General features: G+C 36.3%; 1 protein-coding gene, 1 long non-coding RNA gene and 2 pseudogenes across 4 annotated transcripts; all 4 read right to left on the bottom strand.

Moving 5' to 3' along the window:
• Positions 1 to 16,365: 16,365 nt before the first annotated feature.
• LOC149149960 (nucleobase-ascorbate transporter 6-like) lies at positions 16,366 to 19,314 on the bottom strand (annotated as a pseudogene). The gene is made up of 8 exons (XR_016263231.1): positions 19,140 to 19,314; positions 18,310 to 18,371; positions 18,075 to 18,161; positions 17,920 to 17,978; positions 17,724 to 17,815; positions 17,550 to 17,627; positions 17,092 to 17,252; positions 16,366 to 16,957 (listed from the first exon to the last, which is right to left on the bottom strand). The product of XR_016263231.1 is annotated as a nucleobase-ascorbate transporter 6-like (transcript).
• A 180-nt stretch (positions 19,315 to 19,494) lies between these two features.
• LOC149149961 (nucleobase-ascorbate transporter 6-like) lies at positions 19,495 to 21,276 on the bottom strand (annotated as a pseudogene).
• A 1,479-nt stretch (positions 21,277 to 22,755) lies between these two features.
• Positions 22,756 to 27,621, bottom strand: LOC149149962 (nucleobase-ascorbate transporter 7-like). 2 transcript variants are annotated; one of them, XR_016263001.1, is made up of 5 exons: positions 26,699 to 27,621; positions 23,550 to 23,636; positions 23,395 to 23,453; positions 23,199 to 23,290; positions 22,756 to 23,102 (listed from the first exon to the last, which is right to left on the bottom strand). XR_016263001.1 is itself a non-coding variant. In XM_089441103.1 (4 exons), exons 1-4 carry the CDS (start codon positions 26,876 to 26,878, stop codon positions 23,260 to 23,262), a joined length of 357 nt encoding a protein of 118 aa, XP_089297229.1. In that variant the 5' UTR covers positions 26,879 to 27,621; the 3' UTR covers positions 22,756 to 23,259. The 2 variants fall into 2 exon arrangements, 1 of the variants encoding a protein (XP_089297229.1); XM_089441103.1 differs by having other exon boundaries at positions 22,756 to 23,290.
• Positions 27,622 to 27,655: 34 nt separating this feature from the next.
• LOC149149963 (uncharacterized) lies at positions 27,656 to 28,260 on the bottom strand. The gene is made up of 2 exons (XR_016263815.1): positions 28,185 to 28,260; positions 27,656 to 28,091 (listed from the first exon to the last, which is right to left on the bottom strand). It is a non-coding gene; the product is annotated as an uncharacterized LOC149149963 (long non-coding RNA).
• Positions 28,261 to 72,089: the final 43,829 nt, after the last annotated feature.

Raw genomic sequence — 72,089 nt, forward strand, 5'->3', positions numbered from 1 at the left:
ATGATTGTTTGTAGTTGACTATATTCTTATTATTCACATTTTCTATCAATCAAAATTGTTACATTGACACTTTTCACTCAAAATGTTTATTAGAGTCTCTCTAATCTCAACAAACTAATGTCACTAGGCAAATTTTAAATTAAATCAACCAAAATAATCTTAGACATATTTAGCATATTTCGAATGATAAAAATAATTAGATGTTCAACAAATTTTGTATAATTCCACACGACTGAAACAAGCCTAGATCCATCTTAACACCGGATCTATCAAGTGCCGAGAGGGATCAAATATCTCGATGTGAAAACCTTTCCTCCCTCAAAAAATAGGTTTTCACCTCGAGAGATTTGATCCCTCTCGGGCGCTTGATATATCCGGTGTTAAGATGGATCTAGGGTGGTATATAAAATGGAAAATAAATCATCAATAATAACAATTTAATACAAATAACAATGAAATATCAATATTTAAATTTTTAATTTTTAATAATTTTGGAATTAAAAATATTTCCATCATATATATATATATATATATATGCGTGTGTAATTTAATTAAATCAAATTATATATATAGTTTATTAGGTTATGTGAATCTTGAGATGATTAGTATGTTTAACTTGGTTTGAGTAGGCATCACGCAGAGATTTTTAAATTGTCAAAATCATGCTCCTTACATTATCCTTTAGCATGATTAGCTTTGTGCCCACAAAATTTCCAACTAATAATCTTTTTACCATAAACTACCTTAATAAAATACCTATCAAAAGTGAAATATAAATATTTATTTTTTTAATTTTAATTTTAATAACTTAGAAATAAAATTTAAAATTTATCTAAATTAAATTATTTTGAAGATAGGAATAGCCCAAATTTTAAAGTTTTGTTTTTTAAATAATAAAATAATTAACAATATAAATGTGTTAATAGGAGTTCATTAATTTAATCATATTTCCACAAAATTATTATAGAAATTTTCACATTATCATACATTTTAAACTGAATTTACATATAACTATTAATAAATTTTTCAATTATTATACTAAATAATACTATTTTTCATTTGGAGCTATCGGATCCTTCCGGCTCCTTTAGCAGAATGCATCGAAGATTGTCCAACTATGCATCGATGATAGCCCACTTGCTCTTCTACTCTTACATCCTTGTAATTTTAGGGAACTTTTTAAAGATTGTAATCAAATAAATAACCTTTATATTCTAATCCATTGGAGAAAAATGCTACTATTTTGCATCTCTTACAACCTTGTAATCTATTAACTATTTAAAAAAAATATTATACCTACTTTTATCATTTTAACATTGTATTCTAGTTTATTTTAATTTACATTTTAATAAAAATAATATTTTCTTTTTAGGTAAAAATAATATATTTTAATAAATTTTATAAAAATATATATAAATTTTTTATTATATAAATATATTTATTTCAATATGTATATGTATAGACTTGAAAATAATTATAAGTAGAAAAATCTTAGGATTTAGGATTAAAACGTTTCAAGCTCTAGTCACTATTGGTATTTTATATGGATGTACATCCAAAAACTTGTGGAGAAAAACTGAAGAAATCCAAAAGTAGTTTATAACCTACATCCTTAAGATTAAAGGAAATATTCCCTACCATGTCCACCTACAAGCTTTACCCCATTGAAAGTACAATCGACTAGGAATCTTATGTATAAGAAGAAATTATACAACATGGATGGCAAGAGATTTCTAAAATTGTTTCTAGCTCTAGCCAAAACACCCACCTTCTACTCAAACTTGGGAGGCATAAAGATGCCTAATTATGGCTAGATAATTGGGAAATAAAGGAAGAGATCATCTTGCAGAATCATATACTATTAAAAATGTTGTTACTTCGAAATTTAAGGAGAAATTGTGAGACAACAAAGAGCTAGAGGGAAAATGTAAACTAAGATATTATAGGGTGTTGATTAACCCCAATCTAGAAAACCAAAAATATCTTTTTATATTGACTAGTGTTAAGAAGAAAATGAATATTGCCAAGATAATAAGTAATTCTCATCAACTTTAGAGTGAAACTGAGTATCTGCCAATTCCCAAAATGCCATGGGATGAAAGAGTTTGTCACCTATGGGATCCTAAGAGGGTTGAATATGAAAAACACATTTTTTATCCATTTTATACTCACATTCAATCTAATCTTCAAAATATTTGTCACACCACTAATCTTCTTGATCTTTTAAGTAAAAAAAACTATGGTTATTTTGGAATTATTCTCACACTTCTTTTTTATTATAAAAATAAAATGTTAAAGAATACCTTCTTAAGGTTGGGTAAACCATATAGGTCTTAGTGGATGTTCTTCTTCATCATTATGGTCATCATCATCATATATTACTCAATATTATTTATTTATTTATTTATTTATTTCTTTTTACATATAGATAAATTAGGAGATTTGTGACTGTTGCAACTAAGCACACAACAAACAAAAAAAGACACACCCTCAAAACTCGAGGGATGTCAGCAGCATGATGTAGTTCTCAGTTAAGGGAAGTTGAATTTATAACTATATATTACCATAACAATTGCATCATAATTATCTAATTAGTTTTAAATGTTTCCTTAACTATCTCCAATAATATCTCCATGACTATCTCCTATGATCTATCCATTATTTCTCCATGATTTTTTTTACAATATTCATCCCTATATTTGTCAGATTTTCTCCACCTCTTATTAGTCCCTGCCAAGGTAGGACTCTGTCAATCAATTTGTTGTTGAGCACTATTAGTTTAGCATTGACCAATGCAAGTTATAATATTTAACTTTGAAAAACAAATATTTATTTTTTAATATTGTTAAAGAAATTATTTTTCAAGCATTTGATTGGACCATAAATTGAAGGTCTTATTGTAGCATTTGCAAAACCATGTGGATAATTGCCTCATATTTTTTTCCATAAATTTCAAATGCAATTGCAATATTTATGCCATGATTTTTAGATAGTTGTGCAATAAATTTTCATTATTAAGCTTCATAGGAAAACCATCTAAAATTTAATTCTTCAAAAATAGCTCATACTCACATACATAACATATTTACCATCAATTATTTGTATTAAAGATATATAGGAACAAGATGTAAATAAATATACTTACCAAGAGTAACTTCCCACCCTTATTTATGTGTCCTTCTACACTTTAACAAGTAGGAGTAAAAATGTAAATGTGGAGACTTACTTGTGGTTACTACCCACCAAAAATTTATGCAAGTTCTTTGCCTTTCATAGACAAATAATTTTTCCACTTCATATATTAATTTACAAAATTTCTAAAAGCATAATTTCCACTTGAGTCACAGGGACTACCTTGCCCTGCAGCACTTGCTCTTATATAGAATTTCTAGAATATGTGTACACTATTACAATATTAATAATATCATCCATTAAAAATTACGAATAGGTATTATTTTTTTATGTCTCCTCTTTAACGGGCATTTTTCATTAAATTAGTCCTTTATCATTCTTTGCCTTTGTTGTCCTTTGTCTTTATCTTTGATAGTTATTTGGTCTTCTTCCTTCTTGATCTTCTCTTCTATCATCTTGTACCTACATAAATATTAGTTGATGTCCATATGAAATAATCGCCATCTACTAGAATAAATGGGTTGTCATTCATTGTATCCACTGGTTCTCTAGGAAACTTCTTCTCATACATGCTTCATCAATCATTCTTCCATCAAAATTTTGCATACATGTCCCTGTTACTCGCTCTACATCACCACTATCATTTTCATCGTCCTCAATCTTATGGGTTCCTAGCTCAATTGTAACCTTGGTTTCAATGCTCCTACATCATACTCCCGAGAAACAAAAACTTTTCATGGAAATATGTCCATGGGTCCTCTATTGCTTGCAAACTTTTGCCTCTTAGTTATCTCTTCTTTTTCATATCCTCAATGATCATTTTATTGCTACACAAGCCCATTTTTCATGACTTGAAATCTACCTGACATCCTCCTCACTGAGATCGATGACTCTACTAGGTGTAGACTACCTCAAATCGATGGTTCTACCCATATATAGTTTCTCTCTTAATGATTTGACATCTTCTTTTTGTTTATGCTTACCACAATAATACATAATGAAAAATATTTTACATTAGTGGTTTTTTACCACAAACTTTATTAACTCAAGTACACACAATTTCAAAAAACAATAATCTCTAACCAATATCATTATTAAATGACATTATCCAAGGACTATTTCTTAGGGATGTATTCCTTGAAGGATTGCTTCTATATACCTCTCAAACCCAAACAAAAATTACTTTTATTTATAACTTGCTTCGTTTTCTTCTTCGTCATTAACCATGCTTCTATTTCTTTTCTTTTTCCATCTTCTATCGCTTCATCCTTTTTCTTTCATGCATCATTATCCACTTTTCTTGCCTATTGTTGCATATGTGATTTGTAAATTTTTGTGGACATTCCACTCACCAGTTCATCACAACAAACCTGATAAATTTGACTTAAAAATTTGAAATCTACACCATGACAATTTATTTCTCTTTACATCTCTAGATCTATAAGTTACTGATTATTGTGTATGCATGCAAATTATAATTATGCAAAAAATAGAGAAAAATGAAATAAAAACTCACAAACTACGATTGACATAAGATATATCTTGCGAAACCCTTTCGGTAGAAAACCCAGTTGGAAGGTGAGGTCGCTTTTCTCTCTTTATTTGAATATAAAATGGATGCAATTACAAAGAAGCCATGTGGCGCATGGGCTACGGAAATGAAAAAATCCTCTGTGTGTGTTCTCTCCCTATCCCTCTTAGTTACTCTAATTGTCTATGGAACAAAGTGCACTCGAAAACAATGGAAGCCATTTTCCTCCTAGTGGCCCATTTATAACCCAACCCGTTAGGCTACTAGTGGTTAGGTTTGACTCCTTAACTCTTAACCAGAGTTACAACATATACTATTCTAGAGTCTTCTTCATCATTATCACACATCTAGCCCATTTTCCATGAATAATGGGGGCTGACGTGGCATCCCCTCAAATTATGGTGGCTAAAACAAGAAGGTCAACTTCCTAGTGGCATAAATTTTCCATATGGGCTCCAACTAAGGTGATTTTTGCATTGTTGGAAATAAGTGTTTGCGTGGATAATAGGAGAAAAGAGCGTAGTACTCAAGTGTTAAAGTTTTACCCTGTAAAAAATAGTCTTTGATGCCTCAAAATGCTCACAGAAGGTTTTAGGCCCTAATTTGCCAAATTGGGTCTTGCTGATAAAAATGGTCCTCTGAGTTGATTCCTCCACTTTTTCCACCCTAAAAGGATTGAGATGGATGAAAAATAATATAATTATCAAATATGAATCACTCCCCATTTTTGGAGAATTTTAGTCCACCTTCTCTCGGGTGTGCCATTTAGCTTTTTATAGAAATTTTCCTTTCAACCCACTATATCAAAGTTCATGTTGTCCCTGTCTTGTAGTTCTAAACATCTTTCTCAAAACTATATCTTTTGTCATCTAGAGCTTACTTTGGGATTGTAAGTACTTAGTTGTTGGTGATATATGTGGATTATTATATCCTTTCCCATTAGATAATGCTTCCACTTCTTCACAGATTGTGCCATGGAATAAACCTCCTTATCGTAGGTAAGGTAGTTAACAACTTCCCCATGAAATAATTTAGAATGGTAGCATACAAGCCTTCCTTCCCACATCAAGACTGCTCCCATAACATACTCACAAACATCTATCTCTACTTGAAAGGGCTTATCCAAGTTTGGTAGTGCAAGAAGTAGTGCTTGATTGAATTTCTTCTTTAACTCAACAAAGGCCCTTTGTTAACCCTTCCCCACTGGAAACACTCGCCACTTTTTATTATGGCATGGAGTGATGTCGCTACCACTAAAAATGAGGCTGTAAATTTCCTCAGGTATTATGTCACACCAACAAAACTCCTAACCTCATAAACATTAGTAGGCACCAACAATTAAATGATGGTCACCATCTTGCCAGGATCTATCTTTATCTCTCCTCCACCTACCACATACCCTAGATACACGAGAGACTACTGCGAAAACTCACACTTCTTGATTTTTTCTAGCAATTGGCGCTTCTTTAATGTCTCCAACACCTACATCAAATGTGAGATGTACTCCTCCTAGGTATCACTATATACCATTATATCATCCAAATAGAAAATAACAAATGAACATATAAAATTGTGCAACATATCATTCATTAACCTCATAAACATAGCTGGTACATTGCATAGGCCAAATGGCTTTACTACCCACTCATACAAACCTTGCCTAGTTTTGAAGGCGGTATTCTAAGCATCTTATTCTCTGACTCGAAAGTGGTGATATCTAGAATTTAATTCCACCTTGGTGAAGCATTTCACTTGTGGAAAATAATTCAACAAATCATCAATCTTGGGTAGGGGGTACCTATTCTTGAGCGTGATTTTCTTCAGTGCCATGTAATTAATACACATCCACCAAGTCTAATTATTTTTGGCACTATGATGATGGTGGTGGGCCCCAGTATTGCAGCAATAATGCTACAACTCCTGGAACTCCCTTCTTTAATTTTATCAACCTGGTAGTTCGTAACAAACTTGGAAGCGATGGTGCTGTATGCACAAGTACTAGCTCTTGCCGCAGCTGTCACCTGGTCAACTGGAACAAGTCCGCTAGGGGCTTAAGCAAACTTCTATGAGCTCTTAGAAGAAGCTTTTTAATTGATGGATGAAAGCTAACTCGAAGGAAGCTAATCTAATTGCGAAAAGAAACTGAAAGCCAAAAAGAAATGCAAACCCTAGCAAACCCTAATTCTACCAGCTAGTCCTACTGATGCAAAGGGGAGCATGAAAACTACTGAGAGAGATGCCATTACTTATATGAAAGTCAAATACATGTGTCTAGACTACCTTTGTCTAAAGGAAACATCTTTTTGTATTTTTGTTTAAGTTGTTGGAATTATTATGCATGTGCTTCTAACTATTTTTGACTGTGCAGAGGTGGATCAAGGAGGAGAAATGCTTGGAAGAGGTCAGGAAGGTTCAGAGAGGGTCTAAGGAGTCCCTAACACCCTTCCAGAGAGTTTCATAGGGTTTAGCTATCAAGAAACCTCATTTGTGAGCTTCTACAGGAAGTCTGCACGGGTTCTACAGGATGTTCTGAAATTTCTACAGGATGTTCTGCGATTTTCTACAAGATGTCTAAAAATTGGATTTTGGAGGATGGGTGAGTGAGGGAAGATGCATGAATGGATATGGAGGTAGGATAGGGGTCTGAAGTGGCCTAGGAACTGGTGGATGGAGCTAAGGAATGGCGAGCATGGTTCGATTTGTTCAAGGGAGAGTGAGGCAATGTTGCACAAAAATTAGGGTTTTGGGAGCAAATGGAAAACATGAGGTAAGGATTCTAAGTAGAGGGTAGAGTGGATGGTTCTGATGAAGAATAAGCAGTTGAAGGAGTGGTACAGGTGCTCTGCAAGTCGTTTTTCAAATTTGACAAATGAAGACTTGGAAAATCAAGAACCTAATTACTTTTACCTAATCTGACCTAGATAACAACAAAGGGAATGGACAGAAGTTTATTTGCAATGAAACCATGTGAAACAACTATGCAACTAAGCAATCATAAACCTAAACATGCATCCAAAACTGATATCAAGTTCTGCAAATGAGATTCGAACACTAATGATTGCATGGTGAAGCAAAGAATGTGTTTTTATGGGCAGCAAGGTTACATCGGTCCCAGCTCATGATTCCACTGAAGGGGAGGTGAGATCCAAAGAACATGGTAGCCTTTTTCTGAATATATTCCCTGTGATTAACCTATCAAGTAAATCTGAACATGAAGAACCTTTTTAATCATCAAAAGAAACCTATATAACAACACAATATTTAAATCTAAATAGCAGATTTTATTCTAAGAATGACGCAAAGACACATGAAAGTAAACAAAGGAGGTACTGGGCACTTGAGATGGGCCCAACCCCAAGAGCTACAACCTCCTAAGAGAGATTTAGAGCTTGTGCAAAGCTGGATTCATCTTTATTGAGCAAGAAATGTTACATTCCAAAAACTATCCACAAGGAGAACTTGAAAATGTGCTGAAAGCAAAGCTAATCTACTGCCTAAAAATCAAACTACAAACTAACTAACTTCTGCCTAAAAAATGACTAACCATCGGCTAACCAAAATGACTAACTAAAATGAGGCCCTAAGCCCTCTTATTTATACAAATTGAGGACTCCAACAGTCCTCTTAAACTTTAGGGACTCGACTGCCCAAGACTTGTAGTTAACAGCAGTCCTACTTGACTTGCTTGGCTGCCCTTGTGCTAATTGATTTGGTGGCCCTTGAACTCCGAGCTGATGGTGGAGAATTCGAGGTAAGGGCCCATAAATGAAGGGGACACCTTCCTACAAATCCTCTCCCTTGTTCTCCCACGAATTTGGCTGCCAAGTGCTCATTAAAACCTTCAATTTTGTCTCCAAATTGACCAAAAAGGCTACACAAAGCACACATTAGACTTGTTGGCATAATGACTAACCCAATTCACTCTATTAGCATAAATATAATAAAAAACATGCAATAAACTAATGAGAATGGTGGATTAAGTCGAATTAGGAGGTTGAATGAGCCCAAATAATTATCCATTTTTGGGGTTCATCAGATGGTTGACCCACATGGTGGTGTACTCAGTCGAATGACACCCCATTCCAGTAGTTGTTGTAACAATTTTTTCACCTCACTTGCTTCTCTATCAAATGAACTGCACAACCCAATCTTCAGCAAGGGAGTCCTAAAATATCTTGATCTTATGCTCCACATACCTCTTGGGTGGTATCCCTTTAGGCTGCTAGAACACATCCTTGTAAGCCTATAGAAAATCTTCTAGTTGTTGTTTATGTTTCTTAGTACACCCCTCCAGGGATGTCTTTTCTCTTGTTCTCTCTTCTAAAAGATGATTCTCTCTTAAAAACATAAAACAAACTTCCTCCGAGAACGATTGATTTTCTTGGCTTGGTTGGTTGTTACTGGTGATATTTTTAACTTTCCTTTATGCACATTGATGGTGAATGATTTTCCATCATTGGCGAGTTGGTACTGGTTGGCTCTGCACATGAATATTGCATATAGCATGTATATGTAGGGACTTCCAAACACCACTCCACATACATCAAAGGGAACTACATCTAATTTTACTTCATCAATAAAATAAACACTAATAGCTAATCTAATTTTGTACATTTAACTATGCTTCCTTATTTACGAATCCTAATGAGTGTAAGCTTGGATGATCACAAATGTGCAATGAAGATTTGTTTACTAGCTTTGCTGAAATGATATTTGCATGTGATCTCAAGTCAAAGAGAGCATCAAAATTTATCTTCCTTACTTGTATCTTTATGTGGAAGAGTTTGGTCATTTCCTTCTATTCCTATTGCTAAAGGCTATTGAGTTTGCTATAATTTAAAAAACGAGTCCTCTAGATACACTAGAACAAGAAGTTAATACACTTACATTCTAAAAGAATAGATGGATCAGCTCAATGCACTAGAACATCAAATTAGTAGGCTTATATGCTAGGAAATATTCTCTTTAGGTGAACACTATGATGGATTCTCTTCCAAACAACATGGCCAACCCCACCAAAATTGTCAAAAAAAGGGGTATGTAACAACAACATTCACTTTCCAATGGTTTAAAGCATGTTTTCAACATAGAAAACCAACATTAATCCCAATCCTTTCTTGAGTTTTGCTAAATTTATTTTGCGTACTTTGATTTTGTTTAACTATAATATGTCTTCATTCTCTCAAAGAACATATTTAAACCAAACACTATTAATATTTTGTATCTTACTATATAAATTTATATTAAAGCATTTTTTAGTAGAAAATATAGAATTTAAAAAATTTCAATCATGGTGGATATCCTTTCCCTATATGTATATATATTATATAAGAAATATAACTTTAATCATTATTAAAATATTTATATTTATATTTTAATATATTTTTTAATTTTATTAATATATAATATTTTAATATATATTTATATTTTATTTTTAATATATATATATATATATATATATATATATATATATATATATATATATATATATATATATATATATATATATATATATATATATATATATATCAATTCTGTGTATCTTCGTATCATAATGTTTCAAGCCCCTTTAGATGCAAGATCCTTTTGTTGCGATAATTGCGGTGGCTTTCCGTTTTTGATAGTGATACTACATCCCAACAAAGGAGTTGAGATATCCAAAACTGGTGACTCTAACATTGGTACGTAAATTTGAATTGGAAGTCATTTTAGAAGCATTTCTCCTTAACCTTATGTCTCTCAGGGTGTTAGATTTAGGTGACACGGGGCTATAATTATTGCCAAGATCATTGTGACAATTGAAACAACTCGAATTTCAGTCCCTACATTTTCTCGTTGCTAAGGAAAACGAGTAAGGGATAACCATGAGGCATGCAATTTGCAGAGAGCGATTGTTGAGGAAGGGAGGGTCAAGTAGCGAACCCTAGCCTGCTTGGTCCTCTTGTTCATGGATCTTGTCCCACATTTCTAAATTGTGACCTCCTTCTCTGTTGTTGTTGTCGTCGCCTCCATGTGGAAGCTTTTTTTGTGTCGGGTTTGGGACTTCATTACAATTCTATTCAGTGTGTCTTCTACTACTCAAGGTCATAGCCGCCCTGTTTCCAATTATCATTGTTGCATATGGGATAGTCATGCGGTGAACCTTGCTCATTCGACTCACTTGTTTGTGCCTCTTGACTTGCATTTCTCGACTACGCCCCCTTCCTTTGCAATTGTCATCGACGTCACCATGTGGAAGCTTTGTTCGTGCCAGGGTTCAGGACTTCGCTACGGTTTCGATTATTGTGTCTTGCGCTACTCAGGGTCATTGTCACCATGTTTCTAGTTTTCGTCATTATATCTTTGTTTAGTGAAGGTTCATCAATATGACTGTTAGATCGTGGCCACGAGATTTCCCAGGTCTTGTCACTTATTTTTGGTTATCGTAGCCCTATGTTGGGTTTTGATCCTATGAGATATTTTATGGGGCATTATCCCTAGTTCTGCCTCTGGTGTTGGTTGTTGGGGTTTGAAAACTTTTGTATTTGTGGGTCAGCCACCTTTTTATGTTTTTTACAACTTCTATTTGGGATTTATGCATGCCTCCATGTCTTTGGGTTTTATTTGGTCGGGCGTGCGTACCCATATTTTTTGAATCTCTCTGTGATGTGGTATGGTGCTTGTTGACCTTAGGGTTTTATACACTGAATCTCCTTTTTCATATCTTGTTGTTTGGAGCATCTTTTGCTGGTGCTAGAATGATGTGTCGATGGTTGTTGGGGTATATCTTGTGCTCCTTTCGAAGTTTGTGTGCCCTGTATCTAGTTATCAATCATATGTAACAAGGATTATAATGGAACATATGTTATATAAATACTTGTGTAAACATATTTTTATTTAATAGAAAGTTGTGAGTTTTTTCTTTCTTGAAGAAGAAAATATATATATATATATATATATATATATATATATATATATATATATATATATATATATATATATATATATATATATATATATATATATATATATATATAAAATAAAAAATATAAATATTGGTGTGAATTGTACTGAAATTGATTATATGCATTCAGGCATTGAGAATATTTCAAACAAATATATTTTACACCTCAAGGGATGTAAATGGTTAAAATCATTTCCATGTGAAATGAGAGATGTCAAAAATCTCAAATTTTTGGATCTCAATAGATGTTGTCATTTAGAATCATTGCCATCTGAAATCACAGAGGTTAAAGATCTCAAATATCTGGATTTTAAGAGTTTTTGTAAGTTACAGGTGATTCCTCCTAACATCAAAATGCTTTGAAATTATAAAATTGTACAATAGAAAAGAGTGTGTTTAAACTAAGAAATTTTAATATAAGAAGGATTTTATCAACTTTTTTGTTAATGAAAAATTATTATATTAGTATAGATATATCTTAATCACATATTTAGTTTGCAAGCGGGATAAATCTCTTCAGGTGCAAACTCATTTTAAACTGTAAAATATGAAAAAAAATGGATCTCTCTCAGTCTTTTATAGATCCCAATGAATTCGGTTCTCTTACATATACAATGTGTATTTTTTAATTGTTTAAATTGTATTTTGGAATGCTATATTAAACTTGTTAGTCCAAATTTTTTTTATTGGATTTCAGAGAAAATTGGCAAAAAATATATATATACCTAAAAAATACCAAAATGTAAAATAGTGAGACAACTTAAATATTTTACCCATAAAATTTAATTTTTGTTGTTGCTTTATAGGACATATACAAAACAAATTTAAAAATATATATAATATATACATAATTGGCATTAAAATATTTTTCATAGCATGTGGATTGAGAAATTTTATTTAAAGATTAAACTGTCCACATTAATTTTATTTGTTATTAATGTATGCTTAAGTATATGTCAATATTACCTCATCTTGGATATTAAAATATTTTATCAGTAACCCACATTAATTTTTTTTATTATTATGAATATTTTTAAATATCACATATTATTTTTATATTAAGAATTGAATGAATTAGACATCTCCTTATTATTCTTATTACGAAGTATTTGATATTTTTTATTTTATTTTTAATTATTCGTTTATTTAGAAATTGAATATTTTAGTATGTACAATATTAGAATATTTTCTTTGTAAAATAAATATATATAACTCATATAGACATAAATTAGTTAACATAGTAGAGGTTTTTTTTTTTTCACTCTTTATGTTATTGGCAAGAAAGAAAGTCAACATAAATCATACAATGGCTCTTAATGGAGTGCTTTCTCTATTTTCTTTAGCCGTAGTCTAACTATCTTGAGGAATTGCCCGGGAAGTTATGGAAATTACAATTATATTTAGAGAAAATCCGGCAAGGATTTTTGTAAATCCAAGTTATAATTGTTAAACTTCAAAATTTTAGCTGTCCTAGACGTTTTTGATGGTACTGAATCCATTTCCATCATCAAAAAAACGATTCAAACACTATCTCTACAAGATTTTTTGAAATTCTTTTGCCTAGATTCCAGCCACTTTTGGCCATCCGAGCAATTCCTCCGCCTCAATAGACGACTCCTTTTCTTTATGCTCTAAGCAAGAAAATAAAAAAATTCAATATCTAAAAACAATAAAAATGAAAAAGTCAATATAAACAGTGTATAGTTAAAAATCAATATAAAGTCTATATAGTTAAGATAAACATTAAAATTAAAGGAAAAATGAATGTAGTCCAGATAAGCAGTACAAAGGTCGCCTACGAAAGTTTGAAACAGCGGACAGGTGTAATTATTCGTCGCCCAAAGGAGATTTGAAAAGGGAAAAATTATTCGTCCGCTACTACAATTATTATGAGAAGGATTAGATAATTTTATATTTATTAATTTAATTATAAACTAATATAGTTATATAAATTAGCTTATAAAAGCTGGATACATACATTTCAAGACTGATAACTTCTGCCGGATATGTGGAGCAACACTTACTCCTGAAATTATAATGCTCTCAAATTGTCAAATTCTGCAATAAAGAAGAGCCTTCGTGTACAATGCAATTTTAATATAAGATGGCTGTCAACATATTTTTTATTAATAAAATTTTACTATGCAAAATAAATATTCAAATTAACAAAGTTTTTGAGGGAATAGAATAAACTAGCATTTGCACCAGATGTTGCAAAAGAAACGCCGTAAGGCATAGATGTAAATGGTCATTGAAAATAAGAATCAATAAAGAAAATTGCATGCAAAAGTGGACGATAAAGCATAGATTGGACACTTGCATCTATATTCCATGAGTTAAATGTGCTATTCATTTGCAATTATGCTTTCTATACATGGCCGCAACATTCACAGAAGACCAAATTATTCATGCCAACCATGTGATTCCATTGTGGGTGGGAGAAGGGCTGCTGGCATGAAAATATCGCCATCAACTTAGCTACAACCCATTTGCAGTGGGAGGAGTTTATCTCAACCTTTTGGCAGATCATTGTTTGATTGAACCCGTTGTGAGAAGCATTAACGGGTGCAGTGTTCTTCAGGATACACAACTTCCTGCGCGAATTGGGAATCCGTGTTGCCGAGGCCGAAGAAACTTTCTTTTTCCATGTGGGTCAGGATTTGAGCACGTTGAATGAAAATGAATGTTCCAGAAGTAGTCAGATTTTGTTCAGTAATAACAAACTGTGTTCGGTCCCTAAGTCAACGAGAGTTCCGAAACTATGTTCATTGTTAATAGATGGTAACAAATGTCTAACAAAAATTCCAAAAAGGGTTATTGGGAGAATGGTCTCTCTTAAGGTTCTGGATTTGAGTGGGATGTCAGTGCAGTCATTACCAGAAAGTGTGGGGTGTTCGAAACAGCTAAGATGCCTCTTTTTATTAGGTATGCCCATCAACTTTCTACCTGCATCTCTTACAAATATTGGAAACTTGGAGATCCTTGATCTAAGTCGCTCTAGAATCACGGAATTACCGTCTGCCCTTCATAATTTGAAATCTTTAAGGCATCTAGCCATGGATAAATGTGGTCATTTGCAGTATCTACCTTGCAGCATCTCAAGGCTCACCTCTTTGCAGGGTTTGACAATGTATGGATGCACCAATCTATGGGAAAAAGGTGAGCCCAAGAAATGGAAAAAAGTGGCCAGCATTAGCGTCTGGCCACCTTAAAGCAACTCACCAGGGTCCATTTAACAAACAATGGGGGCGTTATTAGGGAAGGCACATTAGGGAATATGATTGAAATGAACACCCTCGTGTTAGAGCTCACAAAGGTGAGATCTCTGCCGAGTGACATGAATAAATACTTCTGCAAGAAACACTTTCAAATATGTGTGGGGCCCCAAAGTGGGTACTCCAACCTTTGTAGGCCATCCCAAATACTTGCATCTTCCTCCAAATGGTACATTCCCCCAGCAATTGAGCAAACAAGTAAACCAAGGGACTGACCTTTTCCAACCTATATTTAAAAGAACAAGCATCTTCCTTAAGAAGGCAATTGAGTAAACAAGTAAACCAAGGGATTGACCTTTTCTAGCCTATATTTAAAAGAACAAGCATCTTCCTTAAGAAGTAAACCAGTCAACTTATTATGGAATTAGTTTCATTGGAGTGCTCCACCTATTGATGTATCTCCATTTGAATAGGTTCCCTTGCACACATCTCCATGTTATTGGTTCAAGGCACCCACACATGGAGGGTATCTATTCAGATGATATACTAACTATTGAACCCTTTTTTTTTGGAATCGACCAATATGGCTGAAGCATCATTGCATCAATTGAAGGTACACAAGGATCTAACATTTTCAGGTTCTAATACTACTACATAACTTATACTTGGTTAGAAAGGTGTAGAAATATTCTACATGTGATGGCCTAGCGATAACAATACAGAGAGAAGATGACCTTCCTTTTACTCTCTTCCACCAACATGTACAATCTCCAAAGCAAACATTCAATCCAAGAATGCTCAGAACTTTCTTAAAAAACAAGGTAGATGCAATGGATGTTCAGAATTTCCCTTTGTTGTTATGTTATCAGATAAAGTTTACAACATGGGGATGATCTTGCAACTCTAGCGGCCCCTGTTATATTGGTGGCAACATGTGTGAATGCTACCTACCCCCAGGAGAACTACAAATGATTCTGTCATGAAAAACTGAAAAGTATATACCTAGGATGAAGCTAACAATAGTAAGCATATCTGATCATGATGCATAAAATGCATAAGAAAAAAATCCCCCATATGTAGAACATAATAAAAAGTACAAAAGAATAGATGACAATGCCCAAAAGAAATCTGTGATACATTGCATGGAATGCCATCTGAAAAGCCGTACTATATTTTTCGTTACTTTTCCAATGTCATTTCATTTTTGCTGCAATAATTTCCATGCACTCATTTTGGAAGAAAATCATGAAGCTAAAGTTAATGGTAAGCCTAAAGTGCCCTGTCAACAGGAGCTGAAGCCTTTATTTCAAAGGCAAACAACGTTTACCAAAAAAATTATATTTTAAACATGTGCTATGAATAACTAATAATTCTCGCATTATGCGTGGAGAATATCAGAAAGCAATTGTACTGCTAGTTCCTACTAATGCCTTTGCAAGGGGGCTTAAGATATCATTACTATAAAATGACTCTATATGACTCGAGTTCCAGATAAATGCTCATTGGCCCAATTTGAAGCACCAATAACAAAAACATTCTGTTGCATCTTCAAAAGTACTTACAAAAATAAACCACTCTATGCACAACATGCCTCTTTTGAATTGGAGTCAAGATAGCATATTGACCACTCTGAGAGTCTGAAATGTACTTTTCCTTTTCATTATTCTCCTTTTGCTGCTTGCCAAGAGCGGTGATCTTGAAGTGCTCTGAAAATGATTGACCAGGGCACAGAGGCATCCATTTAAGATAATTCGTGAAAGCAGGTCCCTATCAAAGTGATAGATATAAAATATAGACATCTTAGATTTCACACTGTGAAGTAGTCTCTTTCTGAATTGAAGACACTCTAATTATTCTCCAAATGCACCAAGGCTATTGATAAAATAGAGACCCCACCTCTAAAATAGAGTTTCATCCTCAGACAGATGGGAAAAACTTGATCAGGTTGAAAGGGAGAGCATAAAACTCTTCACTTCTAGGATCGGTTTTGAATGAACGGAACTTATTCCACCAATGATGGCCTCTGTCTTTCCTTGTTGAACTCTCCCCCATATGTAGAGTGTTATCCAAAAACAATGCTACGCTGCCAGCAACTAAAGGTGGTGACGAGAAAATCACATTGATAATGTCATTGAACTGTTAAAAAAGCCATTCAAAAATGCTTAAAGTTAAAAACATTGAAATTTGAAGAATGAAGTTAATGCTGCCACAACGAACTGCTAGCCAAAAAATTTCAATCTAGTCCCTGAAAGAAGTTGTAAGAACCCTACCCATCGTCCATGAGTGTGGACTGGACCATGACCAGAAGAAACTGTAAATTCATTGAAGTACTGTGGTACTGATAATCCCAAAAACAGAGAGAAGCCCAAGATGAACTTCATCCTGAAACTATTTAGATTGCAAAATTGAAGGAAACTGAGACCCCCACGAGCTGCTCATCAAGAATACAAAAAATTTCAGACATGAGGCAAAACCCAAAGAATTGTTGTTCTACCCTACAATTTTAAAGCTGCATCGTACAAACTGTCTGCCAATATAGGTACCCAATGAATTGTTGTTTTACCCTAATATGTTGAAATTGCATTGTACAAACTAAGTGTCTGCCAATATGAGTTAACCTTAAGGTTTTATGCATACATCCATTATACATTATGGCAACAGCTAAGATACTACTAGTTGATTGACATTGCAGCTCAGCACATAGGATTTGCGTACACCGTATACATACCAACATAACCAAAGAGGAGACAGTACACGGCAGCGACAATGGGTGCTGGAATAGGAGCAAAGATTGCTCCAAATTTGCCTGGAACACATTAACATGAAATTAGCAATGCAAAATCCTAGACTAGGGAATAAACCCCAAAATGAGAACAATATCCCAACTTGAGTTGATTATCACCAAGAACAGAGAAGAATATCATAAATCCTACTGATATCTGGAGCACCCTGTGACTCCCAACTCATGTCAACCGCAAAAGACCAGCATTCTCACTGCAAATTCCCAAGATAAGACAAATTTCAGAGCTAGTATTGCCAGAAATGGGTCAAGTTGCAGCTAAAGTTGCCAGAAATGGGTCAAGTTGCCTGGTTCTTCCACTGATACTGTGGACCCATTTCCAGTTCCAAACATCCTATCCAATAAAATTCCAATTCCCTGTAGAGAGGACCATTACATTCCATCAACGACAATGATACAATCTTCCAATTACCTGAAGCCGTAAGGGTGAAAGCAACGAATCCATTTCCTTACCTACCAGCCTATACCACGGCTGATGATAGATTGAGGGGGAGGTGTGGCACTTGCAAACCTTGAAACAGCATAGAATGCACCAGTAGACTGCAAATTTATGAAAGAAAAAAAAAATAGTAGTCAATACCCAATTTTGTTTTTAAATAGAAACCCATAGATAACTATCAGAAATGTCAACGGGATAAAGAAAATAAAAGAGAAGAAAGTATATCTGATATATGGCAAGTAGGCAGACCTCAACAAGAGACACAAATGCTGTAGCCATCATTGCAAAAGACTGTCCTCCATCAAAGAATGCTCAGAACTTTCTTAAAAAACAAGGTAGATGCAATGGATGTTCAGAATTTCCCTTTGTTGTTATGTTATCAGATAAAGTTTACAACATGGGGATGATCTTGCAACTCTGGCGGCCCCTGTTATATTGGTGGCAACATGTGTGAATGCTACCTACCCCCGAGGAGAACTACAAATGATTCTGTCATGAAAAACTGAAAAGTATATACCTAGGATGAAGCTAACAATAGTAAGCATATCTGATCATGATGCATAAAATGCATAAGAAAAAAATCCCCCATATGTAGAACATAATAAAAAGTACAAAAGAATAGATGACAATGCCCAAATGAAATCTGTGATACATTGCATGGAATGCCATCTGAAAAGCCGTACTATATTTTTCGTTACTTTTCCAATGTCATTTCATTTTTGCTACAATAATTTCCATGCACTCATTTTGGAAGAAAATCATGAAGCTAAAGTTAATGGCAAGCCTAAAGTGCCCTGTCAACAGGAGCTGAAGCTTTTATTTCAAAGGCAAACAACGTTTACCAAAAAAATTATATTTTAAACATGTGCTATGAATAACTAATAATTCTCGCATTATGCGTGGAGAATATGAGAAAGAAATTGTACTGCTAGTTCCTACTAATGCCTTTGCAAGGGGGCTTAAGATATCATTACTATAAAATGACTCTATATGACTCTCGAGTTCCAGATAAATGCTCATTGGCTCAATTTGAAGCACCAACAACAAAAACATTCTGTTGCATCTTCAAAAGTACTTACAAAAATAAACCACTCTATGCACAACATGCCTCTTTTGAATTGGAGTCAAGATAGCATATTGACCACTCTGAGAGTCTGAAATGTACTTTTCCTTTTCATTATTCTCCTTTTGCTGCTTGCCAAGAGCGGTGATCTTGAAGTGCTCTGAAAATGATTGACCAAGGCACAGAGGCATCCATTTAAGATAATTCGTGAAAGTAGGTCCCTATCAAAGTGATAGATATAAAATATAGACATCTTAGATTTCACACTGTGAAGTAGTCTCTTTCTGAATTGAATACACTCTAATTATACTCCAAATGCACCAAGGCTATTGATAAAACAGAGACCCCACCTCTAAAATAGAGTTTCATCCTTAGACAGATGGGAAAAACTTGGTCAGGTTGAAAGGGAGAGCATAAACTCTTCACTTCTAGGATTGGTTTTGAATGAACGGAACTTATCCCACCAATGATGGCCTCTGTCTTTCCTTGTTGAACTCTCCCCCATATGTAGAGTGTTATCCAAAAACAATGCTACGCTGCCAGCAACTAAAGGTGGTGACGAGAAAATCACATTGATAATGTCATTGAACTGTTAAAAAAGCCATTCAAAAATGCTTAAAGTTAAAAACATTGAAATTTGAAGAATGAAGGGAATGTTGCCACAACGAACTGCTAGACAAAAAATTTCAATTTAGTCCCTGAAAGAAGTTGTAAGAACCCTACCCATCGTCCATGAGTGTGGACTGGACCATGACTAGAAGAAACTGTAAATTCATTGAAGTACTGTGGTACTGATAATCCCAAAAACAGAGAGAAGCCCAAGATGAACTTTGTCCTGAAACTATTTAGATTGCAAAATTGAAGGAAACTGAGACCCCGACGAGCTGCTCATCAAGAATACAAAAAATTTCAGACATGAGGCAAAACCCAAAGAATTGCTGTTCTACCCTACAATTTTAAAGCTGCATCATACAAACTGTCTGCCAATATAGGTACCCAATGAATTGTTGTTTTACCCTAATATGTTGAAATTGCATTGTACAAACTAAGTGTCTGCCAATATGAGTTAACCTTAAGGTTTTATGCATACATCCATTATACATTATGGCAACAGCTAAGATACTACTAGTTGACTGACTTTGCATCTCAGCACATAGGATTTGTGTACACCGTATACATACCAACATAACCAAAGAGGAGACAGTACACGACAGCGACAATGGGTGCTGGAATAGAAGCAAAGATTGCTCCAAATTTGCCTGGAAGACATTAACATGAAATTAGCAATGCAAAATCCTAGACTAGGGAATAAACCCCAAAATGAGAACAATATCCCAACTTGAGTTGATTATCACCAAGAACAGAGAAGAATATCATAAATCCTACTGATATTTGGAGCACCCTGCGACTCCCAACTCATGTCAACCCCGACCAGCATTCTCACTGCAAATTCCCAAGATAAGACAAATTTCAGAGCTAGTATCGCCAGAAATGGGTCAAGTTGCCTGGTTCTTACACTGATACTGTGGACCCATTTCCAGTTCCAAACATCCCATCCAATAAAATTCCAATTCCCTGTAGAGAGGACCATTACATTCCATCAACGACAATGATACAATCTTCCAATTACCTGAAGCCATAAGGGTGAAAGCAACGAATCCATTTCCTTACCTGCCATCCTATACCACAGCTGATGATAGATTGAGGGGGAGGTGTGGCACTTGCAAACCTTGAAACAACATAGAATGCACCAGTAGACTGCAAATTTATGAAAGAAAAAAAAAATAGTAGTCAATACCCAATTTTGTTTTTAAATGGAAACCCATAGATAACTATCAGAAATGTCAACGGGATAAAGAAAATAAAAGAGAAGAAAGTATATCTGATATATGGCAAGCAGGCAGACCTCAACAAGAGACACAAATGCTGCAGCCATCATTGCAAAAGACTGTCCTCCATCAAAGAATGCTCAGAACTCTCTTAAAAAACAAGGTAGATGCAATGGATGTTCAGAATTTCCCTTTGTTGTTATGTTATCAGATAAAGTTTACAACATGGGGATGATCTTGCAACTCTAGCGGCCCCTGTTATATTGGTGGCAACATGTGTGAATGCTACCTACCCCCGAGGAGAACTACAAATGATTCTGTCATGAAAAACTCAAAAGTATATACCTAGGATGAAGCTAACAACAGTAAGCATATCTGATCATGATGCATAAAATGCATAAGAAAAAAATCCCCCATATGTAGAACATAATAAAAAGTACAAAAGAATAGATGACAATGCCCAAATGAAATCTGTGATAGATTGCATGGAATGCCATCTGAAAAGCCGTACTATATTTTTCGTTACTTTTCCAATGTCATTTCATTTTTGCTACAATAATTTCCATGCACTCATTTTGGAAGAAAATCATGAAGCTAAAGTTAATGGTAAGCCTAAAGTGCCCTGTCAACAGGAGCTGAAGCCTTTATTTCAAAGGCAAACAACGTTTACCAAAAAAATTATATTTTAAACATGTGCTATGAATAACTAATAATTCTCGCATTATGCGTGGAGAATATGAGAAAGAAATTGTACTGCTAGTTCCTACTAATGCCTTTGCAAGGGGGCTTAAGATATCATTACTATAAAATGACACTATATGACTCTCGAGTTCCAGATAAATGCTCATTGGCTCAATTTGAAGCACCAACAACAAAAACATTCTGTTGCATCTTCAAAAGTACTTACAAAAATAAACCACTCTATGCACACCATGCCTCTTTTGAATTGGAGTCAAGATAGCATATTGACCACTCTGAGAGTCTGAAATGTACTTTTCCTTTTCATTATTCTCCTTTTGCTGCTTGCCAAGAGCGGTGATCTTGAAGTGCTCTGAAAATGATTGACCAGGGCACAGAGGCATCCATTTAAGATAATTCGTGAAAGTAGGTCCCTATCAAAGTGATAGATATAAAATATAGACATCTTAGATTTCACACTGTGAAGTAGTCTCTTTCTGAATTGAAGACACTCTAATTATTCTCCAAATGCACCAAGGCTATTGATAAAACAGAGACCCCACCTCTAAAATAGAGTTTCATCCTCAGACAGATGGGAAAAACTTGGTCAGGTTGAAAGGGAGAGCATAAACTCTTCACTTCTAGGATTGGTTTTGAATGAACGGAACTTATCCCACCAATGATGGCCTCTGTCTTTCCTTGTTGAACTCTCCCCCATATGTAGAGTGTTATCCAAAAACAATGCTACGCTGCCAGCAACTAAAGGTGGTGACGAGAAAATCACATTGATAATGTCATTGAACTGTTAAAAAAGCCATTCAAAAATGCTTAAAGTTAAAAACATTGAAATTTGAAGAATGAAGGGAATGTTGCCACAACGAACTGCTAGCCAAAAAATTTCAATTTAGTCCCTGAAAGAAGTTGTAAGAACCCTACCCATCGTCCATGAGTGTGGACTGGACCATGACCAGAAGAAACTGTAAATTCATTGAAGTACTGTGCTACTGATAATCCCAAAAACAGAGAGAAGCCCAAGATGAACTTTGTCCTGAAACTATTTAGATTGCAAAATTGAAGGAAACTGAGACCCTGACGAGCTGCTCATCAAGAATACAAAAAATTTCAGACATGAGGCAAAACCCAAAGAATTGATGTTCTACCCTACAATTTTAAAGCTGCACCGTACAAACTGTCTGCCAATATAGGTACCCAATGAATTGTTGTTTTACCCTAATATGTTGAAATTGCATTGTACAAACTAAGTGTCTGCCAATATGAGTTAACCTTAAGGTTTTATGCATACATCCATTATACATTATGGCAACAGCTAAGATACTACTAGTTGACTGACTTTGCATCTCAGCACATAGGATTTGTGTACACCGTATACATACCAACATAACCAAAGAGGAGACAGTACACGACAACGACAATGGGTGCTGGAATAGAAGCAAAGATTGCTCCAAATTTGCCTGGAACACATTAACATGAAATTAGCAATGCAAAATCCTAGACTAGGGAATAAACCCCAAAATGAGAACAATATCCCAACTTGAGTTGATTATCACCAAGAACAGAGAAGAATATCATAAATCCTGCTGATATCTGGAGCACCCTGCGACTCCCAACTCATGTCAACCCCAAAAGACCAGCATTCTCACTGCAAATTCCCAAGATAAGACAAATTTCAGAGCTAGTATTGCCAGAAATGGGTCAAGTTGCAGCTAAAGTTGCCAGAAATGGGTCAAGTTGCCTGGTTCTTACACTGATACTGTGGACCCATTTCCAGTTCCAAACATCCCATCCAATAAAATTCCAATTCCCTGTAGAGAGGACCATTACATTCCATCAACGACAATGATACAATCTTCCAATTACCTGAAGCCATAAGGGTGAAAGCAACGAATCCATTTCCTTACCTGCCAGCCTATACCACGGCTGATGATAGATTGAGGGGGAGGTGTGGCACTTGCAAACCTTGAAACAACATAGAATGCACCAGTAGACTGCAAATTTATGAAAGAAAAAAAAAATAGTAGTCAATACCCAATTTTGTTTTTAAATGGAAACCCATAGATAACTATCAGAAATTTCAACGGGATAAAGAAAATAAAAGAGAAGAAAGTATATCTGATATATGGCAAGCAGGCAGACCTCAACAAGAGACACAAATGCTGCAGCCATCATTGCAAAAGACTGTCCTCCATCAAAGAATGCTCAGAACTTTCTTAAAAAACAAGGTAGATGCAATGGATGTTCAGAATTTCCCTTTGTTGTTATGTTATCAGATAAAGTTTACGACATGGGGATGATCTTGCAGCTCTAGCGGCCCCTGTTATATTGGTGGCAACATTTGTGAATGCTACCTACCCCCAGGAGAACTACAAATGACTCTGTCATGAAAAACTGAAAAGTATATACCTAGGATGAAGCTAACAATAGTAAGCATATCTGATCATGATGCATAGAATGCATAAGAAAAAAATCCCCCATATGTAGAACATAATAAAAAGTACAAAAGAATAGATGACAATGCCCAAATGAAATCTGTGATACATTGCATGGAATGCCATCTGAAAAGCCGTACTATACGTTACTTTTCCAATGTCATTTCATTTTTGCTGCAATAATTTCCATGCACTCATTTTGGAAGAAAATCATGAAGCTAAAGTTAATGGTAAGCCTAAAGTGCCCTGTCAACAGGAGCTGAAGCCTTTATTTCAAAGGCAAACAACATTTACCAAAAAAATTATATTTTAAGCATGTGCTATGAATAACTAATAATTCTCGCATTATGCGTGGAGAATATGAGAAAGCAATTGTACTGCTAGTTCCTACTAATGCCTTTGCAAGGGGGCTTAAGATATCATTACTATAAAATGACTCTATATGACTCTCGAGTTCCAGATAAATGCTCATTGGCTCAATTTGAAGCACCAACAACAAAAACATTCTGTTGCATCTTCAAAAGTACTTACAAAAATAAACCACTCTACGCACAACATGCCTCTTTTGAATTGGAGCCAAGATAGCATATTGACCACTCTGAGAGTCTGAAATGTACTTTTCCTTTTCATTATTCTCCTTTTGCTGCTTGCCAAGAGCGGTGATCTTGAAGTGCTCTAAAAATGATTGACCAGGGCACAGAGGCATCCACTTAAGATAATTCGTGAAAGCAGTTCCCTATCAAAGTGATAGATATAAAATATAGACATCTTAGATTTCACACTGTGAAGTAGTCTCTTTCTGAATTGAAGACACTCTAATTATTCTCCAAATGCACCAAGGCTATTGATAAAACAGAGACCCCACCTCTAAAATAGAGTTTCATCCTCAGACAGATGGGAAAAACTTGGTCAGGTTGAAAGGGAGAGCATAAAACTCTTCACTTCTAGGATCGGTTTTGAATGAACGAAACTTATCCCACCAATGATGGCCTCTGTCTTTCCTTGTTGAACTCTCCCCCATATGTAGAGTGTTATCCAAAAACAATGCTACGCTGCCAGCAACTAAAGGTGGTGACGAGAAAATCACATTGATAATGTCATTGAACTGTTAAAAAAGCCATTCAAAAATGTTTAAAGTTAAAAACATTGAAATTTGAAGAATGAAGGGAATGTTGCCACAACGAACTGCTAGCCAAAAAATTTCAATTTAGTCCCTGAAAGAAGTTGTAAGAACCCTACCCATCGTCCATGAGTGTGGACTGGACCATGACCCGAAGAAACTATAAATTCATTGAAGTACTATGGTACTGATAATCCCAAAAACAGAGAGAAGCCCAAGATGAACTTCGTCCTGAAACTATTTAGATTGCAAAATTGAAGGAAACTGAGACCCCCACGAGCTGCTCATCAAGAATACAAAAAATTTCAGACATGAGGCAAAACCCAAAGAATTGTTGTTCTACCCTACAATTTTAAAGCTGCATCGTACAAACTGTCTGCCAATATAGGTACCCAATGAATTGTTGTTTTACCCTAATATGTTGAAATTGCATTGTACAAACTAAGTGTCTGCCAATATGGGTTAACCTTAAGGATTTATGCATACATCCATTATACATTATGGAAATAATTCTTTTCAGAACTTACCATGATCCATTTGTGAAACAGTCCAACTCCGAACACTGCTTATTACTAATGTGATTAATATTAATAAAGATCGTACATAATATGCTATTGTGTTAAAAGTTTAAACCTTAAATATATATTAGATGATATAATTAGGAGTAAATCGGGACTAATCTAAGTCAAACATTTCTGAAACATTTTTTATTCACAATACATTTCCCAAAAACATTTTCTGTTTCATCTAGTTTATGCAATATATTTCATCCTGAGTATCTGTATAAAAGCAGGTGTTAAGTTCCAACCAAACTATCTGTCTATAAATCACCTACGATGCAGAAAAGCACACACTGCCTCCATTCAAAAGAAGAGTCTGCAGATATCAAATCAAAATATCTATTGCTTCAAGATAAATGAAAGTCCAACAGATGGACCTTGTTTAATAGAAATCATCATCAAGCCCATAATTATCCAAGCAATATGGGTGCTAGTCAAGTTAGCTAGCATACTTGAGCAGGTCCTTCTGTTCCAAACCAGTTGTAATCACACTGTAATTTTGAGTACCCTGCAACTTTCCATATTAACTAACAAAAATGCTGGACTAGGGCACTCAAGCTTAGGAATTCTATACCCATATAACTCAAATGCAATTATGGCATTCATTGAAACTTGAAGCATATGAATTCTATTCAAGCAAATAGAAAATTTGTTTAATACCAAGTGAGTGCAATAGAGATCAGCTTCTGAAATAGAATTTGTTTAAGCCAAGTGAACATAACAGAAATGGTGCTCAGTGTCCACTTACCCCCGGGAACCCAAGTTCATAGAGCCCAAGAGCAACAAGAGTTACTAGCGGAACTGCTGAAAGAGGACTCAGATACCTGACACGCACCATGCCATCAAGACAACAAAATCAGGATCTACAGACTGTAAATCCTTAGTACATGTAGAAAATTTGAATGAAATTACTTGAGAAAATGCATAGAGATCAAACCAACCTTAAAACAACAGCCCACAGACCACTGAATCCCAGGATGATTTGCAGTGTTTCGACTTCTTGAACCAAGATTGGATCTACTTAAATTTGATCGACTTCTACTTTTGTTATCATATATATGAATACTTCTATCATAAAACTGAGTGTTTGCAAGAGGTTGCATAGATTTCAGGGAGCCCATCTACTAAAATAAGAGTAGAATGGGTACGCAGTAAAGAGATAATTTTGATAAACATGTGCCATACAAGTAGGACAACCCATAGTGGGATTGGAATGGAAACTCATACCATACGGGTCGGGCAGATCATAAAGAGACCCAAATTAAAACTAATGCCATAGAGGTGGAGAAAACAGTAAACTACAGTGGGATTGGAATCGAAACTCATGCCATAAAGGTGAAGCTGACCACAGAGAAACTCAAATTGAAAATTATGCTATAAGAATGGGGCAAACAAAAGAGAAATTGGAATTTAAACGTATCCCATATAGGAGGGGAAGCCTAAAAAGAGACTTGAATTGAAACTTGTGCCATGCAGATGGACCAAACCATAGAGTGATTGGAATTAAAAATCAAGCCGTAGAGGTGGAGCAGACCAACTGCGGCAACCCAGAAAGAGATTTGAATTGAAAGTTGTGTCATACATTGAGACGAACCACAAAGAGACTCAAATTGAAACGCATGCCATACAGGTGAAGCGAACCATAGAAAATTGGAATTGAAACTCATACCATACCAGTGGAGCAAACCACAAAGAAATTGGAAATGAAACTCGTCCATAAAGGTAATTGAATTGAACTGCATGCTATACAGATAGGGCAGAGCACGGAGAGAATGGAAATGGAAATCATGTCACACAGGAGGGGTCAAACCATAGAGAGATTGGAATCCTAATCTTGGGATTGCCAGGTCTAGAAGCAAAATTCTGCTCTGTGAGCAGAAGATGTCTAGTCACTCAATTTCAAAAACCTTTTCTGGGGCAAGTGACATAGAGATAATCCTTCAGGGAAACGTTTTTTTTAGGTATACATCCAAGATGTTATTTGGATAACTTTTCATTGCAGGGTTGATGCATCTTCATTTGAAGATGGGGATGGATTGACAACAATGTGCCTTTCAGGATGTGAAAGGTTTGTACGACCTGAATGCTGCACAAACTTTGCAGGTGACAAGAATGTGCCATGGCACACACAAACTATACTAACCTCATCTCTGCTATAATTGTACAAGAATCCACTGATTGTTTTCCCATTTGGGCCTAGTCCAGTAGTTGAAACACAGGGCATTTTGGGCAATGAGGATTGAGTTGGAGGCAACCCCGTTCTTGTGGCTAAAATAAGCCTTCGCGGTAGAGGGCCTGACACCCTGCAGATCAACCAAGAGCAGAAATAACACCCTACAGAGCAACCAAGAGCAGAAATAAGGAAACTATTGTAAAACCCTAATCGGAGAACAAATCGAATTCTTCCAATTTTCAGTGGTCACTTACCAGGGTTTACGCATTCTTGCAATTGTCAGCCGTCACTTACCAGGGTTTATGCTCCACATTAGAACATAAATTTTCCTGTGGGGTCTTCGGATTCAGCAGGGAAGTCGTCTGTGTGATGGTTTCGAGCGGGTAATCTCTCCAGCATGAGATAAACAGGGAGTTCAACAAGCACATGCAATCTTAACTGAGTATAATGATCAGATCCAATGGCAAAATCTCTTTTAATCGTCTAACACATCAGATCAATGGTCGAAAATAGGACACGGTGGCATATAAGGGAGTTCTTCCTAGAGGGAAACGCATTACGGCGTAAATATCATTTGGCAATATTTCAGCCATGCGCACAAATGTTTTGAAAAAATTTTGAATTTTTTTAGAGAAAGATCCATAATCATTGTGTGAGCTACTACATTCGATGCTAACTACTGTCGTCTCTTTCTCAATATCAACACTAGCGAAGTTTGTTGCAGGCATCTCATCCCCACCAACATCAACAAATTCATCACCAGGGTCACAACCTACACATGTACATATGCTTACATGAACAACAGTAACGAAATGCATAAATTCCATCTAAAAAGAATAAATAGAAACTTAAAATTCTGGCTAGAATAAAGAGTAAACCTTGTTGAACTATGTTTGTGGGCTGACTCTCCAATTGTGATACAACCCTAGCATTCACAGGCTGCTACAGAAAATGTCAGTGGCTCTGGTAAGGAAAAACAAACCAAATATTGGTGAACATTGAAAAGAACCAAATGATGATATGACCATTCTTGACTACATTTAAAATATAAGATAGTCATAACACTAGGACAACATATGGCACGATAGAGGCCAACAAAATTATCTTCAACTCTATACATCCCAAAAGAAACTATGGTTGCACTCAATTTATATACCAACTTCCATAAAAACATTATTTTGAGGTAAATTGCAGTAACACTACAACGTGATGAACCCTCAATTACCCCAAGAAAACTTGGGCATTAGAACAAGAAATATTAAAATGACGGAAAAGGTCTTTTATGTACTCCTGATTAAAAAACCTCATCAAATAATTATTTCTCTAGAATTTACCTCAGCTTCATAAAAATATCCATTAGGTAAAAAAAAAAACCGTCACTATCATCATCTTCTTCAGATTTAAAATTCTTTGTCTCAACCTCAATCTTTTCTTCCTCATTATCCTTGTCGTAGTCAGAAAGGCTTTCCCGGGGATCTAACTAAAGATATTTAACAGATTAAGAAAAGCTTACAAAAATATTGATAAATACTCTTTACCAAAAATGTCGCTATCAATCTCATAGTCCAAAGGACAATCCTTCCTGAAATGATTTCGAGGCCTAATGCTATCACTGCATTAAAGCCAGACATTCAAAACCAGAAACTTTCCCTCTCGTGTAGTGCAGCATTAGGAATCCATGAGCTTCAAGGTGATTCATATGTTTTTCATTGTGCTATCAACATTAACAACACTATATCTTTCTTTAATAATTAACAAACTTCAGACTATGCAAAGTATCTTCTCCTTTTCTTGGAGAAGGTTCCATAATAATCAAGTTTGTAGCTATGATCAAACTGCAAAAGCTTTCTTCTCTTATTATGGAGCCTAGTTTCTCTTTGTGTAGTGGTATTTCCATTATTGCCGGGCAAACTATCACTTAAAAATTCTTCCCAGTCATTCACAAGGTTCTTTGCCATGAACTGATGATCTTCAACATCACCGTAAGTCCGTTTTTTGCTTGTAGAGGATTGCACTTTTTCCAATGCAATAGCTTCAGCAGATGCCCCCATGAAACGAAATTCATTGAACAATGTAACTTTGGGTTTATGTCGGATACCCCAACTTAGATGTCTTTGTGGAGAAAATCTCCAATTAATATTGTGCCAAGCTTCCAGGTGGGACCTGTGTGCACCAAGAAATCAAAGTTATTCAATTGAGTGTCGCCTGTTTTTGTATTGCAAGTTGTTTTTCATCTCAGCTTCTTCCTTTTTCGTGTTGTTTCTGTTTTTTTTCTACCTCTTCTTGTTGCCGTTTCTTTTCTTTCTCCTGGTTCAAGACAACCAACGATGTTATCAACTATATATGGTGCCCTCATAGAACGCAGAGTAAATGTGTTTCCTATCGGACTTGTATAAATCTTAGATTTTCTTTTCTCATGCTGGTTGGGAAAAAGAGGTTTCCTGATTGAATTTGAGTTTAACTGTAATAATGTAAGACAATATTCCACATATACTACAGAAATAGAAGACTGAAAAAATTGGGAAACATGTTGGTGAAATCAAATAAATAAACATGATAAATTCAATATAGGGGTAACATGTCCTCATAATTTTGATAATCTCACAGAGAAAATCAACATTGCCAATTTCCCACTTTCATATTTGCATGAGCATCTGGATTAAAAATGATGCAAATCCATTTCAACAAGCAATCAAAGAAAGCAGTGTGGCCTGAAAATCTTACTTGAATAATAGCTTCCTTCTGAGCACGAGCTTGTTCCTTTTCCTAAAATTGCAGTAAGAAATGTTAGTAAAAGCTCCAAACACTATCTTTTAAAGCTTGCATTCTTTTATAAGAATTCAACTAACCTGTTTCATCTTCTCCCTTTTCAGTTCCTGTTCCAACCATTTCTGTTCCATCTCCTTTTCATTTCTTTCTTTCTTCTTAATTGCCTCTTTATCCTTCAGCTTTGTTTGCTTGACCATTATACATCAATAAACAGCTATCACTGCATTAAAGCCAGACAGTCAAAACCAAAAACTTTCCCTCTCACGTAGTACAGGATTAGGAATCCTGAGCTTCAAGGTGATACATATATTTTTCATCGTAGTCTATCAACGTTAACAACACTATATCTTTCTTTAATAATTAACAGCCTTCAGACTATGCAAAGTATCTTCTCCTTTTCTTGGAGAAGGTTCCATAATAATCAGGTTTGTAGCTGTGATCAAACTGCAAAAGCTTTCTTCTCTTACTATGGAGCCTAGTTTCTCTTTGTGCAGTGGTATTTCCATTATTTCCGGGCAAACTATCACTTAAAAATTCTTCCCAGTCATTCGCAAGGTTCTTTGCCATGAACTCATTATCTTCAACATCATCGTAAGTCCGTTTTTTGCTTGTAGAGGATTGCACTTTTGCCAATGCAACAGCTTCAGCAGATGCCCCCATCAAACGAAGTTCATTGAACAATGAAACTTTGGGTTTATGTCGGATACCCCAACTTAGATGTCCTTGTGGAGAAAATCTCCAATTAATATTTTGCCAAGCTTCCAAGTGGGACCTGTGTGCACCAAAAAATCAAAGTTATTCAATTGAGTGCCGCCTATTTTTGTATTGCAAGTTGTTTTTTCATCTCAGCTTCTTCCCTTTTCACGTTGTTTCTGTTTTTTTTCTACCTCTTCTTGTTGTCGTTTCTTTTCTTTCTCCTAATTCAAGACAACCAACGATGTTATCAACTATATATGGTGCCCTCATGGAACGCAGAGTAGATGTGTTTCCTATCAGACTTGTATAATGGTTGGGAAAAAGAGGTTTCCTGATTGAATTTGAGTTTGACTGTAATAATGTAAGACAATATTCCACATATACTACAGAAATAGAAGACTGAAAAAATTTGGAAACATGTTGGTGAAATCAAATAAATAAATAACATGATAAATTCAATATAGGGGTAACATGTCCTCATAATCTTGATAATCTCACAGAGCGAATCAAAATTGCCAATTTCCCACTTTCATATTTGCATGAGAATTTGGATTAAAAATGATGCAAATATATTTTGACAAGCAATCAAAGAAAGCAGTGTGCCTTGAAAATCTTACTTGAATAATAGCTTCCTTCTGAGCACGAGCTTGTTCCTTTTCTTAAAATTGCAATAAGAAATGTTAGTAAAAGCTCCAAACATTATCTTTTAAAGCTTGCATTCTTTTATAAGAATTCAACTAACCTGTTTCATCTTCTCCCTTTTCAGTCCCTGTTCTAGCCATTTCTGTTCCATCTCTTCCGTTCATTTATTTATTTCTTCTTAATTGCCTATTTCTCCTTCAGCTTTGCTTGCTTGACCATTCTACCTCAATAAACAGAGACATGTTGGCAACATTGCATATCTTCAACTAATCGTACATATCTAGATTGCTAAATCTAACAACATCAATTTAAATTGGCTCGCAAATTGGTTCAATTCATACATATTTGATTGAGAATGTTACATCTGAATATGATTGAGAATGTTATAGCATAGTTTCTCGTCTTTGCTCTGTCGCATAATTTCCGGCACTGGTTGCTTGACCTTTTCCATCTGTTGTTTCAACGATTTGCCGCAAAACATTTGCCCAGGGAACTACAAGAAAATACACCCCAAAGTGAATTTGTCCAGCCCATTTTTGCAGGACCGAAAGGCATCGGTGTAATTTCGACATTGCCATTCTCAATTGAATGATCTTCATCTTCTGCAGAATCGATAACATTATTGTCAGAGTTTTTCTCTATACAAAGCCCGAGAAACGAGTTGGATGGAGCCGAAACCTTCAGCTCAGGAACCACATGGGATTGGGGGCTGTCATTGAATGATGGGCTAATTGATCAAGGCTATTGGATTTGGTTGCCGGAATTATAGGAAAGAATTCAGCTTCGTGTGCATTCAATTCAATTATATCCTCATCCTGGTAGTCATTCATATTTTCTCGCTGCAGAGAACCCTCAAAGACTTCAATTGATTCTCTATTTAAATGAGAGAGATTCCAACTGAAATAGCCCCCAATTTCTTTGGGGGATGCTGATGAACTTCTAGTGGAAATCTAGGCAGGCAAAGTTAAAGCACTGTGGGCGCTTGCAGGCACATGACCCCTTGATTCTTCTTCTGTCTGCACTGACTTACAAACCCTAGGCCATCTGAAAGGGGCAGAGTCTAGTTTATCTTTGTGCACTAACATGATTTTTAAATCAAATATTATTTGATAATCTCAGATATGGCATTTGAATAAAATGGAGGATGGCAGTGGAATTGTGTATTTATGGTGTGCACAGGAAACTACAACTGCAAACATTGAATATGTGTAGAGAAAAGTAGGGTTTCGCCCAATTAATGTTCTTGAAATCAAGGGGTGTTTCTTGATATTGGTGGCTCCACGGACCAAGCCGAGATGCCTCTTCGCGTCTTTTACTTCCCAGTCATTCGCAAGGTTCTTTGCCATGAACTCATGATCTTCAACATCACCGTAAGTCCGTTTTTTGCTTGTAGAGGATTGCACTTTTGCCAATGCAACAGCTTCAGCAGATGCCCCCATCAAACGAAGTTCATTGAACAATGCAACTTTGGGTTTATGTCGGATACCCCAACTTAGATGTCCTTGTGGATATCGGCGACACTAACATGATGGATTGGTAGCATCAACCCCAAATGTGGATGGTGTGATGTGACCGGTGAATGAAATGACCCAACCCGACTTGGATGCGGAGTGAAAGTGTCATGTTCAAGAGCGACTTGCTACCAACAAAGTTTCTTCAAGTTTTCTTCCCAATTTTTCCCCAGTCATTGCTGACCAGTACCTCTTTATTTTTGTCAAGCTTGAGGAGGATAACATATGCTTGTTCTATAATTTTCCCTTCGGGCAAACCCATCGCTATGTTTTAACGAGCCTAGCGATAGTGAAACTCATTCTTGTCTGTTATGGACAAGTTTTTTGCTATTAGGTTTTAACGAGTTTAACGACAAAGATAACTTGGTCCTTTTCAATTTTAGAGAGTCTGAAAAGGGACGTAAAGGACATAGAAAATTTTAGGGGCGAATGTTCGCCCTTTTGGGAAATTAAGGGGTTTTAAATTTTTAGTGGGTGAATATTTTGTATCATAGTACATTTTTACAAATCACCTCAAATAGCCCACCTTATTTTAAGGGAGAGGGTAAAAAAGGTAAATTTAGCCCTTGAAATTAGGAGTTACAACCTTCCATTCACCCATTTTCAAGAATAGGTTTTATTTAAGTGAATCCATTCGCCTATTTTCAAGAATATGTTTTATTTAAGTGAATCCTATGGGCTAAAGGCCCAAATACCATATTTATAAAAGAGGTATGGTAAATTAATAAAAATATAAATAAATGAGAGGTATGGTAAATAAATAAAACATTTTTTATATTTACTCCATAAGTCACCTTATATACATGCAAGGGTGTAAACAAATAAAAATGTAAGTAAAGTGGAGGTATCGTAAATAAATAAAACGTCTTTTTATACTTACTCAAAAGGTATGGTGAATAAATAAAAATATATTATTCAAAAGGTATGGTAAATAAATAAAAATATAAATAAACTAGACGCATGGTAAATAAATAAAACCTCTTTTTATATTTAGTCCATAACCCTCATTCTATTTATGAAGGCTCAAGAAAGAGGTTTTATTTAAGTGAATCCTATGGGCCAAATACCATATTTGTAAAAGAGGTATCGTAAATTAATAAAAATATAAATAAAAGAGAGGTATGGTAAACAAATAAAACATTTTTTTATATTTACTCCATAAGTCACCTTATATTTACGAACACTAAAAAAAAACATTATATTTAGGTGAAACCTATGGGCAAAATACTATGGGACAAATCCCATGGGCTAGATTGTTATTAATACCATGCAAAAAAACATTATTAACCCTAATATTAGTATTAATAAAAATAAAAATGGCACATGGTATTGACCCATGGTATTCACCAAAATGGCACATGGTATTGACCCATGGTATTCACCTGGAATGTAGCCTATTTAAATGGGGGAATTAAACTAGCATAGATCCATCTTTACTCTGGATCTACTAACCCCCGAGAGGTATCAAATATCGTGATATGCAAACTAGCATAGAGTGAAAAAATATTTGATCCGATCAAGAATAAAAATGGATGTTGTAATTTAATGTATCTTAAACCTTTTAGCTTGGTTAAAATAAAAAATAAAATAAAAATCAACTATTAATTTTATTAATTTTTATAAATTACTAATAGTAATTTTTAAGCTCCAGGTTTATGATAACCCATGGTATTGACCCATGGTAATACCATGGTATTCATGTGAGCATAGACTATTTAAAGGGGAAATTATATCATCTTAGATCCATCTTAATTCTGGGTCTACCAAGTGCTCAGAGGGATAAATAGATTTCATCCCCCTAAGAGTGGTAGATGTGGAGTTGAGATGGATATAGGTTGGTTTTTAAGATAATGAAGATATTAAATAGACTTAGGAAATTAAGGTGAATGGTTAAAGCATAGACATTGGACAAGTATATTTGTATACTTCTGTTTTAAACTGAAACAAATCCAGGGCTAAAAGGAATGGATTGATTGCACTAGTCATCCTTCTATAACTTTCCAACATATGCTGGAGTAAACAGATTGTAATTTGGGTAATTTTTCTAATCGCAAACAGGAACATACTTGTGTATTAGAAAGGTGGTTACGAGGTCCCTAGAAGTGATGAATTTGAATTTTTCTTGGTTTTATATATAGTATTAGGTTTTTCCTCATGCTTTCTATGAAGAAGTGATGAATTTGAATTTTTCTTGGTTTTATATATAGTATTAGGTTTTTTCTCATGCTTTCTATGAATGGCACGGGTGAATTTTATCCTACACCCACTAGGTTATCGATATGTAATTTTGGTAATTTTGATTTCAAAAGATATTTTAAAGAAATGTAATGATTTCATTTGTGTATTCAATAAACAAAAGATTTTATAATTGAGTAAAATATTCGCCATGCCTGGTGAGAGATTTGCCAAAAAATTATATATACATATCATATTATTGATAAAATCGCCTTCCATTTTTCCTATATACCATGGAGATTCGCCCATTTATTATACATGTAAATTTATGGGGGATTCTTAAAATTTTCCCTGGTAAAGGAAACTCCAAAAATAATTTTTCGTCATCTAATCCCTTAGGTCCGAAAAAGTATAAAACAATACAGAAGGGATGAATTTTTGGTACTTTTAACGAGCCGAACAAAACAAGTGCTCGATATTTTTGTGTAATAATCCCTCAGGTCCAAAAAGATTAAAATCTAGAGGAGGGATAGCACTTCCGGTCACTTTAACAAGCTGGAGAGGCCAATGGCTCGGCAATCTTTTCATATTTTACGAGTCAATTGAAAAGAGCTTAAAGGAGACTCGTCTTTGAGGAACGGGTGATAAATTCGGGTAGCAGCTGATTCCAGGTAAGGTTTAGAATTTCCCTATCACGGCAGTGTTACAAGGATGGCTAACAGGATCACTCTTCGCAGCTATTCCTCAAAAGGGGTAAACAATCAAGTGGAGGTGAATGATCGGCCAATACAAAATGGAGGTGATGATGAGAACATGACCAAGGCTTCAAAGGCTGAAGTACTACATTCACGATGGTTATTTACTGGAAATTGGTTCATTTTTTAATGAGCTTAAACGCTGGGGGAAACATTTTCTCATTGCTTATGTTTATTTTTTAACGAGCATGAAGTCCGCGTTAAAACTGCTCGATATAATGGTCATTTCTTGACTTTACCATTAATAGCTTTGTTCCTTCAAAGATTGTACTGCATGCTCAATTGCTTCATCAAACTAGTTAGAAATGAACAATATATGTTTGAAAAATGAGTTAAGACACTAATATTTTACTTGAATTACGAAAAAAGTAATTTAAAAGTGCTTTTACCTCTCATTTTACCATTTCATTTGAACTTTGACTTGTTGGAGCTTTGGAGGTGCTTTTCCCCCTTGATTTTCACCAGCTGATTTCGGGAGATTCTGTGGACAATTTTTGGCGCCGTCTGGACCAGGTAGGAGCTAAACTTGAGCTCTTTCATTTCATCTTTTCCATTTTTCATTCTGAGCTTGATTTCTAGTTTTTCTGAGATTGATGATCGAGTGGTTCAATCGTCAAGAGATGGTTTATTCCGAGTACCCATATGTTGGTATGGACTTCTGGGGTGACCCGGATTTGGTACTGCCGGCTGGCGAGTAGTGGGGTGCCATTGGTAAATTCTTGACCATATTTCTGTTTATTGTTTTTATTTTATAATGTCCTTGTGCTTTATTCTATCAAGACTAATCAGAACTCATGTGCTCATGCAGATGTTGGTCCCGTTCGGCCAGTAGTACGCCTGAGAGGGCCAGCCGCCGCTTTAGCAGGAGAGGCTGTGGGAAGGGCTGTCCTTCGCAACCTTGATGTGGCCGAGACACTTTGAGCATTACAGGATCAGGTCGAGGGCCTCACTCTCGGTATTCCAGACGTGACGACTGACGAGCTTCCCCTAAGGTTGCAGCGACATACCACTGGCGTGCCAAGTCGATGGACTAGGCTTTTACGCATGATTGCACAGGCGGTGACTTGTTATCACTAGCATCATTAGACTAGGGTGCCCCCTAGCGTTTTGAGTTTTGGGTCATTTGACCAATTTTGTCTTGGTTACAGAACATTATGTGTAAACCATAAACAGTTATATATATATTTTTGATTTTCGGAGTTTTATTTTGGTTAAGTTATATGATCCACATGCAAATATTGATGAAATGCTTCTTTTTATAAATGTTGCAAATGTCTATCTAACACATAATTTGCCAATGAGTCAGTTAATGTGTTTAAGCTTCTGGAAATATGCTGATATTGAATAAAATCAAATTGCCTTTCCAAAATCTTGACCCTTAGGAACATGCGATAGATAGCTGGATTTCGGACGGAGTAGATACCAGTGAGCTGTAGTATGATGAGTTGTGAGTCTAGCCTAATGACCAGTCGGCGTATGCCATGTGTGATGGCATCAGAGAGAAGTTCTATCAACGTGCTATATTCAGTGATGTTATTTGTTGATCGACCAATACATACCCCTATGAAACTTACTAACTCGCCTCTTGGATCAAAAATGGTCCAGGCTGCAGAAGATAGGTTCCACGAACTACGACTTGCTCCGTCGGCATATCCAACAAAAGATTCCAATAGGTTCGACATCTACGACAAATGTAAAAAGTGGATTTACTTGACGAAAACAAATACTTTAGCGAAAACAAAAATGTAACAAAAGCATATTGGTTACCATACTGATTATGCATAGTAATGCTTAAGGTACAACCCGTTACGGGGTTGCGCCAGTGGAATTTCGTCATAATCCATTAACTCGTAGGCTCCTTTTGCTAACACTCGTTTAAAAATATAGGGGCCCATCCATAAAGACTTGAATTTACCTGCTCCCAACTTATCAGATTCTTGGTCATAAAGTAAGACCAGGTCACCTTCTGAGAAGATATGGGGTTTGACATTCTTGTCGAACTGCGCCTTGACTCATTTCTTATGGGCTTTGTTAGCCAAAGTGGCATCACGATGGATTTCATCCAATTGGATTAGTTCCAAGAAATGAGCCTCCTCTTTTGAAGTTCCAGGGAGAAGGTCTATTGCGAGTTTGAGGGACAAGATTTCACACTGAACTGGTAAGATTGCTTCTAGGCCATACACCAGTTAGAAAGGTGTAAACCCGGTTGCATTCCTTACCGATGTTCGGTATGCCCACAAGGCTGAGTACAGGATCAGGTGCCAACTCCTTTTGTGGACTCCAATCATCCTTTGCAGCATGCGCTTCAGGACTTTGTTGATTGCTTCAACTTGTCCGTTGGCCTGTGGGTAATATGGAGTAGAGCTGTCGTGAGACAACCCTAATTTGACAGCTAATTCCGCCATCATGTGATTGCAAAAATGCGATCCATGATCTGCGACTATAGCCTGTGGAACGTCGAATCTGGCGACTACATGATTGAAAAAGAAAAGGGCAGTTGTTTCACCAGTGTTATCTATTGTAGGCATCGCCTCCGCCCATTTGGTAAAATAGTCCACTGCGACTATGATATACCCATGCCCCCCGGTCGAGGTGGGGTTACATGTCATGAAATCGATGCCCCATTTGGCAAATGGCCCAACAACAACTATTGGCTGCAGAGGTGTGGGTGATCTTCTGGTTTTGCTATGGAAAATTTGACAAGCATGGCAACTTCTGACTGCTGTTATGCAATCTTTGAACATTGTTGGCCAGAAGTATCCTGCTCGTAAATTTTTTTGCGTTGTAGCGTAACTGGATTGATGCCCCCCACACGCGCCTGAATGGCAATCATTCAGGAATTTTTTGGCCTCCTCATGGGTGAGGCACCTCCTTAGAACTGTATCGACACCACGACAGTAAAGCGTGTCACTGACGATCATGTAGTCTTTTGATTGGTATCGAATACGTTTTTGTTCGGAGCAGGAGGTATTAGGCCTATATTTTTGGGTTTGGAGATAAATGATTATATCTCCATACCACGGATTGCTTGAAGATATCAGAAACAAAGATTCATCCACGATTGTTTCTTCAGATGTTTCATCGTTGGACGACAATGGGAGATCGCATAATAATTCTGCGAAAACCAAGGCTTTCTTTGACTTGGATTTTACAAATTCCAGATCAAACTCTTGTAGAATTGCTATCCATTTTGAATATTTGCCCCCCAGCAACTGTCGCGACAATATATAAGTCATGGGGTTGCAATCTGACAGAATGGTAGTTTTTCGGAAGAGGACATACTGTCGAAATCTCTGTATCGCTTCAACAGCTGCGAGCGCTAGCTTTTCAACATAAGAATATTTGCTTTCTGTATCATTTAAGTTCCTACTTAAATAATATATAGGATGTTCAATTCCGTTGTCTTCTTGAACTAAAACCATTGTGATGGTTGTATCCGCTGCAGCTAGATACAGGTTAAAGTCTTTTTGATAATCAGGAGCATACATTAATGATGCTTTCATTAGGGAGTCTTTTAAAGCATCAAAGGAAGCTTGTGTGACCTGATCCCAGATGAAGAGCACTTCCTTTTTCAATAGACGTGTATAACCTTTGGCAAGTTTGGCGTAATTTGGAATGAACCTCCTCAGAAAGTTTGCTTTCCCTTGGACTTTCTGAATCTAAAGCAAATTCGAAGGTGGAGGCAAATTTATGATTGCCTGAACCTTACATGGGTTGAGACAAATCCCGTCCTTTGAGACTACAAAGCCAAGTAAATGACCAGAACTGACACAGAACACACATTTGTGTGGATTGAGTCGTATCTTGTAGTGTCGGCAATGTAGAAATATTGCTCTTAAATGCTGCGGATGATCAGTCCGCTTTCGCGAATGAGCTGGAAGGTTGTCGAGATATGGTTGAACAATGTTTCTGATGTCATGGAAGGCATAATTCATTGCCCTCTGAAACGTCACCCTTGCGTTCTCTAAACCAAAGGGTAATTTGCGATATGCGAATGTGCCCCACAGACAAATAAATGCAGTCTTTGACTGGTCCTGTGGGCGGATATTTATTTGATTATACCCGGAGAATCCATCCATAAATGAAAAGATTTCACATCCGGCGCATTCATCAATTATCTGGTCAATAAAGGGTGTAGGGTAGTTGTCTTTTGGACAAGCTTGATTTACATCCCTATAATCGACGCACACTCTAATCGTTCCTTGTTTTTTCATAACAGGAACAATGTTTGATACCCAATCGGTTAGAGGAACCGGGTAAATGAAACCAGCATGGAGAAGCTTTTCAACTTCTGCTTTGATGGCAGCGGCTTTCTTGGGGTGCACCTGCCGTAGCCGTTGTCGTACTAGTTTGACATCTGGATACATCTTAATTTCGTGTTCGACTATACTCGAGTCAATGCCTGGCATTTCATCATATGAGCAAGAAAAGACATCTCTGAATTCGCGAAAAAGAGCATTATATATTTCCATTTCTGAAGGAGAACAACGTTTGCCAACATAAATATTCTCTACAACATCTGTTTTGGTCGATATATTTATGGCGATAGTCTCTTCAATATTGGACAAGTTTCGCTCGGAATCCACCGTATTTACAGTATTTGATAGGAAATCAAAAACTAAAGGATGATGTAGGTCATCAGGAGTATCTTCTTTACAATCCGGAAGATGGTAACGGTGGTGGTAATCTTCCCATGGCGTCCCTTCAATTACCATTGATTGAACAATTCCTTCATCGGTGTAATGCACTTGCGACCAAGGATCTGAAGGGGTGCCATATTCCTTAGACCTATCTATGCAAACACTTGATGAGTGTTGATTTGGGTTTGCCTCCCATGCTAGAAACATTGATTGCTACAATATTTCTATTGGGCTTGGAGGCAATACCTGCGTATGATCCATGTTTATATCATTTTCTGAGATCTTTTCCATCGAAGATATCATATTGCAGGTTCCTACCGATGCCACTTCCGCTAGATTGATTGGAGGCGGAAGGGAAAAAGTCCCCATTAATATAGGGTCTTTTAGTAGGCCTACTCCGATATTTTGAAGCGAATGGGGGCTTCCATGGATCATCGGAATGCTTCCCGTAACTTGGGAACCATTGGGGAGGAAAGTTTGTTGATCGACGATCGTAATCCCTCCTTGAAAGGGAAATGAAATCTTCCTAAAATAGGTCGACACAACAGTGGCCATAGCATATATCCATGGTCATCCCAGTAGGATGTTGTAATCGAGGTTTCTGTCGATTACTTCAACATCTGTTTCGACTATTTTTCCCCCTAGTTCAACTTACAAGTTACTTAGAATACCATATGGGGTATACGTTCATCCGTCGAATACTTTTAATGTTGTCGAGGATCGCAACAAGGTTGGAGATCCTAAAGTTTTCCAGCAACTCATCGACATAATACATGTAAACGCCCCCTCATCAATAATTGTCCGATGAACAGTTTTGTTGAGGGCTTTCACTTGAATGAGGAAAGCTAGTTGAGCTGGTAACTGAGGATCATATCCTTTATGGTTAAAGGACACAATATTAGAATCCTTTGGATCTATCCCACCAATAGCTGATAATAAAGCCTACTTTTATGATGGGAAATTTTGCAGTACCTCAAGTGTCAACATAGCGGATGGCGATTGGGCCAGATCTTCCACTATATTATAATGCTATGCTTCTCTGGCATGAGGATTAAATGTCGACTTATGTACTACTCCCTTTGGCAGTTTTATTGTTAGCTCAGGAATGATGGGCGGCGTAACTTCTATCGAAGTTGTTGTCGAACTACTGGGTTGATCTTTATCCTTGTTGTTCGACAGCTGTGGATTCCCGTAATCTTTATTCCTTGTCGATATCAAAGCATCATTTTGCTGTTTGGAAACCGACAACATCAACACTTGAGACGGGGAAGCATTTCCACTGTCAACCAGATTTGTTCCTGGATTCGGAAACGGATCAGTTAATACTGCCAAGGTTTTTGAATTCTTGAAGAATTTTCTAAGCTCAGCTCTGTGCGGACAATCTGATGTCCAATGATCCTCATCGCATATAAAGCATGGATTCTTTGGTTTCCTATTTCCAGTAGGGTTTGCAGAAGATTTTTCAGGTGATGATTCCTCCTGTTTCTTCTTCTTCCCTTTGTTTTTCTTCTTACCTCCTGGTTGCTTGGTTTCTTTGCCTTTATCAGTCAAGATGGCATTTACTTCCGAGGCAAGAAGTTCTTCTTTTGCATTTTGACTGGAAATCTTACGGGCCTTTTTAGATGTAGCCTTTGTCGATTTCGTGTCTGTTGCGCCAATCACGCCATCGCCGGTATGAGAGTCATTGTTTGATTTAGGAGGAGGAAGGACTGAGAATTCCGGTCTGGGAGCGTCGGGTATTTTATCGTAGAGCATGCCAAACTGAGTGTAAATCAAGTCTTCGGTGATGACTCCCCCTTTTGCCACATCTTCTGTAATGGAAGGTAACAAAGACTTAATAAACCATTCAGCTAAAAGCTGATCAGGAACATACATTTTTACCATTCTACGATGACGTCGCCACTCATGAATATGATCAGATATGTGACTGGCTGTTGTTTGTTTGAAATTGGTAAGAAGTTCTATTCCCGTTTCGTACCTTATCGGTAACTAAAAATGGGTTAAAAAGGTTGTGGCTAGGGTACTGAAGTTGTCAAAAGAAGCTCTGGGCAATTCGATATACCATTTTGCTGCCGGACCAGTTAACGTCCTCTGAAAAAGGCGAAGCCTAATCGAATCATCGTTTAGGGTGTTTGATGAACACCACAGTTGAAAGGTCATCACATGATTCGACGGGTCTTCACCCGGATTTCCATTAAATTTAGGAATATCTAACGGAAGTCTATGCGGAATCGTTGGCCACCAAGGGGCGTATGCGATTGGATCATTTGTTAACCGATTTAGATCCAGTAACTCTAAAGTCACCACGAAGGGTAACTGCTGGTTCAGGTTAGGCGAAGCATACCCAGGATAAGATGGGATCGCCTGAGCAGTTGGTCTCTGCATACCAGCATAATGCATTTGATGCTGGTAACTTTGGTAAGGTTGATGGGCATAACCATTATAGAATGGTTGATTCTGACCGTTTTGAATATACGGTTGCCCACTATTGGCAAAGATTTGTTGCTCAGATCCTTGGTATACCTGTTGGAATTGTGGTTGTTGGTATTGCACCAGCCATGGTTGTGAAGCCATGTGTTGTTGCCCGATACTAATTGTTTGACCAAGATGAGGGGTAATTGTACCCGTTTGGGCCTGTGTCATTCCACCAGTCAGCGATTGTGGTTGAGTCGCAGGGCCAAGAGGCTGTTGCATTACAACCTGAGAAACCTAAGGTTAGTATACAACAGGCAGTGCTTGTACTTGCGACGCCATCACAATAGCTGGCGTAGTTGGTATATTTGACATAGGTAAACATTGTTGCATTGAATATACAACTCTTGGTTGTTGAGGCAGTATCGGCACCCAACCGCTAGATGTAATTCTAGCATAACCTGAATTTTGTTGTGAACTCCCGTATGGTTGTCCTCCCGGAGGAGACAATGAAAGGGTATATTGCCCCCCATATGGCGGTAATCCGGTACTTAAAGGAATTGTTTTCCCTTGAGGACCGGACTGCCCAAATTGACACCCTGAAGGATCAATTTGTTGAGACTCAACATAAGAGTTTCTGGATACTATTCTGGATGAACAAACAGGAACGGACCATACTGTCGAAATAGCCCCTGAGTGGGCCCCTTCTAGCAATTGAGAGCTAGTTGGGACAGATGGTATACCAGCGAACATTGTTGGAGTGATGGCAGGAGGTTCTGTCGTTGTTGTGTCGGATGACACAGTCCTAGATGTCGACGGTTGTTCAGACATTTCTAGTCTATCCAAAAGATTGCCTAGCAATTCTACAGGAGCTTCCGCTGGCGGTAGACTAATTCCTGATGAAGAAGGATACAGAGTGATCCCAACTCCAAATTGCGATGGAGTACTAGATGTAGGATCCTCCACAATCTCTTCTATAGCAATCAGACCAGGTGGAAGAGGTAGACCGTCAGGTCCGTAAAATATTTCTGGTGCCGAAGAAGGTATAGAATCTGCAGCAACAGATGTTTGGGGAATAACACCTTCTGAATCAGTTATAGATGGAACTGGTTCAGTAATACAAGTGTTTACCCTCAGACTAGGATCAGTGCTACTGTCCTTCGGTGGCTGCTGAACTTCTTCTGTAAAGGCAGGGATACCAGAAATGTTTGGAGTAACCGGAGTCTCCAATGGTGTTGGAACACTTGTTCTAACTTTACCAGGGGATTTGGAACTGGTTAAACGAGTTTGATTTGTCCGTAACAGTTTTGATTCCGAAGACAAAGACGGTTGACTCGTAAGCCTCCGCGAACGATGGGGTTTCAATTGACTTTCTTCCACGATTGCGGATTACTCGATCAACTAAAAATAAAGGGGAAGTATATTTCCAAATTAGATGAATTTTAGACACTTTGACACAACTTGTTTTTTCAATTTTTAAGAGTCGAGAAAAAAAAAAGATGACTCTAGTCGCCTTCGATTTTTAATGAGCCTGAAGTGACAAGTGCTCAGATGGACCTTTTCCGTTAAGGAGTCTAAAAAGGAACGAAAGGGACTGCTCTGGAAATCTAGGCAGAGGGATTACCAGACCAATCGCAAAACTACAGAATACTTTTTATGGTACGGTAGTCAATCTTCCCGAATGCTGTGTTCAGTGCATTGCGATCGATAGGGCGGCAGACACGGCTTCCTATGGATAAAGGATTAAGCCTATTGTGGTCTCCCAAAATATACTCGACGGTACGTGGGAGCACAAGTCCGTACTGGCACTTATCGTCTCAAAGTGGAGGAATCATCCAACCAACAATGAAAACAACAGTTACTAGGCTTTACGATGCCAGAATACATCTCTAGCCTAGACTTCTAGATGTTGTGCATTAGGTTCCAAAGCGTTGTTAGATTCATTAAATTTATTTTATAGTTGATCTTGCTTAAGAAATTTGCCTTTCAGGTTCACCGCGTGATGTAGAGGTACAATTCCTAAAATGCAATCTAAGATGATAAACAGTCATTTTATCTTCTTTGTGCAATGAAAATCCTAGCTACTAAGGAAAGAGAGATAGTATTGTTTCAACAAAGAGCAAAGAGCACACACTATATGCACTGTCCTAAATCAAACAAATCAAACAGTATAAATGCAAATGCGCATGCATGTATTTGTTTTCAGCCTTCTTAATATGTGAATGATAAAAAGAAAGCTAATGTGCAAATCTGAATTATTTTTCAAAGCGGCAATTACTAACAATTTTCTTTTCAAAATCAAAATGAAGACAATGACAACACTTTGCAATTTGGAATTGAAAACTTGCTTTTGACACTAGAAAAACTACTAATTCAGATCAAATACAATAGTAACAGGGTAATCGACTATCAAGAGCAATGAGACTCTCTTCTATGACTGAAAACGACACTTGCGACACTTTCAAATCAAGAAACGATAGTACAATTACGTTACTTCTTTGTAAAGGAGAACTAAAAATGACTCAAAAAATACATAAAAACATTTATAGTTCTTTTCACAATGGAGGCGGAATAACAACAAGGAAAGGGATTTCAAACAGAGGTGTACTAACTACAGGCAGCAAAACTCTTGAATAGATCTGAAAAGAGTGAACACAGAAACCAAAATTTAGGAACAATGCCTAGTCTGATCAGTGCACCTGTAACACAGTGAAACTGAAATGCAACACACCTACTACACTCAGGAAGTGCACTGAATTTGAGATTCACAGAACAGAGAGTGTGTTGGACCAGGGACGAGACTTTGATTGGGTTCCGGGTCACAGTTTACAGTTTAGTTAAGGGATTTTGGCCGAGCAAGTGGTAATCAGTAAATCAATCACAGGGGTAGATCTAAGGAGGTTACTAGAGCCACCACAAGGGCAATTAGAGAGCTTGTAAATCAATTGTTTAAATCATAAACAAAACCTGGAGATTGACTGAAGCAGCATTGATCTACTTTGCACTTGCATAGCAAATGTAGTTCGAAGGCTAGCTGGCTTGACTTCAGGCTCCGTCTGTAAGTTTATAAAGTAAACAAATGTAGATGAACAAACAATCTACTCGCTCCCCAGCGAAGTCGCCATTTTGTTACCAGGAATAGTGTCTATGCAGAACTGTTAATCCCACTAAGGCTGGTAGCTACCTTAGAAACAAACAAAGTAAAACTACTTTTGTTTTCCTTTATGAAAGATAGATAAGGGAAGAATAAAAGAAACCAACCTCTGTCTTGCGCTTGGTTCGTTGTTCGATTCCTCTCTCTTCTGATAGTCCTTTGCTACCTGCTTTCTTGTATACCCAGCTTCACAGAGTACCTGTAGAATCAAAGCAGCATAACACTATACAAGAACATAGATCTATTATCATAAAAAATTTAGGATCAGATGTAAATTGACCATACAAATGCATAAAATATGAATCACACAAGAGTATGGAGGAAAACTTGAATAGCTTTATTGATAATCAAGAAAGAGCAAGAGAGTTACAACCAATTGTTCTGACCCAGCATCATCCTCTCAGCAAGTAAGCCCTTCTTCACCTCATGAAAAGCTTATATCATCCAACACTATGATGTTGCCTCAAGAAACCAACAGCAATTCCTTACAAGATGCAAAATTCCCGCCTCCAGATCTCTGGGATGAGGGATCCATATATAGATGTCTGCAAGGGAGATGAGTCAGCTTTTGAGATTTGATTAGTGTCTCCCCTCTGATAGTTCTTGATTCCACTTGGAGATTGATGATCTCTTACTCATCCCTGGTTGAATTCAGAGAGGCAAGTGTCACAGGAGAAGTTTCTGGAAGATTCCATGCTTCTCCACCTTGTGGATTGACCCTGCCATTTGTCCCTTCTCGCCAATCGCACCCCATAGAAGGGCTTTTTGAAATGAAATGCACCTACTGTGTGTATTTAGGTGGGATGCAATGCACCTTGCCTATGGAGCAGGTGAAATGGTCTAGTTTTGACCAGTTCTGAGTAGTTTTTCATGGAGAACTTCTGGGAGATGCTGTAATCAATTGACCTTGTTCTTTTAGGGGTTGGAACAACACCTTTAGGGACTTAGGAGCCCTTTGTTTATGGACATTTTATGCTTGGGGTTGCAGTGCCCAAAAATGTCTATAACAATGCAGCCACGGGAGAAGTTTCAGACGATTGTGGAGGAGCCACAATTGGTGAAGCAACTTCAGGAGGTTGTGGAGCAGCCAGAACTAGGGAAGCAGAGAGGAGATAGAGTGGAGGCATCTGTCGAGCAGTAAAAAGGGTCTTTTTCACCTCTGTTTACCCTACATTAATTATCAATCCAGGAATGATTTGTTATCTCAAACAGTGTACTCGGTTTGAGGCGGTCATTTGTCAGAGTATTGCTAGTAGTATAGTGCTCTAAATACAAGAGTAAACGGATGCTTGAAATTAATTTTACTTACAAAAAGAAACTTAAAACTCAAATCATGCATTTAGAAAGCTACAACAATTTATCAGTCAAGGGTACAGTAATGGTAACTCTTCCCTCTGTAAACTGATGCAATTAAAAAGCAATCAAGGAAAAGATCATCAATCTGGGAACTAGACAACAGATGTCACTGTTCACTACAGTCTCATATCGTTTTGCACACCAAAGCAATGATACTTCAAATGACAGGAAATGGAACAGCAACTAATCTTATTAACAGGATTGAACAACAAAACCTTAACCTACATAAATGAATGCAGCAATAATTATATCCTATAAGAATTAAGTAACAATGTTTACTTTAGAGATAATTTGAACATCAAATGGAAATAGAACAACATACTAACAGAAATGAAATAGGGAACAACAACTTAAAGAAAATGTAAATGCACAGTAAACCAGATCAAATATTACACACAGCACTCTAATATTGAAGGGAACAGTAATCTGAGCTTCGATACAACAAGTATGAATCATAGTTATAAAGAAATAGCAATTGTGATCATGATGGAACAGTAATCCCAAATGAACAACAATCACATTTAAGAGTAAACCATAGATAAATACAGTAATACTGATTTATGAATATACAACACTATTACTCTGTAATCAAACAGCAATGGTAATCTGTAAGGAACAGAAATGTTAGATCAAATGTTAAAGGAATGGCGATGCGATATAAAGTTAGAATGAATAGCATAGCATTCCTGTTATAGAGAATAACATTACTTGGTCAAGTATAAACAAAATATAATAGAACTGATATGTAAAGTAGTAAGGAACATCAGATTACTGATCAGAGCGAATAGAAGAGATCAAATCACACACGAATAAGAAATAATGGTACAGGAGCAAGTGTTGCACTAGGGCCAGGCCCTTAGCCTCCAGGGACACACTGCTTAAGATTACTCCAGAATCAAAGATGGAACGACAACAAGATTTATATATTAAAACATCAAAACAAAGTTACAGTGAATCGCTCTTCAAAGAGAGTCGATGGTCAAAGTTTCAAGTACAAAGGAGAATTTCATAAAAACAACAATAGTCTGTCCCCCGTGCTAGCAATGTTGCCCCCTTCGTATAGCAGCCGAGCGGAGATATCAACGATACAAAAAAAACGTTTAGGTAGCAATCCATTAGGATCAAAGGAGCTTGAGGGATTCGCCAAAATGTTAGCTCTCAGTTATCCTCTTGTTCTCTTGCGCTGATATGGTATCTCCTTTTCCTTTTCCTGGCTGATACGATCCAATTTGGGTCGCCTCATTTGAATGTGGCTCCCTGTCAAAGGGACAATAGTTAAATTTGTCTTGGCTTTTCCTTTGGGATGGCAATCTTCCATTTTCTCCCTTTTCTTCATAGGAAAAGAGTAATTATTAGTTATTTCACGATGCATACAAATCTTCTAGATTTTAGCATAATCTCTTGTCATATACCTAGTTCATGATGTAAAGAGGTTATGAGTTTTAAAGAAAAGATGACAAAATAAATGATAATAACATACCTTCTCTAGTGCTCAACACACCCCCCTGCTTACCCTTTTTCATGCCCTCATGAAACATTGTAGTTTACATGCAAGGCAGTGAGGGAGTAGGCTGGAGATGGGATCTCATGAGGTGGCCTACAACCATGATGCCTAGCTAGGTGCTCAGAAAGATGTCTTGTTTGAACCTCAGGCATTTCATATAAGGCTTGGTATCCTAGTACAGGATGCCAAATGACCGAACTTTGGAACCTACAGCCTAACCAAGATGGGCCTTCTCTCAAAATAAGGTCACCATACAGACCCAAGTGATCAGCAGCTAGCTTAAAGTTTTCATAGTTAAACGGTTCCCTGTGTTCGATATTCAGATTAGATGTCTAATATCGGAATTTGGCAGCTGTAATGGCAAGGTCTTTGATGGTAAAGAAGTATTCTATCCCTTGCCGATTGATTGCTGTATGAATAGGTCCCAATGTCTCAATCATGCCAGGAGTCCTCATTAAGTTCCTATGTTTATTCCATAATTGCAATGGGTCTCTAGGTTCAACTCTCACCCATAAGTCTAATCCATTCTCTTGTCTTTGAAAGGAATTGTAGGCTTTAAGCCATTTTATTTGATTAACACCAAAAGAAATGAATTCCTGCAGTTGGACATCACCCATGAAAGGGCTAGGATTCTGCTCTGTTTCTCGATCTAACACAAGGTTGTGCAAATAGAAATCACATAATAATCTCTGAACCTTCACCCCATAGTGCTTACAACAGTCTATGAAGTCATCAATAGTGTTTATTTCTATAGGGGCTCCTGCTTTGACAACTTTAATTTTCAATTGCAAATATCTTTCCATTAAAAACAAATCATAGTTCCTAGCAGAAGCTCTACACGCTAGAACGTTAGTATACAAAGAGCATAAGGTATCCATTTGTTTGATGACTACATCTAGTCTATGAGTTACCTTTTTGACTCTTTCTTCTTCCTTTTGCCATCCTTCGAAGGCCTGACTTTCGGATAAGTTAACGTCCCTCAGCTACTATTGTAATTTCTCATACTTTTCTCGAGAGACAGTCTGTTCTGTAAGTTTCTCTACTGCTTGTTGGGCTTGCACCAAATCCTTTCGCAGAGTTACTATCCTCGGGTCACTATCCCACATAGTAGTTGTAAGCAGGAGGTTTACTTGAATCTTCTTATTGCATCATCCCGTATTTATGGTTCAAATTTCCTCAGAGGACTGTGCCTCTGTCTGAATTTCTTTGTCATAGGCCGATATGTTATCTGTTTGTACTTCGACATGGGCAACAGCCGAATGCTGTTCCTTTCGGTTTTGAATGACAGGCTGGACTTGAGTCCTCTTAATCTTTTTCTTAAGGGGTTTCACCGGAGTGGTTGCATGCTTTACCACCGAGGTCCTTTTTGCTTTCTTCCCCATTTTCAAAACCCTTATTTGTTGTCGAAGTCATGCTATCACGTTAAGCAGTCTTTGTTGTTCCTTTCGTAATCTTTTGATTTCTTTTGTTTTCTTGGAAGGAACAGCTGTTCATTTACTCAGGCCTGGGCTTTCGCCTTGACCAATTTCTTAATTTTCTTCTTGGGGTGCTTCATCATTGTTCTATTGATCGGGTTGTTCAGGGGTAGAAGCCATAGCTTGTTCTACTATCTCCTAGGTAACTTCTTCTTCCACCCCTTTCTTCTTTGTGAAATTCTTCCAGTGTATCCTGACTAGGAACAGATTGTTCCTCTTCTTTATCTTCATCACTTTTCTCTCCGGATACACTTTCATCATGGGCAGAGTGATTCTCTTCTTCTTGTTCCTCATCACACAATTATTCAGAGGCCCTCTTATCATGAACAGAGTGCTCCCGCGGTCCTTCTTCCTCCTCGCACAGTTCCTCAGATGTATTTTTGTCATGAGCAGAATGATCCTTTGGTCCTTCAGTGTGGAGGTTTAGTGGGCTGAGAGGTTGAGCATATTCACCCATATTCGCCAGAATCTAGACCAATTCTTCTTCTTGCAGTGGATTTTGCAATGGGATTTCCTCATGTTGCTCTATTTCTTCTTCCGTCTGACCAGATTGCTCTATCTCTTCATCTATTTCTCCTTCATCGTTTTCCTCCAATTCTTTTTCATTGTCCTTTCCTTCTAATTGTGGGGGTTGCTCATCCCCTAAATCATCTATTTCCACCAGTTGACTGGTGTTCCCTTGGGAATTTTCCAACCTCCCTCTAATCCATGCCAATCTAATGGATTTCTTTCATTTCAGTGGTCTGTTCGATGTACTGGCAACTTGTTTTCATTTTGGGGCTAGCAAAGCCAGTCCCCCATCTATTGTGAAAACCAGTTCTTCCCAACTGCTCTATTGCTGAGCATGATTGTAGCTAACTATCAGTCGTATGAACCCATGGTGACTTACTACCGATTCTACGTGGTGAGATTTCTTCATGCTTCGGTCAACATTGTGTAATAAAGAATTTAAAAACGTAGGCAAATTCACAATGCATTTTTGTTTTAACACAACTAAAAGTTTAAGGTGGCATGGTCTTACCACATCTTTCCTGCCTTCACAAGTGATGTAACTCTGGATGATTCTCACCAACTCTGCCCACGGCTCTCCCAAGGCTGCTGGTAAAACTCCCTTTCCTCTTACAGTCAGGTTCTGCCCTTCATCTTGGAATATTTTTATGGCGTCTCGTAGTCTCACCTTTTTCAGAGTCCACACAGGTCCAATGGCTGGCAGTCCTGAAACCTCTGCAATTATGTCATCGGTGACTGTTATCTATCTCCCTCCTACTATGGAGTGATGTTCTTGCAAGTTTTGCAAAACTTCAATTGCCAAGGTCTCATTGGATTGTTGTAGAAGATTGAGATAAACTATCCATCCTGCCCTTGTTAGGATTTCTCGTGCAACATTAGAGACTATCAACACCTGTGGTTCTCTACAAATTGATCTTCCTCCCATGCTTAGCACACTGTTAAAAAAACGCAGGGACAAAAATGGAATAGCAGGCTGTTCAAGCTATTAGCAAACACAGAGAAAATGACGAAACAACAAGCTTGTTCAAATTTTGAATTATTGTTAATTGTTGTAGATCATAACATGGAAATAGCTTTGGAATATCAAACCATGCAAATTGGAAAACAATATACTATTAAGCCTTGCTATTCCCAAGTGAGAATTCTTCGAATGATAGGCTCACACATATGCCAGCAAATTATGAGGTCGCCTGCTCCCCTCCTGCAATGTGATAGGCCGTCCTCAACCGTCAAATGAAGGAGCGACATGCTGAACTACCATGGTACAGAGTCATAAAGGAACAACGTATACCGAGATGCCATGTTTACAAGAACGAGCGGATTGCCGAAATCGAGGTGTATAATAGAATCGCTTAATAAATAAGAGAATGTCGTGATATGATGCGAGATTTGGAGGATAGGACAACTAATGTGCACAAAAGGTCCGATGCGGTCATTATCAACTTTTTCCGTCATAATTGATTGTAATTGATTTTCATGTTTCAAAGGCTCAGAAGGGTTATATACATAATTTCATTTGAACGATTTATAAAGATATAAGAAGAAGGGTTGTATAATTGCTATTGGTGTATAAGAAATATGACTTCAATACCATTAATAGAGCTCTGTTACCGATAGGTGTCCATAACCTTGACAGAGTTGTTTATTTCACCCTTGGAACCATGATCCTTTATGTATGCTTAGGAAAGTGCTATGTAGTGTCAGAATGGAGGCCATTATGCTGGCTTGGTGACCAGATAAATCATAATGCCATTCATCAGGAAGGAGTGAAAGGTGGGCAGGCCGGCTCGTGATGAGACCTCCTGTTCCAAGGACTCTTTATTTTTTCTGATGTGCCTCTTGGATCATATCCCTGGTGTGGTGGCCATAGTGGGAATGCCACTTCACTTTCTTCCTTATGATCATGGTAGGCTGGCTCTTGATGAGACCCTCTATCCCTCATCTGACAAACCATGTTAACAAATCATATAAACATTTTTCTCTATTTTTTTTCTTTTATAACGCACTTTTCCTATTTATACACAAAGGGTGGTTCAGCGCTCCTTAAGAGTAGGAATGGTGGAAGAAGTCTTAGCATCTCAATAGAAAAATTTACCGTTTGTTCTTATTCCTTAATAATGATCAAAGAGGATTATGGGAATTTAGAAAGAACCATCATGATAAAGATAACCAATCATATCGGTATTAGTAGAATAATGATAGCAAGGTGATCAATAGTTATGTCCTTTCGCCTTTTCTCTTATCAATTCAAAGCAATTTCTTGTAAAGATAACAATTTTTATGTAATTTGTTGATTTCAGTATCCTCTAGTTTTTATATTCATTGCATACATGTATAGTTGTGCTTCAAAAATGATCTAAATGGTAAAACACACAAAGAAGAAAAATGTACTCTAAAAATATAAAATAGGTATTGTGCACAAAATCGCAAGAAAAAGGAAAATATACTCGAAATTGTTGTGCATTGAGAGGAATAGCAGCTGTCCCTTAATTGGAATAGCAAAGAAAACAAGCGCAAGCAAAAAAATGCAAAAATGTTGTCCTTTCAAAAAGGAACAATAGAAAAATGAAGGTGTTGTTCCTTCGGAAAGGAACAACAAAAAACGAAAGTGTTGTTCCTTCGGAAAGGAACAACAAAAAATGCAAGTGTTGGTCCTTCGTAAAGGAACAGCAGAAAAATTCAAGCGCTGTTCCTACGGAAAAGGAATAGCAGAAAATACAAGTGTCGATCCTTCGAAAAAGGAATAGTAGAAAACAAAATTGATGTTCCTTCAGAAAAAGGAACAACAGAAAATGCAAGTGTTGTTCCTTTGGAAAGGAACAAAAAATGGTGGAAATGTTGTTCCTTCGGAAAGGAACAACAAAATGCAAAAGTGTTGTTCCTTCAAAAAGGAATGGCGAAATGGTGGAACTGTTGTTCCTTCAGAAAGGAATAACAAAATGCAGAAGTGCTATTCCTTGAAAAAGGAATAGCAGAATGGTGAAAATGCTATTCCTTCCAAATCGAACAGCAAAGTGCAGAAGTGCTGTTCCTTCAAAAAGGAACAACAAAGTGGTGAAAATGTTGTTCCTTCCTAAAAGGAATAGCAAAATGCAAACGTTACAGAAATGAAAAAATATGTACAGAAAGTAATTTATACTAACAAAACAAAAGAATTATGTACAGAATATAAGAGCAATCAAATTACTTAATGAACCAAAGGTGAGGAAGATTTCTCTTCCTCAACCAAAATCTGCATGTCAGAGTCTTCACGGAGTTGCTAGTAGAAGGATTCCCGAGTAAGTGGTTTGCGGTATAATCGAACTCGGTGGTCATTTGCCTTAAAGGTATGTCCGGATCCATCAATGGTGGTTAGAGTAATGTTGCCATTATCATGTACCTTCTCGATTTCGTATGGTCCCAGCGAGCGAGTCTGAAGTTTCCCCAGAAAATCCTGAAACCTAGAATCGTATAGGAGCGCCCAATCTCCTTCGCAGAAGACTTTCTTTTTAATGAGGGCATTGTGCCATTTGGCTCGCTGTTGTTGGATTAACGCGGTATGTTGAAGGTCAGACAACCTGATTTCATCTAGCTCATTGATCTGCTGTAATTTATTAATCTAGGCCTTGTTTAAATCTCGACTGACTTCTTGTGTTGTTCGCAGTGTCTGTATTTCGAATTCTATTGGAAAGATGGGTTCCTTTCCAAATACTAGCTGATATGGTGAATAACCGGAAATAATTCTGCATGTTGTTCTATATGCCCACAAGGCTTCCGGTAATCTTGTAGCCCAATCACATATGTGTGATGCGATGGTTTTTTTCAGTATTACTTCTATTATTTTATTCGTACTTTCTACTTGACCATTTGCCTGTGGGTGGTATGGAGTAGTAATTTTATGTTGAATATGATAGTTTTTTAGTGTTGCAGCAATTTTATTACCAACAAAATATGGTCCTCCATCCGTAATTATATCTCTTGGGAGGCCATATCACACAAATATATGGAACAGGCACTGTATGATGGAATCCTCTGTAGCTCTCGGCAATGCCTCTGCTTCAACCCATTTGGTGACATATTATGTTGCTACCAAAATATATGTTTTCTGGTTCGATGATGGGTTGATTGGACCAACAAAATCGAGCACCCATAGTTCAAATGGTTCAATAACTAGCTGTGGGTTCAGGGGCATTTCTTCAGACTGTCCAGGGAATCCTGCTCTTTGGCAACTGTCCCAAGCTTGAACGAACTTCTTTGCATCTTTGAAGATTGTGGGCCAATAATACCCTGTTTGCAGCACCTTGTGACCAGTTCTACAATCTGCGAAATGTTCACCACATGGTCTGTCATGACAAGATTTCAAGATGTCAAAAATTTCATCTTCACGGACGCATCTCTTGATGTGCATATCTGCCCCTGTATGAAACAGGTAACCCCCAATCCAAGAAAATCGAGTACTACGCTGGACAATCTGCTTTTGTTCATTGGGGGTCAGATGTTTCGGTAATTTTCCTACTACTAAATAATTCGCAACATCAACACACCAGGGTGTTTCGATAGTAACAGTGAACAAATGTTCGTCTGGAAATTGATCTTCAATCTATGATGCCTCCACTACTTTTGGAATTCGTGAGAGAAAGTCAGCTACAAGATTTTCTTTTCCAGGTCGGTCCTTTATTGTGATATCGAATTCCTGCAATAAAAACAACCATCTGGTTACTCTATCATTTGTGATTGGTTTATTTGCTAAATATTTTATGGCAGAGTGATCTGTATATAATACAATAGGATATCCAGTGATATAATGCCTAAATTTATTGACAGCATGTATTACAGCTAAAAATTCCTTTTCAGTAACAGTATAGTTCAATTCAACAGGAGATAAATTCTTGCTAATATAATAAATTGCATATGGTTTTTTATCTTCTTCCTGCCCAAGGACTGCTCCAATAGCTATGTCTGAAGCATCTGATGAAATTTGAAATAGGAGGTCCCAATTTGGACCTCTAAGTACTAGGGCCATTGATACGAGATTTTTTAGATCCTCAAAACCACGATCACATTTATTTGTCCAAACAAAGTCAACATTCCCTATTAGTGCATATAAAGGTGTAGCAATATGAGAAAAATGTTCTATAAATCTCCTATAATAACCAGAAAATCCAAGAAAACTGCGTACCTCTGTCTGAGTGGTAGGAGTAGGTATTAACAAAATTATTTGAATTTTGGCCGGATCTACTTGTATTCCAGCTGCTGAGATATAATGACCTAGGATGAGACCTTCAGTCATCATCATATAGCATTTTTCATGGCTGAGGCAAAGCCTGGTAGCGATACAACATTGCAACACCTTTTCCAATGTGTCTAGTGCTAGGTCGAAATCATCCATGTATACTTGGAGCCCTTCATTTATTAAATCTGAAAAGATGCTGAGGATAGCCCTTTGAAATGTGGCAAGGGCATTGCATAGGCCAAAAGGTAAAACTCTGTAGGCAAACATTCCCCAAGGATAGGTAAAAGTAGTTTTGTCTTGGTCTTCAGGGGTAATCTGAATCTGATTGTATCCATTGAAGCCATCCAAGACAGAAAATAATTTCTTTCCTGCTAATGTATCTAATACCTGGTCAATGAATGGAAGGGGAAAGTGGTCTTTTTGTGTTGCTTTATTTAGTTCTCTGTAATCTACACAAATCCTCCACTTTCCATTCTTCTTTGGCACCACTACAAGTGGAGAGACCCATTTGCTATCGGAGATAGGGTAAATGAAGTTCACATCTAAAAGTTTTTGAAGTTCAACTTTTACAATGTCTTTTAGATGAGGGTTAAGTCTCCTTTGTGGTTGGCGAACAGGTCTTGCATCCTTTTCTGTGTAAATGTGGTGTGTACATAACTGGGGATCAATTCCTTTCATGTCTGGGTAATCCCATGCAAATGCTTCCTTATATTTCCTCAGTAGTTGGATCAATTTCTCTTCTTGTTCGGGAGTCAGGTTGCCATTAATGTTTAAAGTTTTTCTTGGCTCAATTTATACAGTTTTGATATTTGACATAGAGGTAGTAGGTATTGTTTGATCATGAGTGTCTTTGAGAGGATCTTTGTCTAATTCATTATCAAATGCTTCTTCTATCATGTGACATTGTATGCGAGATCTAGATTCAGCTTGGTTAATAAAGTTGTTAATGAAATCATCCATTGTTTGATCTTTGAAATGGAGGGCATCTTCTATCGTTAATGGGGATCTAATATTTTCGGTGAGGTATGATATAGGATGTTTGTTAGCTTTTATTATTGTGACACTTGGATGGGCTGGAGGATATAAGGCTAGATTTTTGATATTAGCCCCTGGGGTTTATTATCAGAAATTTGGCAGAATATTCCCAGTAATCAGCGGATACCATGACATCATGTAGTGTGCCTTCTAGCCTAACCACTGATCGGTCGGCCAGTTCTAATAAAGTGGAAGTCGGTTCTACTGATGTAATGCCGAGTTTTTGACAAGTGGTGGTTGTTAGGATATTAATTGCAGCCCCTAAATCAACTAAGGCATTTGAAAAGGTTTGTCCATTGATTTATATTGTTACTATTGGATTTCCTGGGTCTTCATATTTGACAGGTGTTTCTTTTCCTAATAATAGGTCGGATAAGGTGCCAACTACTTGCACTGTTGGGATATTTGTTATTCTCCTCCTTGGTTTTTTTATACATAGCTATTTGATGGTCTTTGCATATATTGGGATGTCTTGGATGGCTTGGAGGAGTGGGATTTTTATGTACAGGTTTTTAAGTTCTCCTAGAATTTCAAAATCAGGATGTTGTATAGGTCGAGGTATAATTAATCATTCTGGGAATGGGGGAGAAGATGTGGTTGCTTGGTTATGAGTCTGTTTTGTAGCTAGATCTTGTAATGGTTGTTCTATAGGTAACTGATATTCAACTTGAACATTTTTATCTCCCTCTGTCTCTATGATGCGCCCATATCTTAATTGAAGGTCATTACACTCCCTTAGATTGGTTTCTATCTCTGGTGTTTCAATTATCTGAATAGATTGAATCGGTCTATTATTTGGATTAGGGTTGGGTTGGGATGAGAGTTGCGGCCTTAAGTTAGATTGGGGGTTTTGTTGCAATTCTGGCAATGTAGGTTGAGGGAGTGGAATGGTTACTACTGGCTGATTCATCGGCCTTTGCTAGTTTGTCTGCCGGGCTTGACTCTATGAAGTAGGAGAGGAGCATTGTGTTGGATATGCATTATTTTTCCAATATGGTGGAGCATAGGGAAAATTTGGCCAATTAGATTGGCTTGTTTGATTCGGCCATGGTGATGATGAAGGAAATGGTTGTTGTGATGAATTTGAGAAGGGAGATGGATTTTTCCACATTGTATTATATTGCTGAGCATGATATTGTGGAGGCTGAAAAGAAGAAGCTGGATCGGGGAACATACCTGATTGTCGTGGCTGCCATTGACGGCGCTGATTAAGTAGGTACACTGGTTTTGGCTCTTCTTCTGCTTCCTTGTATACTGCTTTTAAACCAGGAAGTGAGGGACAACTCTCTGTAGAATGGTCTTTTGTACAAATGGCGCAAACTTGAACTGAATCTAATGGACACTCTGTGTGGTTGTGCTTCTTTCTGCATCTTGGACATAAGATTGCCAGATTCTGTTCTACCTCTGATTGTTTCTACTTGGCTTGAATAATATCAAGTTGCATTGTCAAAGTCCCCAATATGTCAATTTTGAATTTTTCTAATAAATTTCCAATTTCTGTACGAGTTACTCCTTCTGCCGAGATCTTGTTGTCTCTTGTAAACATGTCATGTTCTGTTGGTTTTAGTCTCATGATGCCTCTTGAACTCCTGATACATAAATCAATAATGTCAGCAAATTTTTCCTGATAAATATCTCCTTTTCCCATAATATTTAGTGTTTCAATCCATTGTTCCTTCATTCCTCAAATTAATGTTGTTTTTAATACATTATCAGGTAAGGGTAATAATGCATAACGAGATCTTTGAAGATTGTATTGAAAACGTTCAACATACTCTTCTAATTTTTCATTAGGTCTAGCTACCATCTGAAATATTTCATCTTTTAACTCTCTAGACCTGCAATAATCCTGATATTTTTCAGAAATGCATCTTTCATTTCATCCCAGTTATTTATAACACCACCACCCAACCCCATAAACCATCTTAAGGCAGTCCCTTTTAATGTAGAGGGAAATAATTTCAGTTTTTGGGGATTAGTGGCATATTCATATCCTTTGCACATCACATCAAATTCAAATAAAAATCCATCCGGATCTTCTGATGTAAGGCCATGAAATGTAGGGATATGCTGGAAAGGAATTGCTTTCATAGGTGCATTAGCTGCAGTATCTACAATGGGATATTGCAGTGTAGAGGTTTGGGTATTTGGTTGGTTCTGGGCCATTTGGTCAAATATGTGCCAATAATCTTCTGGGATGTCTAGGAGGGTATTCCCAAGCTGATGAGAAGGAGTAGGAGTGGCCTTAACAACACTTCCTTGATCTGGGATAATGAGAGTTCCTTGCTAATTTAATGTTTGGGAGGATTCTTTGTTTTGGATGATCTTTATAGCACTTCCCTTATCTGGGCTACTTAATGGCTGAATTATCCCAAGAGGAGATATTAGTTCTTTAGTTTCCCCTGTTTCCCCTCTTCCTTTGCAGAGGTTGCTAAGATTCCCTTCTTGCAATGATTTTGGGCTAGAATTCTCAATTTCTTGAAAATCTTACTCTTCAGTTTGGCTATGCACCTCAGCTAGAGCTACAGATGGTGATCCTGTGGCCTGAAGGGAATTAGTAGGTTGTCTAGAAGCAACTTTTCTAGGTCCTACTGAAGGCTAAGATTCTGCTTTCTTAAGGATTTCGTCTATAAAGGTCGATCGGCCAAGGGTCACCAGCCCCTTAGCTTTATCAGACTTGGGTAGTGGTTTAGGATTCTTTTCAGGCTTTTTCTGCTTAGTCATGCACACAAATCAAATGCTAATTTCTACCCAAAGACAACAACAAATCTGCAGGAAAGCAGGCAGGGGAGCAGGGTTGTTACATGCTCCGTATGCAAGTTCTTACCTTCCGTTCTTAAAACCCAATTCTCTCCTAGCAGGTTCTTACACTACTCTGGAAAAGAAACAAATGGCTACACTCTTCCGCAACAACAACACCAAAATGTCGAGCAGTAAAAAGGGTCTTTTTCACCTCTATTTACCCTACATTAATAATCAATCCAGGAACGATTTGTTATCTCAAAGAGTGTACTCGGTTTGAGGCAGTCATTTGTCAGAGTAATGCTAGTAGTATAGTGTTCTAAATACAAGAGTAAATGGATGCTTGGAATGAAATCTACTTACAAAAAGAAACTTAAAACTCAAATCATGCATTTAAAAAGCTACAACAATTTATCAGTCAAGGGTATAGTAATGGTAACTCTTCCCTCTGTAAAATGATGCAATTAAAAAGGAATCAAGGAAAAGATCATCAATCTGGGAACTAGACAACAGATGTCACTGTTCACTACAGTCTCATATCGTTTTGCACACCAAAGCAATGATAATTCAAATGACAGGAAATGGAACAACAACTAATATTATTAATAGGATTGAACAACAAAACCTTAACCTACAGAAATGAATGCAGCAATAATTATATCCTACAAGAATTAAGTAACAATCTTTACTTTATAGATAATTTGAATAGCAAACAGAAATAGAACAACAGACTAACAGAAATGAAATATGGAACAACACCTTAAAGCAAATGTAAATGTACAGCAAACCAGATCAAATATGACACATGGCACTCTAAGATTGAAAGGAATAGTAATCTGAGCTTCGATACAACAAGTATGAATCACAGTTATAAAGAAATAGCAATTGTGATCACGATGGAACATCAATCCCAAATGAACAACAATCATGTTTAAGAGTAAACCATAAATAAATACAGTAATACCAATTTATGAATATACAACATTGTTACTTTGTAATCAAACAACAATGTTATATCAATTGTTAAAGGAACAACGATGCGATATAAAGTTAGAATGAATAACATAGCATTCCTGTTATAGAGAATAACATTACTTGGTCAAGTATAAACGAAATATAACAGAATTGATATGTAAAGTAGTAAGGAACATCAAATTATTGATCAAAGTGAATAGAAGAGATCAAACCACACATGAATCAGAAATAATGGTACAGGAGCAAGTGTTCCACCAGGGTCGGGCCCTTAGCCTCCAGGGACACACTACTTAAGATTACTCCAGAATCAAAGATGGAACAGCAACAAGATTTATATATTAAAACATCAAAATAGAGTTATAGTGAATTGCTCTTCAAAGAGATTCGATGATCAAAGTTTCAAGTACAAAGGAGAATTTCATAAAAACAACAATAGTTTGTCCCCCATGCTAGCAATGCTGCCCCCTTCTTATAACAGCCGAGCGGAGATATCAACGATACAGAAAATTGTTAAGGTAGCAATCCCTCAAGATCAAAGGATCCTAAAGGATTTGCCAAACTGTTAGCTCTCAGTTATCCTCTTGTTCTCTTGCACCAATTTGGTATCTCCTTTTCCTTTTCCTAGATGATATGCTCCAATTTGGATCACCTCATTTGAATGCGGCTCCCTGTCAAAGGGACAACAATTAAATTTGTCTTGGCTTTTCCTTTGTGATGGAAATCTTCTGTTTTCTCCTTTTTCTGCATAGGAAAGGAGTAATTATTAGTTATTTCATGTTGCATACAAATCTTCTAGTTTTTATCATAATCTCTTGTCATATACCTAGTTCATGATGTAAAGAGGTTATGAGTTTTAAAGAAAATATGACAAAATAAATGATAATAACATACCTTCTCTAGTGCTCAACAGCATCCACTCATGCAGAGACCTCCAGTAGGGGGAATTTTTGAGCTAGGTGGGTAGAGGGATCACATGCATCCATACCTCCAGGTAGGAAGTGGGGCGATGTGGAGTGATAGTTCCAGGAAGGTTGGAATAGGGGCAGGATCCTTGAGGTACCCAACCTCTTTGATTCGACTTTGCTATGAGAGCCTCGATGACGAGTAGCAGGACTAGCTGAGTGGGTAGAGACAGATGCGGATGTAGTGGCAGAGAGAGCTACAATGCAGGAATCCTAAGATAGTGCAGAGCTAGAAGGCTGCAACAATGCGAGAGGCACAGGAGTTTTGCACCAGTGCAAGATGGCATAGAGAGGTGTGCAATGATGTGAGATGCATGGAGTGTTGCAGCAGCATAGAGGTCACAGAGGGAGCACTTGTCAGCGGCAGATGGAGCTTCAACATCAGAGGATATTTCTAGCCCAACAAAGAGGTCAGTTGGGAGTTTTTTGTTTCTAGAGTTGCTGGAGCATCCATGCTTGGAAGAAGTGTTGCATGCAGAACATTCCAAAGGTTCAGGATCAGGTTCGAGTTGAAGCCTTTCTTATTGAGAGGGAGTGTTGAAAATGGCAACAAGAAATGCTAAAAATAGCACTAGTATAAATAGTAGTTCAGGTACCAGTGCTGGACTGAGCAACAAGGAATGAAAAATGGAAGTGCTAAAAATAACATTTCTATTTTTAGTAGTTTAGGATAGATTCCTATTTTAATTAGTCCCTAAACTAAAATAGTGAAGTAAAATTCGAATTTGATCTTAGCAACTATTTGTAAAATAATTAATTAATTCATCTTGAGTTAATTAGTTAAGGAAAATCAAACATGAAGTCTATGTTGGGACATGCAACAGTTTCTCCATTAATTGAGGAGTTTATCCATCAGTTAAAGAGATAAGGATGAATTGTAATTAGTTGACTTAGTTAACTGAGTCAAGTCCAGTTAGATTAATTTAAACAGTTTTTTGAATTAATGTAAGTTCAATTAGTTAATTCTTGCATGCATGTAACTACTGCATTTCAGATAATTGAGTATTCTCTCATAAATAACTCATGCATGTCAGTTCAGACAGAGACCCAGTTGAGATCAGAGGAGGGACAATGTACTAAGTTGGATGAATTTTTCCTATAAAGGAAACTCATCCATGGAGAAGGATTCATCTCCTTTAGGATTGCGCAATTACTACTAGGCCAAGTGAGCAGTGTGAGGTGGGAATTCACATGTGTGGAAGCACTGGGCCCCAAGAAAAACTGCACAAGGAAATAGGAGGCTTGGAGGGCAGAGGAGAAGGTTTGTGAGAGGCCTTTGACTGTCTATGAGAAGCAGAGGGATTATACTGAGATCTAGTTGGCCTCCAAGCTAAGGCTTTGTGTAATTCTATGACTATTTTCCACTTGTATGATAATACAGAGTTGGGGTTTTAGGCTGAGGCTTTCTCCGTGATATTTATTTTTTGTTATGTGATTGACTTCTCATTCTCGGTTATATGTGTTCTCTTGATCTTGCTCAATTCGATTAAGCTTCCACAAAGTGTCGTAGAAGTAGATCTTGTATTGTGTTTCAGTATATTACATAATCTATTGATCTACAGTGGGAATTTCTACATTGGGAAGGCCATAGATTTTTTTTATTTTTTATTTTTTTTACTTTGAATGGAGTTTTACTCCTTGCTAATCAATAGTGCAGTGGAAAAATTCTAGAAAACTTGATCCTGCCCAATGTCCTACGAAAATCATGCCCAGACTATAGGAGCCAAAGCCTCATTATGCAAATGGTCAGGTCACAATATACAAAAGGGTCCAACAATAGTACTCGACCCAATCTTTCAAGGCACTAACTAAGGAGGATCAACTGTATCCTTAGTCGTACTACCCAACTACCCTATCATACGCATGAGTAATCTCACCGAGTGATATTCTTAGTGTACTGTAGTAGTAAGACGGCCGACGGTTTATCTAAGGTGAGGTTTCAGGTGAGCCTATGGGGCTTCCGATATACCCAGAAGGTACATGGAAGGCAGTCCATGTGTGGTTATGTCTAATGCGCTACTACTTGAAGGGGTGCCCACAGGGGTTACAAGGGAGTCCAACAAGCATGACCACCTCTTATATTTCCTACGTGCATGTCTCCCCAATTCTGTAGGTTTATGCGCTCAATGCCGGATACAATGGTTTAAAGACGTCGGAACATGTCTCTAGCCTAAAAACAATTTTTCCAAAAATGGAGGTACGATCGGTCTTAGAAAGTGCTCTGATACCACTTGTTATGCTCTTGACCTGCGAGAAATTACAAAATACCAAATATGTAAAGAAATACAACCGAGAACACATAACAAAATGAGAAAAACAACATGTATGTTATTATTCAAATATGAAAGCAATGTTCACTTGCCTCTTCGAGGGGGCAACCTCCAGTAGAGTAGAGCTCAATTACAAAATAAGACTCGATATTTCTCAATGGGGAGTCTCTATCCTTTATATAGGATTCATACATACAATATCATGGGTCATTACCATGATTCTCTCAATACCATCTATCTAATACCATGGCCTATTTACAACTAATTGTGGTCCCTTTCTTAAATGCAGGTCAACCACTTACAATTATTAATATGGGTTTATTGACTCTTTAACTAACTATAACTATGACTCTACCCTGTTACATAAATAAAGGGGTTAGCGTTGGATCCTAACAATTTGAAATTTGATATTGGTAGATTGTGTAGAGCGTTGAGGTTTTCACAATGAAACTTGAAAGGTTGGTTAGCAATTTGGCACAAGAACAATGTTGATTTTATTATTAATAGATTTTGCATAGTGTGCTTTGCAATATGCATGTGGGTGGCCTATATTTCTACACAGGAAAACACTAGCTAAGGAAATAGAAACAAGATAGCTTAATAAATGTTCGAGGATGCACAAAACTCTCATCATTATCAAATTGTGACAAAATCATCTTGTTATGAACATTATAAAAAATATAACACTAAATAATAGTCTTCAAATCACAATTCAAGAAAATTGATTATGCATTTCCATGTTGCAACTTCATATAAGAACATCGCAATGGAAATGAGTCTTAAACTAGTTAGTTGGGGAATAGTCTGAGAAATTGTTTCGCATAAGCACTATTTGGTCTTCATATCCATTTTTCTGCTCATATGCCATCATACGCTCCATAGAAGTAAAAATAATAATATTAATTTTAGATTTGTTCAGTGTTCGCCGTTTACTCCGGTTTTGCAAAAGACTTGCAAACATGTCAATTCTAGCACCATTGGACAGAGAATTAACACACTGTCATAGCACTCACAATATCACGAACTGATAGTATCATAAAAACCAATGAAAAGTAGTTGACGATCTCATTGATTTGTTCTAACAACATTTCCTAAAAAATTTTCAGATCTTTAAAATATCGTTTAGCATATTGTGCTCTTGGCAAAAAAAAGTCTTAGTCTCGAAGACATAATGTTAAAAAGTTCTAGAAAAAAAATTCCAACTCGTGTTTAAAGTTTTCAAACAACATATGGATATTTTCATGTAAATTAGTGTAGGCAACTTTCCACACACTGAAAACTTTGCATTATTAAGAAAATCTCCACATAAGTCTAGAAAATATTTTTAATTAAGTTTGATTCCATATCGTCAGCTGGGGAGCTAAGTAACATATGACTATTTCTTTTACAAATTTCCACAGTGGTAATGACATTATTGAAACTATAGGTTTAACATTTTATTTAATTTATGAAATTAATCATATTTACTAATCAATCATTTATTTCAAGGTATGTAAAAAAATTAAGCATCTAGGAACCTGCGACATTAATTATTTTCTTTATTTGTTAAAGCAAAGCATTAAACTTAAACATTCGTTTAATCCCTTAGCTTCCTCTTTTAAAGCTTAAACTTAGCTTCCTCTTTCAAAACTTTTTCCTTCCATTTATTGGTTTCAACTTCCCATTTGGCTTCTACTACCCAATATAAGGGAGACGTGTGTAATGTAAGTAAGTAATGTTATGTACGTAAGTTTATCAACATTTTTGAATGCGAGCTCTATTACAAGTAAAAGTAAATGTATAAATAAAATATATATATCAGACAATTTCATATGAATATATAATGATAAATATAAATAAGCATATAAATTTCACATCTATATATATCAACATATTCTCATTTTAATTTTATTAAAACCTTGATTTAATCTCTATGGAATATCAACATAATAGTTTTAGTAATAGTGAGGACATAGAGTTCAGATATATGTCAAAAGTACTTATAACCATTTTGCTTTTAGGTTCAATTAAAAAATTGTTATTAATTAAAATAAAATAAAATATGCATAGATTATTTCGATTTTGAAATGAGTTAGGTTTTTGGATAAGCCATGGTATTGTAGCAAATCCTATTTACAACTTGTTAGCACTTCGCATTTCTTAAGACTATGAAAGAAATGCAAAGGTAACCACAAAACCACTTTCAAGTCTAGAAGCTAGCCCTCCTAAACATAGAGAGGGATCTCTCTGTTAGATTTAGCTTTGTTTTCTTTTAGAATTTTAGGCTATATGTGAAAGTTCAAGGTTTGGTTTTTGAATTGATTGTTTGGTTGATAATGTAAGAAGGGACAGTTGGGAAATGGAGCCAATTTGCTTTAGGTGGATCCTTTTAGCAGTGACAGATGAGTTTAACAGGGCAAGGTAGGCAGATTTGTTGAATCTTATATGCTCGACGAGATGGGAAAGAAGAAATGACTAAGTAGCTATTAAACATAGAGCAATTAAGAATTCTATTGCTTAACTTTGGTTAAAAACATTGAAATTGTTCAAAAGATAGAATTGAGTGTATTTAAAGAAATTCATGTTCTTTATTTTCTTTGAACAAAAAAGATCAGAAACACATGTGAAATTACAGGGAAAGGAAAACACAATAACAAGAGAGAATATCACTTCACCAAAAAAATATGACACGGGAATCCTAAAAAGCTTCTATATTACTAAAAAATTGTCCACTTGACCTTGTGGAGCATATTTACATCAATAATCCTTTTCTTTCATACAAAAATCAACACACTCTAAGTCCTATCACAACATATTTATAAAAAAATTGTTAAACTATCTTTAGATTCCAAAAAAGGAACTGATTACAAAATATTCTCTAACAATTTCTCAAAAAATCTAAATCATAAACTAAAATAACATAATATCTCCAAACTATTTGCTCGAAATATTGAACTATTTGCAAATATCTTGCATTGAAACCTGGAATTGGTTCACTAACTACTGGAAATCTCCAAAAATGATCCTCAATCTGCTGATCTTCTGCTGCTAGTTGTCTTAGACTGATCTGCATGCCCTTGAAATCTGGAAAATGGTTGAAATTGTATTCACAAAATCATCTAACTACCCTCTTAAATCTGATTTCTCTGTCTTTGAGTTATATTTCTGTCGTTTTTACCTGTCATCATCTTTTGAATACTTCCTTATTGTCCCAAAATATTTGGGGAAAAATATATATTTTAAATAATATTTCCAAATATTTTGATTAAACCCTTAAATGAATTTCATAATTAAAATTTCAAACATATTTGTTTGCATGATTTAATAAACCATCTTGTAAATCCATGCCTTGTTTTCTAAATCCATGTGTTGTTATGTCTTCCCATGGATTTCCAAAACCATGTGTTGTTTTGTAAATCCATGGCTTGTTTTCTCTTCCCATGGACTTTGGAAAACCTTGTGTTGTTTTACCTTCTTTGTAAAAGCTCATTTTTTACTCATCCTTTATTTACTTTCACATGTAAACTCAATTCACTTGCACCAGTAAATTCAAATTCACATGTACCTGTAAAATTAATTTCACTTTAGCCTCATTTACATGAGTATCATTTTCTCTCAGCCTCCCTTCCAGAAAAATATTTCTTTATATACTTTCCAGCCAAAAAATTTTATTTTACTTGTAACTTCATTTACTTGTATTTTACGACCTATAAATTTCCTTTCACCTCAGTCACATTTGACTCATCTCCCTTCATTCGTAAAAATATTTCATAACATATGAAATTTTCCTTTATATACTTTCCCGCCACAATTTAAATGTATTTCCGCCATAATTTAAATGTATAGGAAAAATTATTTAAATGTATTTCCACAATAATTTAAATGTATAGGAAAACTAGTTTTTAGGAGGGGGGGAGTGGAGTGAAGTAGGAACTAACAATTGTAATTTAAATGTGTAGGAAAAATTATTTAAATGTATTTCCACAATAATTTAAATGTATCGGAAAAATGGTTTTTCTAGAGGGGTTTAGGTAGTAAATGGTTTTTAGGAGGGGGGGAGTGGAGTGAAGTAGGAACTAACAATGGTAAATGCAGTAAATTTGAAAACAGTTTCCCAGAGCCCCCCTTGGTAAAATGCGGGTGTGGGGTCCCTAATATATTTATAAACATTGATTTAATCTTCCCATATCTTGAGGGAAAGTTTGATATATGAAGTAAGGGGTGGGGTCATATGATTTGACTTTTGGATTCTTGACTTTGGCTCCCATGTAATAAATAAATGTGATCGCGTAGTCTAAGGAAGTGGAGGAGTTGCCCGGAAAGTTATGGAAATTCTAGTCATATTTAGAGAAATTCCGACAAGGATTTTTGTAAATCCAAGTTATAGTTGTTAAACTTCAAAATTTTAGGTGTCCTAGACGTTTTTGATGGTGTTGAATCCATTCCTACCATCAAAAACACAATTCAAACGCTGTCTCTACAAGATTTTTTGAATTTTTTTTGCCAGGATTCCGACCATTTTTTGCTGTTCGGGAAATTCCTCCACCTCGTTAGAGAAATCCAAATGTGAGAGATATAGTTTATAGATTTTATTATTTTTTAATTAACTTTGATACTTCAAATAAATAGTTTCACACACATAATCTTCTTTGTTTTGTGGTTTTGAGGAGAAGACTTCAACTTGTCCTATCTTTTGATCCGGAATTCAGTTTGAAGCACCGATATGCTGTTGGAAAGATGCTTCTGATCACTTTACTATGAAAACACCTACAAGATGATTTGAACTAGAATTTATATGCAAAAAATATCTCAAACATCCATACTTTGTCTTGGCCACCAGACTTCAAAAACTAAATGGTTCCTTGGACATGAAACCTTTAGGCTATGACACCTAGTCATTCATAGGCTAAACTTTACCAACCAATTCCAAAAGTAGATAACTACACAAATAGATTACCTATATGATAGGACCCTAACACAACTTAATAATATATGTGGTAAAGCGCCACCAACATACATTAAATATTCCATATATCTTAGTTTTGTTGGTTTAACCCAATGGGGGTTTGAAAATTAAATATTGTTATTTGCATTACTTTATAACATGACAATGAGCAATGTCAAGTCCCACTAGAACAATAGTTGAGGATGGACTTCCCTAGTAAGGCGACCCATGATGTTGCGCTCGTGCTAGGGGAGGAGACATGTTAAAATCCAGTCAACTTAGGGCTGGTGGCCTAGGCTGGGTACGATCCTCGGGTGACTTTGATGGCTTAGATGCCCTTGGGTCATGATTTCTCAAGCCATAAACATAGACAACTTGAAAAACCAATAATAAAAATACATGGAAATGGCCAATTAAACTATCCCCCATATGCATTAAATATTCCATAATTATTTTATATACATTTTTATTTTGTCATATCTTTAATTTAATTTTGTTTTCAAATTTTAACTATGAAAATTCATATTTTTACTTTAATATTAATCTTCTTATATATTAATTGTTGATATTAATCTTTTTATAATAATTTCCAATCAAATCTAATAATAATGTTGACATCATCGTTACATTGATATTATAAATTATTAATATCTCACTTTTTTCTTTTGAATTCTCTTTTTCCTAACTAATTAGTTAACAATATTGATTTCTTTGCAACCAACCTAGATCCATCTTAACTCTAGATATACCAAGCACTGAAATAGATCAAATATCTTTTAAATCTAAAAGAAGTTTGTACCTCATAGAGATTTGATCCCTCTCGATACTTGGTAGATTCAGATTTAAGATGGATCTAGGCTAGTATAGCCACTTTTAGCCCTAAGTAATGGTTTTAAGAGATAATGCAATATACTTACAAGTTGTAACATCTTTTTATGTTATCTCACCTTATGAAGAGAGTATTGATAACTCTTGAGATTATTCTAAACATGCATGAGTCTTTGGATAGTTCATGCTAGATACGTTCCAAATTCCCACAACAACTTTTATGTTTGACTCAACCTTGTACATTTCATGTGTAACCAAAAAGACCTAATGATATTTAATTTCTTGAAGCCTCATTGAACTTTAACGTAAGACAATTTAACAATTAAACTAACCATTGGGCCTACCAAATTTCTCCCAGGCTGTAACAATTTTTTAGTTTATCTCACCCTATGAAGAAAACATTGGTAGCACTCAATATTATTGTAGATAAGCATGGATTTTGGATAGTTCATGCTAGATATATTCCAAATGTCCACAACAAATTTTATGTTTGACTCAATCTTGTATATTTCACTTGCAACCCCAAAAAACTGAATGAAAGTTCAAGATTGAACTTTAATGTAAGAAAATATAACAATTAAACTAGCCATTAAAGCTACCAAATTTCCCTAGAATAACTACAACCTAAAACTCACAACTTTATAGAATCACTAAAGTGATAAGGATATCAAAGATATAAATAAAATGAATAAGAAAAGAATCACTCTTGTGACGAAAGAACGTTGAACTTTGTATTCAATAAATAAAAAACATATCTTCTTATATTTCTTAAAGGGGGAGAGGGAAAGATGGTATGTACTTCTTTCCTTTAATTTATTGTTAATTTAAAAGTACTTTAACATAATTTATTGTTTGGTATCTAAATCATATAAGAATTAACATAAATATTAATTACACTAATATCTTTTTGAATGATTATTTTGAAAAGAAAAGGTATTAAATTTATTTTTCAATTTGAAAATTTATTTTAATGAAATAATATTGTAAAAATAATTATAATTTACTTTTGTAAATTAATCTCATCATTTTCTACAAGTTTAATGAAATCATTTTCTACAAGTTTAATGAAATCATTTTTTATTTAGATTGTTTCAGGGAAGACAATTTCAAAAACAAAATGAATCACAAAATTTAAAATCAACGAAATCATTTTATAAACTAATATGTTGATTTCTTTCATATTTTTCGTATCTAATGAAATCTATTACTTTATGAGTATTTAAGCCATCTAAATCACCCTGGTATCATACCTGGCCCTTAGCATGGTTTGATATTTTCCCACGAGGTTTTGAACCTTCACTGTAAAGTGCCTTAACAAAACACCCTATAGAGTGCTTTAACAAAACACCCTCTCACCACTGGTGGGCTTTAAGTTTTCTTTTTAATTATTTTAAAATTATTATTTTAATATATAATAATTCATCTATGATTAATAATATTTTCTATAATATTTAAAATTAATATAGAAATGATATCCATAAAAAAATATATAAAAACATCTATATATATATATATATATATATATAGATATATATATATATATATATATATATATATATATATATATATATATATATATATATATATATATATATATATATATATATATATA

The sequence above is a fragment of the Pinus tabuliformis genome, chromosome 9 (genome assembly GCF_031772625.1).
Source record: "Pinus tabuliformis cultivar Carrire ecotype Pingquan chromosome 9, CPIR1, whole genome shotgun sequence".
Classification (NCBI taxonomy): domain Eukaryota; kingdom Viridiplantae; phylum Streptophyta; class Pinopsida; order Pinales; family Pinaceae; genus Pinus; species Pinus tabuliformis.

What these genes read in the sequence shown, in the direction of transcription:
- LOC149149962 (XM_089441103.1), bottom strand. Translation starts at nt 26,878, where the DNA reads ATGGGCTCCCTGAAATCTATGCAACCTCTTGCAAACACTCAGTTTTAT. An exon ending in CTGTGGGCTGTTGTTTTAAG is followed by an intron (nt 23,637 to 26,698) that starts GTTGGTTTGATC and finishes ATAAATTTGCAG; the next exon opens with TCTACTGGTGCATTCTATGT. An exon ending in GCCGTGGTATAGGCTGGCAG is followed by an intron (nt 23,454 to 23,549) that starts GTAAGGAAATGG and finishes TCCTCTCTACAG; the next exon opens with GGAATTGGAATTTTATTGGA.